The following is a 72089-nucleotide window of genomic DNA, read 5'->3' on the forward strand; positions in this document are numbered from 1 at the left end:
CTAGTTTTTGACCGGAGATGACCCAACTTCGACTTGACCTAGATATCATTAAAACAACCTTCCTGACAAATTTCCAGAATATTTAGATGAAAACTGCAGCCCCTAATGTGTTAACAAGCTTTTCTATTTTTAGCTCCTGTGACCTAGTTTTTGACCGGAGATGACCCAACTTCGAACTTGACCTAGATATCATTAAAACAACCTTCCTGACAAATTTCCAGAATATTTGGATGAAAACTGCAGCCACTAGAGTGTTAACAAGCTTTTTCTATTTTTAGCTCCTGTGACCTAGTTTTTGACCTGAGATGACCCATCTTCGAACTTAACTTAGATATCATCTGAACAACCTTCCTGACAAATTTCCAGAATATTTGGATCAAAACTGCAGCCCCTAGAGTGTTAACAAGCTTTTTCTATTTTTAGCTCCTGTGACCTAGTTTTTGACCGGAGATGACCCATCTGCGAACTTGACCTAGATATCATCAAAACAACCTTCCTGACAAATTTCCAGAATATTTGGATGAAAACTGCGGCCACTAGAGTGTTAACAAGCTTTTTCTATTTTTAGCTCCTGTGACCTAGTTTTTGACCTGAGATGACCCATCTTCAAACTTGACCTAGATATCATCAAAACAACCTTCCTGACAAATTTCCAGAGTATATGGATGAAAACTGCAGCCTCTAGAGTGTTAACAAGTTTTTTCTACTTTTAGCTCCTGTGACCTAGTTTTTGACCCGAGATAACCCATCTTCGAACTCGATCTGTATTTCATTGAGACAAACATTCTGACAAAGTTTGATGATGATCCAATCAAAACTGTGACTGCTAGACTGTTAACAACCCAATTGTTGACGACGCACGACGCACAACGCACGACACACGACGACGGACGCCGGACATAGCCCCATCACTATACCTCATCTTGACCACTTCGTGGTCAGGTGAGCTAAAAAGGCAGTAAATCCAAAGTTATGGAGTAAAAGAGTTTTGGTTCTTAGACACTCAACATTGGCAATATGATCTATCAATATATAAAGAAAAATACCTTCTATCTTTTCGAGCTATGCCCTATACAAAAATAATTATAGACAAGAACGTTATGAAAGTTATTGTTCTTGTACACTGCATTCAATCAAATCATTCTATCTCTGAAATTTTAAATTTATACATTTTATACTTTTGCAGTTTTACCCTGAAGAATAAAGTTGGAAAATTTGTAAAGAGTAAATACTAAAAAATAATACCCTTGAAAGTTATAACTCTCATGCTGAACTATTCTTCTTTATATCTATCCATTGATAACGTTTAAAGAAAGCGTATGCCATTAACAAGAAAACAATGGGAAGATGGACAAAGCCAAATCTAAATGACATTGTATATTCCAAAGTCTTTAACGAGGAATAATAAACGATGGTAAAAAAATGAAATCGTTTTGAATATCAATATCTACACGATGATCCACATGTAGCTATTAGATAATATTTTATATAAAAAAGAAAATACAACAAGAGGGCCATGATGGCCCTGAAATCGCTCACCTGTATATAGGCCCCCGGGCGAGGCCAATTTTAACCCAGGGGCTTTTATTTGAACAAACTTGGTAGAAACCTATTTGAAGATGTTTCATGATAAATATCTAAGCTCTAGCTCTAAGAAGATTTTTTAAGTTTTTACTATACACATATAAGGAAAAACAATGACCTACCCCTTTTGATCTTTTTGGCCATTTTTTGTCACACAATGCTTAAAAAAAGACACACAAGTAACAAAAGGGTCATGATGGCCCTGAGGTCGCTCACCTGTATAAAGGCATCCGGAGCGGGGCCAGTTTAAACCCCAGGGCTTTTATTTGAACAAACTTGGAAGACACCCATTAGAAGATGTTAAGTTTTTACTACACATATATAATGAAAAGCAACAATCTACCCCCTCCTTCCGCCCCCCCCCCCCCTTGGCAGGGCCAATTTTAACCCAAGGGCTTTTATTTGAACAAACTTGGTAGACACCCATAAGAAGATGTTTCATGCTAAACATCTAAGCTCTAGCTCATTGGGTTTTTTTTAAAGAAGATTTTTTAAGTTTTTACTATACACATATAGTTAAAACCAATGACACCCCTGGGGCGGGGCCAATTTTGACCCCAGGGCTTTTATTTGAACAAACTTTGTAGAAAATTACTAGAAGATGTTTCATGCTTAATATCTAAACTCTAGCTATTTGGGTTTTTTCATAGAGGATTTTTAAGTTTTTGCTATACAAATATAAGGCAAATCAATAACACCCAGGGCGGGGCCAATTTTGACCCAAGGGCTTTTATTTTAACAAACTTTGTAGACACTCACTAGAAGATGTTTCATGCTTAATATCTAAACTCCAGCTATTTGGGTTTTTCAAAGAAGATTTTTAAGTTTTTGCTATATACATATAAGGAAAATCAATGACCCCCGGGGCGGGGCCAATTTTGACCCCAGGGCTTTTATTTGAACAAACTTTGTAGACACCATTTAGAACATGTTTCATGCTAAATATCTTAGCTCTAGCTCTTTGAGTTCTTTAAAAGAAGATTTTTTAAGTTTTTACTATATGCATATAGGGAAAATCAATGACCCCCTGGGGCCGGGCCAATTTTGACCCCAGGGCTTTTATTTGAACAAACTTGGTAGACACTCACTAGAAGATGTTTCATGCTAAATATCTTAGCTCTAGCTCGTTGGGTTCTTTAAAAGAAGATATTTTAAGTTTTTACTATATGCATATAGGGAAAATCAAAGACCCCCTGGGGCGGGGCCAATTTTGACCCCAGGGCTTTAATTTGAACAAACTTGGTATACTCTTATTAGAAGATGTTTCATGCCAAATATCTAAGCTCTAGCTCTTGGGGTTTTTTAAGAGAAGATATTTTAAGTTTTTTCTTTCGGTTGCCATGGCAACCAGAGTTCTCCATGGAATTAAATTCTTTGAACAATTTTTAAAGGTGACCACCAAAGGAACATTCCTGTGAAGTTTGGATGAAATTGGCTTAGTGGTTAATGAGGAGATGTCATTTAAAGTAAAAGTTTACGGACGGACGGACGCTGGACGGACGGACGCCGGACGAAAAGCGATCACAAAAGCTCACCCTGTCACTTTGTGACAGGTGAGCTAAAAACACCATACCGTAAATATTGCCATTAAAAGATAATTCAAATCTGTCATATTATATGCCTTTGGATAGTATTACAGGATCAATTATTTTTCTTCTAAATGTACAAAACAAATGAAAAAAGCTTGAAGATGTAAACGTTAGAGACAAGAACATTGAGACAACAGCAGAAAAAAAGACACATAACTACCCTTAAAATCTTAATATACTGTAAATATAAGAAGACAAATGTAACTATCATTAGTTAAGTTTTGCTTCTTATTCTCATTCTCATTCATGGTTTCTTTGCATCCAGTATTACTTTAACTTTTTCTCCGGAAGAATGCATTCCAACCGCAGCAAAAAGCTGTAAATTTCGATTTAATCGAAGTACCTTTTCTCCAACCTGTAGAAAAAGAACATAGAAAAATAAGCTAGGTTTATGACGAATACAAAGCTAGTTAATCAACAAGAAGAACAACAACAAAACAGAACAAGAACCGGTTGAACCGGGTGGTGCTCTCCGAGTAGGTTTTGGACACAGAAAAGAATACCTCTTGAAGTGTCAGAATTATGTCCCTGACAAAGTTCAAAGTGTAAAAATGAACAAATGACAATATCTCCAAAATTAAGCAAGGCAGAGTTAATGTTCTTTTGCGCTGCACTTCTATTTAATAATATCTAACTACCTACAAACCTCTTATGGTTTCAGAGCTATGTCTCGGACACAGTTCAAAGTGAAAAAAAAATACCACAGGGCAATAACTCGAAAATTACGCAAGGCAGAGTTACGGCTCTTTTGCACTGCACTTATATTCAATGAGATCTATCTACCTATACATTTTCATGTTAATATCTTTTATAATTTAAGAGTTATGTCCCGGACAAGGTCCAAAGTGTAAAATGAACAAAGGGCGATAATTCCAAAATTAGACAAGGCATAGTTAAGGTTCTTTTGCATTGCACTTCTTTCAAATAAGCTCTATCTACCTACAAAGTTTCATGTTGATATATCATATAGTTTTAAAGCTATGTCCGGGACAAAGTTCAAAGTGTAAATATGAACAAAGAGAAATAACTCCCAAATTAGGCAAAGCAGAGTTATGGTCTTAAAGCACTGTGCTTCCACTTAAAGAGATCTATCTACCTACAAAGTTTCATGTTGATATCTCTTATAGTTTTAAAGTTATGTCCCCCACAAAGTTCAAAGTGCAAAAATAAACAAAGGACAATAACACCAAAATTAGGCAAGATAGTGTTATGCTTCTTAAGCATTGCATTTCTACACAATGAGATATATCTACCTAGAAACTGTCATGTTGATATCTCTTATAGTTTTAGAGTTATGTTTCGGACAAAGTTCAAAGTGTAAAAATAAATCCAAAATTAGGCAAGGCAGTGTAACGGTTCTTGTGCACTGCACATCTACTCAATGAAATCTATCTACCTACAAAGTTTTATGTTGATATCTTAATCTGTAATTGTTTCAAAGTTATGTCCCGGACAAGAATAGCCGACGGACGGACAGACAGACGGACGGACGGACAAAGCAGCGACTATATGCTCACCCTTTGGGGAGCATAATGATATTACATTTTAAATTCAGACCATGCTTATTGCAAATATATAGACAGCACTAAGTCTTACTATAACAAAGTGATTATCTTTATAACATAAAAAGTCATAATGTGACTGCAGTTACCTACCTTTTTGCCGTTCCTGGTAAAAACAGCTGTAACGGGAGTTACATCCATCAAACTAAATACACCTCGGTCTGCATAACTAAAATGTAATTCATTTCATTCTGGTATTAATATATTTGCATTTTGAATTGATATTTCGACTGCTCCTAACGTGAACGCCTTTTTACTGTCAAATTAATTCTCCTATTGTGCTACTCTTGGAGAGTATCCATCGTTTTCAACACTTTGAAATAACAGTTACGAATCAAGGGACGTACACCTTTTTCAAATTCAATTGTCTCTCATGAACATACCCTAGAATTGTCACTTTTAAAACGTACTGTTGTCGAGGAATCCCCACAAGATTTTTTTAATTATAAGATATTTAAAGATTTTTTAAGTTTTTACTATATGCATATAGGAAAATCAATGACCCCCAGGGCGGGGCCAATTTTGACCCCAGAGCTTTTATTTGAACAAACTTGGTAGACACTCATTAGAAGATGTTTCACACTAAATATCTTAGCTCTAGCTCTTTGGGTTCTTTAAAAGAAGATTTTTTAAGTTTTTACTTTATGCATATAGGGAAAATCAATGACCCCCCTGGGGCGGGGCCAATTTTGACCCCAGGGCTTTTATTTGTAATGAATAAAATTGGTAGACACTCAATAGCAGATGTTTCATGCCAAATATCTAAGCTCTAGCTCTTTGGGTTTTTTAAAAAAAGATATTTAAAGTTTTTTCTTTCGGTTGCCATGGCATCCAGAGTTCTGCATGGAATGGAATTCTTTGAACAACTTTGTTAAGACTTCGCACAAGGAACATCCCTGTGAAGTTTCATTATGATCTGCCTTATGGTTTCAGAGGAGATGTCGTTTTAAAAGAGTGAACGGACAACGGACGACGTACGACGGACGACGGACGAAGAGTGATCCTAATAGCTCACCCTGAGCATATGCTCAGGTGAGCTAAAACACACTAAAATTGCTAAAGGTATGGTTCAATTAACCGAGGATACTCCTTTTGATTTCAGACTGGATTTTCTAGTGTTTGCACAAGTGCTGAAACACGAAAGGTGGTGGTGGATTGATTGAGATACGTAAAATGAGCCGTATGCTCTCAAGTCGCTACCTGTGACTAAAATGAGTATGCAAATGACACCATTCCGCCGTTTTGTTTAAAGTTTTATTGATAGATTACGATAAGATAAGGTGTTCTCGTTATTTCTTTTCAGACTATAAACTAGCTGCGTTGTTAGAGACTTGAATACCTGGCTGTCTATAAAAATCAAGCGGAAATTAAAACAAAATGATCGGAATTAATAATCGGGTATGTTCAAGTAACAAATGTAAAACTCCTCTTTTAGGATAAATGTTTCCAGTCTTTAAATTAAAACAAACCTACATATAAATTCTTGCACAGATATTCTTTTACCTAATGACGGTATTAAATAAATAGCAGCCAATCATGTCACCAACGAGGTATTTTGGTCCAAATCGTTTGCCCTGGCCACATCCGTGGTAAAGACTGAAAGATACAACAGACCAAACATTCTTATCATTATAAACATACAATAGAATATAAACCCGCAAAAACTGCACAATTGCAGATGTTGAGCCTATTTATGGCGGGTAGTGGCCTATGAATCTTCATTGGGACACTTCGGTGCAATGCCGAAAAATCTAGGTATAGTCCTTAAGTTAAGGATTGCGCGAGCACAGTTTGCGGAGTAAAACAAAAAGGTCAGAGATTATGAGGCATTGATCAGCTTTTCGCGACATATATGTAAAAGCAACATATTATTTCTAACGGCAACAAAAGGACGCTGGCACTGCTTTTATTTATTACATATAGAGGTACTGCATATCAATGCAAAATTGTGTGTTACTATATGCTAAAATTGTAAATAGATGTCAAAAGAATATGTCCTCAAGTAAACAGGGATAAAGACGCGTTAAAACAAGGCAATATCCTATATACATTGATGAATTTACATTCGTTTATGTTAAAAAATCCTACACTGTTACAATGAGATCAAATGTCTTACTGGCCATCATCCGCATGATATCCTATTGAGTTCCTTCCCCATCCCAGCGGCATATGGTGTGGGTAATTTCTTGGTACCAAACCTATAGCTTATATAATAAACAGATGTAAAACAAATCGTTATGGGTTTTCTGCATTATCATTTTCCGGTGAAATATCCAAAGGTCATTTTTACCTATTTTTTTACATTAATATTTTGGAAAAAGAGAATACTTGCATGTGAAATTATTAATTACATTTGATCGTTTTACACGTCAACTTCGAGATCTAAAGATTTTTTCGATTTAAAGCACGAAAAGCAAACAGTGTTTATCATCTTTATTTAATGTTAAAGCGAGCACTAAAATATTTTTTTCTAGCTAATCTGTTACTTTTCTTTGTAACAGAGGATTATGCACATAAATTCATATATTTATTTATTTATCTTCATGTTACCACGTCTAGTGTTTATAAAAAGTTGAAAATAGATAAGGAATACAGTTTCTGTATGATATTAAAGGCCAATAATTATGGTCAAATCCTATAAAACTTATATATTTTATAAACATATAAAATAATTTATAACATTGTTGTACTTTTCGTGAATTGAATTCCCTTCCACTGATATGCTATTTTAGGAATTACCATTAGCCAATCAGAGAGTACAATTTTATCACATTACTTTCTTAACCAATCAAGATCCGGCAACTTCATTCTTAGCCATTATTTTGCGAAGGATAACACGCTTATTCATTTTGTTTAACCGCCGCCTCCCTTTTCCTCCACCTCTTATTTCGTTTACTCTCTTTTTGGCTGTTGGTTTTTATTATTTCTTATATTATTGACACCACTTGTTTTTATTACCTCTTATAATTTTGACACCACTTTTCTTTGTTGTTAAGGTATATATATGAACTTGTTAAATTTTTAGATATAGACAATTATGTTATAAGTACTTATATTTACTTGTTTAAAGGGCGGTTTTCGTCGCCCAGATATGGAAAAATATGTTATATGTAGTTATATTTACTTGTTTGTAGTAGTTATATTTACTTGTTTAAACTTTCATGGTAAATAAATAAATTTGCCGTAGTTATATTTACTTGTTTAAACTTTCAAGGCAAATAAATAAATTTGCCCTTTTTCAATCTATAACCTTGTTACTTTTCTATTTTCTCATACGTAGTACACAGGGCCGAAGTTTGATTGTAAAACAGATGAGATAAATTCTCTTACCAATTGTTCCTGGCCGGCCTAAACTTAAAATCTCAATTTCGAAATATTTTCCATGCACCATTTCATTCTTGTCAACATACTGTCCAACATGTCCGTCTCCATTGTCCACATAACTGCAATAATATTCGTTTTATAATACTTTAATGCGAAAAACAATTTACAATGCAGATAATGCAGATAACGCATGGTGCTAAGTATAATGATATCACAGTATACATAACGCAAAAGGACAAGGAGCATTTGATAAACTATGATTTTAATGTTTTGTTTTTCATGATTACTTTTATATATTTGTATCTTATATAGAATGTCTCATAATTTAATTGATGCGTTCTGTGTTCCAAATATTATGATTTGATTATAACTATATAACTAATTTTCCGGAGAGATACCGGCATTTCATTTCTTTATAGAAATATATATCTACTCAATTAATTTATATGATACCTGAGATATTCTCCATCCACTTTTATATTTCTACATATCAACTGCCTGTCAAGCAACGGTTGTGGCTCAGCCTTCAAAATCATGATATTTATTTAATTCAATTAAGTTGTGGTGTAATCTATTTAAAAACAAACATTTGTTCTATGATATAAAACTCACCCTTTTGCAATTGCAGGTTCATGTAGGTATATGCTTAAATATACCCATATACCTTAATTAGTTTTCAGATTTTTTTTACATGCATTTAACAATAAACCTTAAGATTATTAACATAATATCAAGATGTATTCGAGTTATTTAATGGTAAAATTTAATTTATGTTTCAGAGAAAGTAACTAAGATATCTTCTTAACTGTAACAAGGACGACATAATGTCGCAATGCACGCCCGTCACAGAAGCTTTTGACAGTGATCTGGGCATTTAAGATATGCATAAAGGAGATATTCTCTGGGCAATATCCGGAAAATATGTGGTTATATTATGATCTATAGTGATTTTTTTATCTGAGCTTTGACCTTGACCTTGGCCGCAGGGACCTAAATATTTACACGCTACACTCCGCCTCACAAAAGTGAACATTTGTGCCAAGAACATGTATGAAGTTTGATTAAAATCCCTCCGTATGTGTAGCAGATATGCTCTGGACAATCTCTACATTTTATCATCTTTAGTGACCTTGTCAATCATCTTAAGTGACCTTGACCTTGCATATATTTACCTTATATTTACCTAAATTACATGTATCACACCAGTTGTCATGATAATGGCCATTTGTGTTTCAATCCCTCAATAAATGATAATAAAATTGTCCCAATACACATTTTCACATTTTTATCTGAACTTTGACCCCTAAGTGTGACCTTGACCTTGGCCGCAGGGACCTAGATTTTGCACGCAACACTTTGCCTTACAATAGTGAACATTTGTGCCAAATTATATTGAAATATCTCTATTCATGTAGAAATTATGCAACGGACAAGCGTTTTCATATGACTTCTAAGTGGGACCTTGACCTTTGACCAAGAGGCCTGGTTCATGCGAGCGACACGGTTTCTTATAGTGATGAACACTTGTATTAAGTTACATTAGAATCCCTTCATTTGTAGTAGAAGATATGCATTGGACTAAAATTTCTACATTATATCATCTTTAGTGACCTTGACATTCATCTCTAGTGACCTTGCATATATTTACCTTAATTACATGTTTCACACCAGTAGTCATGATAATGGCTGTTTGTGTTTCAATCCCTCAATAAATGATGATAAAATTGTCCGAATACAGATTTTCATATTTTTATCTGAACTTTAACCCCTATGTGTGACCTTGACCGTTGGGATCAAGATTTTACACGCGACACTTTGCCTTACAATAGTGAACATTTGCGCCAAGTTATATTAAAATCCCTCTATGCATGTAGAGGTTTTGCTCCGGACAAGTATTTTTCAATCACCTCTAAGTGTGACCTTGACCTTTGACCTAGGGGCCTGGTTCATGCGCGCGACACGGTTTCTTATAGTGCTTAACATTTCTATGAATATTCATTAAAATTCATCCATTGGTGTTGGAGATATGCTCCGGACAAAAAATAGGACGCCGATCGCCCAGCCACCCACCCGCCTGCAGGGGGGGGGGGGGGGGGGGCTATAATACGACCCGTTTTTCAAACTGGCGTATACAAACTTTAAGAAAAAAATACTTTGCACAATGATGATCTTTGACTGCTCTGATTAGATTTTGATACATTCCTTCGTTTACTGTGCTTCAAAGTAGCGGTCTAAACAAATAGGTGTAGATTGACATTTCTTCGCACTAAATGTATGACAGGAAGCATTTTTCATTGACTCACGGTATGACAAAACCTGGCCATGGTAACCCCGCATCACTTACTGGAAACGTTACATTAAATCCTGTTATGGTGTTTGGATGCTGGTTTCCTTTTGTCTCGATGCCATTGACATGATATTTGGTAACACTTGACGAAAGGCAATCAAAGTTTAAAACGTGTATTTGGAAAGGTCGATTCACAAATTTTCTTGATAGCCAGAAGACTGTGTGTTTAAATTAAGTGATCACAATAACTCAACTTACCAAGTTCTTCTCTGGTGAGCTTTAACAGATACTAACAATATATTATACGAACTCACCTTACTTGCTGAAATATCAAAAGACTTCATCGATTTTAAAACTTGATCTTCTTTTATCTCTTCATCATCTGAAATGTGATTTTTCAAAAGTAAAACAATATCAGAAGGTAACAACTGAAGTGGTTAGATACTTTCTCTAACAGAAAATTATATATTCATGTGTATAAATATGTACTTACTAAAATGAGGAACTGTAAGACCAAAAGTACTTAGCAAAATTTTAAAACGTTTTGTGCACTTAAAAAATAAATTAAAGGCTCTAACTGTTATACTATCATATACAATAACAACGAATTTAGGCAAGGGGGGTTCTTGAAGATAAAAAAAATAATTGATCCTTTCTCCGTTTGTAAAAGAGTCACATGTATGGTAAGAAAAAATCAACAATAAATCATATCTTAGACTAATAAAAATTTGTGAAAAATGACTTTAATACAATAAAAACAATCGGTGTACCTATAAAACATTTTTCTTTATAGTTTAATGCCACGATAATATAAAGATTTCAGCTCAAAATAGAGAAAAATAAATGCGCCTTAAACGACAAAATTAACACTGTTGCATGGCAACCTACCGTCCAGGCCCTAACATTAGCATACGCGAATTGAACATTTCAACAATAATTGAATAATGGTAAAATCTTTAATAAATAAGCATCCACAAATGTGTTAAGTATTAAATCAACAACAAATATGCTTACTTGATTATTTTTTTAAATTAAGCTTTATGAAAAAGTCAATTACTTTTGAAATATTACTCCTATTCTGTTAATCAGCAACATACTAATATTCCTTGTGGATATGTAAAAATCACAGTTTAAACATTAACAAGAAACATGGCAATGCCACGAAACCAGGTTTTCAATTATCACCATTGTAGATAAATATGTTGTAGTTGAAATACAAATACAAGCAACAAATAATGTAACTACAATGTATGTGCAATGTAAATCATGATTAATTTCTATTTTTAGTAACTGTAACCTTGACCCTAGGAGGCCAAGTGAGGTCTTCATAAAAATTTGCTTTACCACAAATTTCATTAAAATATCTTATTCCAAACAAGTTATTGACCGGAAACCTATTTTCTATTTTTAGTAACAGTGACCTGACTGGAAACAGATTTTCTATTTTTAGCAACAATGACCTTGACCTTGACTCTACAGGACCCAAAAGCAGGCAGATGAGCTGGCAGGCATGCAACAACCTAGATAGTTTCTGTTTTATAACTAAATAAAAATTGTTGTGATTAATAGGATATATTACACTAATAATTAAATTTTATGGAAAAACAATCTAAGGGCCATAATAAGGTAAAAGGTAAAAACTTATCCAATCATAAAACCCTGACAATACACAGCAGGGCACTTGAAGATAAAGCTAATCTGTGAAAATTTGAACAAAATCTTTTGAGAAATGTAGAAGCAATTGGGCAACAGAAGAAATTGTTCACTATATACTCTATATAAGGGCAAAAAAAGGGCCATAATTAGGTAAAAAATTATCCAATCACGAAAACCCAACAGTATGCATCAGGGCACTAGATGGCAAAGCTTCTGTGAAAGTTGAGAAATGTAGGAGGAGTTGCGCACAGAAGAAATTGTTCACTATATACTCTGTATAAGGAAAAAAAAACAAAGGGCCATAATTAGGTCAAAAATCATCCAATCACAAAACCCCAACAGTTTGCCCCAGGACACTTGATGACAAAGCTTCTGTGAAAGTTTGAACAAAATCCTTTGAGAAATGTAGGAGGAGTTGCGCACAGAAGAAATTGTTCAATATATATTCTTTAATGTTATCCAATCACAAAACCCTGACAATATGCACCAGGGCACTTGATTACAAAGCTTCTGTGAAAGTTTGGTCAAAATCCGTTGAGAAATGTAGGAGGAGTTGCGCACAGAAGACATTGTTTACGCACGCCCGCCCGCCCGCCGGCATACCTCAATCTAATAACCAGATTTTTCCTTCGGAAAACCTGGTTAATAAAAACATATAGAAGTATTTAGTGACACACTCATCGCATGAAATATAAGATATAAGAATTTTGAGATAAGTAGTAATAACATGCTAAATGTTTTAGAGTTACAATTCAGAAATTCTGCCATGCATCCAATACTTTTTTAAATTTAAATAAGATATAATGCATCTTAACATCCATAGGCAAGAATGAGCCAAATTTATGATTAAAAGTTAAAAGAAATCTACTTGAACCTGATACTGTATTCAAAAGATAAGACTTTTTGCCAGACCCCGTAATCTTCTAATGGCACGCCTTTTAATTGTAATTAAACATGTCAAGGTCTGATTGATATTTGTAAAGTCATGCATCGCTATGTATAAAACCGTTTTTAATTACCATAGAAAGTATATTTTCCTTTTACATCCTTTTTTCTGAAGGAGTCCCCAGTTGACCTATGCTTACTAAAGTGCTATATAGATTGGTATATATTAATAGGTTTGAGATAACTCGTCATCAAATTTTAAATACTTTAATGTTACAATTAAGTAATTCTGCCATGCATTGAAATAAATCAAGACATCAAGTCTTACAATTAGGTAATTCTGCCATGCATTGAAATAAATCAAGACATCAAGTCTTACAATTAGGTAATTCTGCCATGCATTGGTAATTCTGCCATGCATTGAAATAAATCAAGACATCAAGTCTTACAATTAGGTAATTCTGCCATGCATTGAAATAAATCAAGACATCAAGTCTTACAATTAGGTTATTCTGCCATGCATTGAAATAAATCAAGACATAAAGTCTTACAATTAGGTAATTCTGCCATGCATTGAAATAAATCAAGACATCAAGTCTTACAATTAATAGGTAATTCTGCCATGCATTGAAATAAATCAAGACATTAAGTCTATCTTAACATTCATTAGCAATAGTTACAATTAAAGTAAAAAGAAAAAAGCTTGACATAAAAGCTCCGATATCTGTACAGTATTCAAAATATATATCTTATATGACGAGGAAGATACTAGTAGTTCCATAGTGTACAATCTTTGAAAACAAATGACTTTTGCCAGACCCCGTAACTCTTTTAATGTCTCATTTTTTGTAATCAAACGTTTCAGGTCTGATTGATACTTTTAAAGCTATGTTACATATAAAATCGTTTTCAATCACCATAAATACATAGAAACATAATTTACCTTTTACATCCTTCACCTTGTATTTCTCTAGTTCCCCAAGTTGACCTATGCTTCCTAAAGTGCGAGATAGCTTGGTATCTCTTTTGAACTCGTAACATTCGATAATGTTTCTACTTTTGATGTCATCAAGCTGTATTCTCAGTTGATCAAGTTTCGGTTTCTTTGAAACTGAACAAACAAAGAGCTGACTTGGACTCTCAACTTTTGATTCTAATAAATCAGACATATCATTGAGATCATTAATCAAACTTTCAGTTTCGTCTGCTAACTTTTTCATACTGAAGTTATCTTTAGCCTTAATGCACTCGCCTTCCTTAAGCATACGATCTGATAAGTTGTTCACTTTTGAAATTATCTCTTCCCGGAACATGTTAACTTCCTGTATGAATTTTCCATTAATATCATCAATTTGAACTATATTGTTCTTAATTGAGGACAGCACATGCTCAGCTTCAATCTTGCATTTTTCCGGTCCTTTGGTTAAAGACTTGAACTCTGCTGTGTCTTTAATGTCAGTAATATAATCGACCTTACATGACCTATGACCTGTGACCATACAATCTCCGCAACCAACTTGCCCGTGCTGTGCACAATAAAACTTCACTGTTTCGTTCAAATGTAGCTCACATTTCTCAAAATCACTTGGATTTTCTCTCTGCGTTACTTCCTCATTACAATCAATTAAAGTGTGATCTCGATTTAGTTTCCATTTTTTGTGTGTTTCAAAACAACTGGAACACATATTCTCTTCACAGATCACACAAAATCCATCCGCTTGAGTAAATATGTCATTTTCTTCACAAGGTTTGCAAGAAAAATCATTTATTTCCCTTTTTCCTGGAACTTCCATATTTTCAAACAAAAATAAATCAATGAATTATAAGTGTTTAAAATGTATTCATTCCATTAGATAAAGACATGGAGGGCGACATCTAAAAAAGATAGAAAACACTTTAATACAAAGCACATACACGGCTTAAAGTAATAATATTGATTAACAACCTGTATAGTCGTTACAATCATAAAATGTAAGTATATATGTTCTTACACACTTAATACAATTATATCAGCTTTTCAAATATTAACGTGTAGAAAAGAAGGAAACGTATTTATTTTCATATGTTAAAACTTGCGACCATTATCCGGTGTCTGTAGCTAGTTTCAGAAAAGCATCGTCAATTGCTTATTTGTATATCGGTCAGTACATGAGTAAACCTTAAAATGTGAGAAATACGAAAAGTAATTGGATTTATCAAGAAATAAGAGCCGATAATTATTATTATGTTCAAAATTAAGTGCCTCTGCTCTACATTTAGTGTAAAAAGTGTTATATTTATTTACTGTATCATATTGTATATATTGCTATTATTAATAATAGCATACGGGCATTATAAATATAAAACAAAGTTAAAAATCTAAACATGCGCTACAAAATTCAATGTTCAACGGAACACTCTTTTTCAAATACAAATTCGAAATGCCCCTGATGTGCATATGGAGATGGAATAGAACAGAAGCAACCTAAGGTAACGACTGTCCCACAAGTATGTGCATGGTTTGTTGCAGACGCGGTAGACGGGCATGTTAGAAATTTGGCTGTTGCCAATAGGAGCATATAACATGATACCGCGTCAAAAGAATTTTAAATGAAAAAGTTAAAGGTGTACTGACGAACATAGACATTAGCATAAAAATGTCAAAATTAAAAACAAGAATGTCGAACGACACATATACCCTTTCTAGCCATTGACTCACATAATTGGTAATTTTATTACAGAAACTTGCCAAAAATGGGTACATGGAAGTGTTTAATTATGGAAAAATCAACGGAAACCATTTTGACATTTAAGGCCCATGTGACATTGACCTTTGACCACATGACCCCTAAATCAATACTTATGACCAATAACTAGGTGAAATATGAAGACTTTGTGATACATACTTTTCAAGATAATCAGCGGAAACCCTTTTGACATTTAAGGCCCCTGTGACATTGACCTTTGACCTAGTGACCCCAAAATCAATAGGGGTCATCTACTAGTTATGACCAATCACTATGTGAAATATGAAGACTTTGTGATGAATACTTTTCAAGATAATCAGCGGAAACAATTTTGACATTTTAAGGTCCCTGTGACCTTGACCTTTGACATAGTGACCCCAAAATCAATAGGGGTCATCTACTAGTGATGACCAATCACTATGTGAAATATGAAGACTTTGCAATACATACTTTTCAAGATAATCAGCGGAAACCATTTTGACAGTTAAGGACCCTGTGACCTTGACCTTTGACCTAGTGACCCCAAAATCTATAGGGGTCATCTACTAGTGATGACCAATCACTATGTGAAATATGAAGACTTTGTGATACATACTTTTCAAGATAATCAGCAGAAACCATTTTGACATTTAAGGCCCCTGTGACCTTGACCTTTGACCTAGTGACCCCAAAATCAATAGGGGTCATCTACTAGTTATGACCAATCACTATGTGAAATATGAAGACTTTGTGATAAATACTTTTCAAGATAATCAGCGGAAACCATGTGGTCTACCGACGGACAGACCGACAAACCAACGGAAAAGAGATAACTACGTTGTAGGGAGGTTAATTAATTCCAGTGGGAATTACTATTAATATCTCGTGTGATGACATTATCAAGTTCACTAGTTAAGATGTGCACATGTCACATCTGCCGCACTGATTTCTTTTTGAATTTCAATGTTTACTTTATTATGTCTTAATATATTTTATAATCTATTATGTTGTTTTTTTCATTATCTCGTGTGATGACATTATCAAGTTCACTAGTTAAGATGTGCACATGTCACATCTGCTGCACTGATTTCTTTTTGAATTTCAATGTTTACTTTATTATGTCTTAATATATTTTATAATCTATTATGTTGTTTTTTTCATTTGGCCGAAATTATTGCCAAATTTTAGATCACCATCACCCGATGGACATACATAAAAATGCAGAGTTAAACAATATCAGACAACAAGGGCAACATTGTCGCAATATACGCCCGTCCCAGAAGCTTTTGACAAAGATGTGGGCATTAACGATAAGCATATAGGTGATATTCTATGGGTTATATCCTGAACACATCTGGATATATTATTATCTCTAGTGATTTTTTTATCTGAATTTTGACCCCTATATGTTACCTTGACCTTGGTCGCAAGGACCTTAATTAAGCACTCTACGCCTCACAATAGTTTACTTTTGTGCCAAGTTATATTGAAATCCCTCTATGCATGTAGAAATTGTGCTCCAGACAAGCGTTTTTTCTATGACCTCTAAGAGTGACCTTGACCTATAACCTAGAGGCCTAGTTCATGTGCACGACACGGCTTCTCAAAGTGGTGAAAATTTGTATGAAGTTTCATTAGAATCCCTCCATGAATGTAGGAGATATGCTCTGGACAAGTCTTAATATTTTATCATCTTTAGTGACCTTGACCTTGCATATATTAACTTAAATTATTTGTTTCACAACAGTAGTCATGATAATGCTTTTTTCTGTTGTAATCCCTCAATAAATGATGACTAAATGGTCCCAATACACATTTTCAAATTTTTTTCTGAATTTTAACCACTATTTGTGACCTTGACCTTGGCCGCAGGGACCTAAATTTGCACGCCACACATTGCGCCTCACAATAGTGAACATTTGTGCCAAGTTATATTGAAATCCCTCTATGTATGTAGAAGTTTTGCTCCGGACAAGCGTTTTTCAATGACATCTAAGTGTGACCTTGACCTGTTTTTTGCGCGCGAAACAGCTTCTCCTAGTGGTTAATATTTCAATGAAGTTTCAATAAAACTCCTCCATGGGTGTAGGAGATAAGTGTTTTTTCGGCTTTTCCGTGTTTTTGACGTTTTCCGTTGAGTTGCCAAAAAACATTATTATAATGCGGACATTTTGATATAATGCTGACAATTGATAAATTTATTGATTAGAAGTGTGAAAAACAATTACTCTAGTAATTAAAATGGAATTTCTATTTTTTATTGGTTGTGGCATGTGTTTTTCGGCTTTTCAATGTTCGACGCAGACTCAGCGAACACTTTCATCACCGTATTTTATGATATATTATCGATTTAAAACTGATATTATTGAACTGATTTCATCAAATAAACACCAGAAAGTGTTTATTTTGCAAACTTTAATCACAGCCATAATATATCTTTGTATTTTAAGTGTTTTTCGGTATTTTTCGGTGTTTTTTGGTTTTTCGGTGTTTTTCCAACTCCATGCACCCCAAAACGAAAGTAGGTTGATTAGTATTAAAATAAATTGCATCATTTACTTATTTCTTAAACTGATAATGTGTTATTTTCTTAAATTGTACGAAATAAATACATACCATTATAAAATATATCGAAAGAAACGCATATTATCACAGAACATTCTTATCATCTTTTTCTGTTTTGTCAGACTGTCTATATCCTAACAGTTGAGGTAAACGTACACGTGATAAAACCTCAACACTTGAGGAAATACCGCTGTAAACTAAACCGCTGACGAATTAGCTGACGATATAGAGTAAATAGGAAACTGCTGACCAGTTAAATGAAAACTGCGGAAAAAAAATTTTACGTATCTAACCGGTTAGCACTTTTCATAATAAGTTTAATTGGTCAGCAGATTCTACCATATGTTTAACTGGTCAGAAGTTTCTCACACGTTGAATTTGCTGACCATTTAGAAAAAGAAGGAATTTGTGGCAAAAATCATTTACTACTATAAAAAATTTCTTCTATATTTTTTCGGGAAATGTAGAATCTGTTTTATTTACTTTTATTACAACATAAAAAAAAACAATTCACGACAACGCGTCACATTGCTTTATAAATCTAACTAAATGTCTTTCATTGCAGTAATACGTACTATGCTTATAATTATGATAATAAATAATTTTACATTTTACAAGTATCATTATTTAAAATTCAATAAGTTGACCTCATACATCTTATAAGTATGTTCATTTCTATCATAAAATATTAATGCCACAAGTGCAAGTAATACTGCAAAGACAGCAAAGGGAAAGCTCCGCACAAAACATTGCTTTTAGCTATGTATATGATATAAGATTATTATGATTGTGATTTTAAAAGAGCATTATTTTACATGGAAAGTGAAAGCAAACATTAATTATATTGCGCGATGAATGTTAGCGGAATTTTTGTAATCCCTTAAATTTTGTTACAACAGAATGGCCATTATGTTCACTCATTAATCATACGAAAGGTTTTGTGACGTTAACATAATTTATATAGTGTTGTTGTTGACTTTTTTATATTTATAAGGAAAAACACAGACATATTGAAAAGAAATGATTCCGATTTTTGAAATATGTATAAATACTAATCACGGTTCAGAACTGTTCACTATTTACGGGAGATAGTATGTAAGCAGACGGATAGCTCAATCGGTACAGCCGCAGTACTGTATTCCGAGGATACCGGCATATTTTTATAATCCTCCGTAATATTGAAATTTGACTTCGAATTTCTGATGGGTATAGAGAACAAAGTGAAATTAAACTCGGAGCTTATATGTATTGGGACTTCAACATATAGACATGATATACATGTATGTATAACGTCTCTCAAGTGCTGGGAGTTCAACGCCTATACAAGATATTTCTACAATGATATATGTATCATGCCCCTCAAGTGTTGGGATTTTAAGCCTAGACAATATATTTCTATAATGACCCTCAAGTGTTGGAAATTATATGTATAATGTCTCTTAAGTGTAGGGGTTTTTGTAATACACTATGTGTGTGTGCCTGTGTGTGTCAAATGAAGAGAAGGAATAATATCAATGCGTTGTAATATCATAGTGCATGGATTTCTTCTCAGTTTTTTATTAAATTGTTGTTGAAACGTTTTTTTTCTGGAGTAAGAGATATGCCGCAGATTGCCCTGATTAAAGAGGAAAAACAACAACAAAACAAACAACTCACACCCTTCAGCTACAAAAACTACAAAAAATCCCGTTTAAATTACCAGTGTGTCATGTAAATAATAAGATAGAATTGTACATACATGAACTAGTTCTTTATTTTGAATGTACTAAACTATCATCAGCAAACTTATATAGCGTTATAGACCGGCTTACGTGTTGAAACTTTCCACAGAAGAATTTTATTAACAGTTGACAATCATTGCCAATATAGTAGCTAACTATAATAAAATAAGCAATGTAAAATACTCATGCAAAACACACACATTATATGTAAAAATATCTACTGAATTCAGTTAAAGTCATTGTTTTAAATGTTGGTTCCATATTTGTTATATAAGTAACTCTAAGAAATAAAGAATTCGGTAATGCTGATTGTGATTTATCCATGTATCATCAAATATTATACAAAAACATTCATTTAATAACAAAATGTGAAACATTACACACAGTTATATATAATTCTGATTCATTGTTGTGACTTTAAGATATGTCTTGTCAAAATATGAATTTAAGAATACAAAGTGCAATACTTAATATGACAAAATACCATAGGCAATAACTCCAAAATTATGAAAAAAAAAAATAAATAAAAAAAGTTATTTTCCCTAATGAGAACTATCAATCTATAAGTTTCAAGTTTACACCCCTTATATTTCTTTTGTGTGCTCCTTAGAAAAAATGTGAAAAATCACAAAGGGTTAATACCTAAAAGAGTCATGGTTAAAACAGTGCACGATTTCCTTATTGATATTAATCATGCTTTGAAATTTTAGTTAAAACCTCTAATACTTTTTTGAATACATTAAGCTATTATAAAGTAAAAAAGGCAGTAAATCCAAAGTTATGGAATAAAAGAGTTTTGGTTCTTAGACACTCAATATTGCCAATATGTAATCTATCAATATATATAAAGCAAAAAAAATTCTATCTTTTCGAATTATGCCAAATACAAAAATATAAAAAAAATACATAAGGAAAAGAACTACTGTTTTTTTTTTATTTTATACTTTTGTAGTTATGCCCTATAAAATTAAGTAGGAAAATTAATAAAGAGTAAGTACTATAAAAATACCAGGTTTAACAATTCTTCTTTATATCTATCCATTGATGACTTTTCAAGTTGGTTTCTTTATTTCTTCTCGAATTATGTCCCATATAAATAATGCAGTGCAATAACTTGTGTAAGTTTTTGGCAAATGACTTTTTGCTAAGTTTTGTTTGCTCTAGCCGATTTGTGACGGACACCGGAAGGAGAGACAGACGGACATGCAAATATTCGGGGTATTTTGGCTTTTTCTTCGGCGTAATATATAATTTAGAAACATCCACAGGTGTGTTCATATGGCAGTTATCATAGAACCTTCAATGTAATCCTCAAGTTAAAGAAAGCGTATGCCATTAACAAGAAAACAATGGGAAGATGATAAAGCCAAATCTGAATGACATTGTATATTCCAAATTCTTTAACGGGGAATAATAAACGACGGTAAAAAATGAAGTCGTTTTAAATATCTACACGATGATCCACATGTAGCTATTAGATAATATTTTATAAGAAAAGAAATACAAAAAGAACAAACCGTAAATATTGCCATTAAATCTGTCATTTTATATGCCTCAGAATTGTTTGCTTTAAATCATCAATATTACAGGATCAAAGTTTTTTCTTCTAAGTGCACAAAACAAATATGAAAAATGCATGAAGATGTAAACGTCAGAGACAAGAACATTGAGACAACATCAAAAACATGACAAATAACTACCCTTTAAGTCTAAATATACTGTAAATATAAGTAGAAAACTATTATTAGTTAAGTTTTGCTTCTTATACTCATATTCTCATTCATGGTTTCTTTTTATCCAGCATTACTCTAACTTTTTCTCCGGAAGAATGCATTCCAACCGCAGCAAAAAGCTGTAAAAATCGATTTAATCGAATTGCCTTTTCTCCAACCTGTAGAAAAATAACAAAGATGAATAAGCTAGGTTTATGACGAATACAAAGCCAGATAATCATCATCATCAACAACAACAACAACAAAAGAGAACAAGATTCGGTTGAACCGAGTGATGCTCCCCGAGTAGGTTTTGGACACAGGAAAGTATACCTCTTGGATGTCAGAGTTATGTCCCTGAAAAAGTTCAAAGTGTACAAAGGAACAAAGGACAATAACTCCAAAATTAAGCAAGGCAGTTAAGGTTCTTTTGTGTTACACTTCTATTTAATAATATCAAACTACCTTCAAACCTCTTATGGTTTCAAAAGTATGTCTCGGACACAGTTCAAAGTGAAAAAATATAACTAATGGACAATAACTCCAAAATTAATCAAGGCAGAGTACAAGTTTTTTGCGCTTCATTTCTATTTAATGAAATCAATCTACCTACAAACCTCTAATGGTTTTAGAGCTATGTCTCGGACACAGTTCAAAGAGAAAAAACATAACAAAGGGCAATAACTCCAAAATAAGGCGAGGCAGGGTTATGGCACTTTTGCACTTCACTTATATTTAATGAGATCAATCTATCTATAAATTTTCATTTTGATATCTTTTATAATTTAAGAGTTTTGTCCCGGACAAAGTTTAAAGTGTAAAAATGAACAAAGGGCAATAATTCCAAAATAAGGCAAGGCATAGTTAAGTTTTTTTTGCATTGTTCTTCTATCCAATGATCTCTATCTACCTGCAGAGTTTCATGTTGATATCTCTTAAAGTTTTAGAGTTATGTCCGGGACAAGTTCAAAGTGTAAATATGAACAAAATGGAAATAATTCCAAATTAGGCAAAGCAGAGATATGTTCCTTAAGAACTGCGCTTTCACTTAATGAGATCTATCTACATACAAGTTTCATGTAGTTTTAGAGTTATGTCCCGCTCAAAGTTCAAAGTGCAAAAATAAACAAAGGACAATAACTCCAAAATTAGGCAAGATAGAGTTATTCTTCTTCAGCACTGTACTTTTCACAATGAGATATACCTACCTACAATTTCTCATGTTGATATCTCTTATAGTTTTAGAGTTATATTCCGGACAATCTTTAACGTGTAAAAATAAACAAAGGGCAATAACTCCAAAATAAGGCAAGATAGAGTAACGTACGATTCTTATGCACTGTCCATCTACTCAATGAGATATATCTACCCTCAAAGTTTCATGTTGATATCTCTTACAGTTTGAGAGTTATATGCCGCACAAAGTTCAAAGTGCAAAAATAAACAAAGGACAATAACTCCAAAATTAGGCAAGATAAAGGTATGCTTCTTCGGCACTGCACTTCCTCACAATGAGATATATCTACGTACAAAGTGTCATGTTGATATCTCTTATAGTTTTTGACTTATATTCCAGACAAAGTTCAAAGTGTAAAATAAACAAAGGGCAATAATTCCAAAATTGGGCAAGGCAAAGTAACTGTACTTGTGCACTGCACATCCACTCAATGAGATCTATCTAACTATAAAGTTTTATCTTGATATCTCTTATTGTTTTTAAGTTATGTCCCGACAAGAATAGCGGACGGACGGACGGACAAAGCGGCGACTATACGCTCACCCTTTGGGGAGCATAATGATAATGATATTATATAATGAAATTAATAATGATATTACTTTTAAATTCAGACCATGCTTATTGCAAATATAGAGACAGCACTAAATCTTACTATATCAAAGTCATTATCTTTATAACAAAAGTCAAAATGTTACATAGGTTCCCTACCTTTTTGCCGTTCCTGGTAAAAACAGCTGTAACAAGAGTAACACCCATCAACATAAATACATTTCGGTCTGCAGGACTAAAATGTAATTCAATGCATTCTGGTATTAATATATTTTAATGTCAACTTATATACATACATTGGTTATAGTTAAAAAATCTTGAAAAGTGGGGATTCCTCGACAACAGTACATTTTAAAGACGACAATTCTAGAGTATGTTTATGAGAGACAATTGAATTTGAAATAGGTTTACGTCCCTTGATTCGTAACTGTTATTTTAAAGTGTTGAAAACGATGGATACTCTCCAAGAGTAGCACACTAGGAGGAATAATTTGACAGTAAATGGCATTCAAGTTAGGAGCAGTCGAAATATCAATTCAAAATGCAAACTAGTTACACACGATTTCTGCACATATCAAACCCTCTTACTGTGTACTATAATTGAGAAAAAACGAAAAAATATTTAATAAACACACTAAAATGACAAAAGGTATCGTTCAATTAACCGACGTTACTTCTTTTCATTTCAGACAGGATTTTCTAGTGTTTACACAGCTGTTGAAATACGAAAGGTGGTGTTGGATTGAGATACGTAAGATGAGTCGTATGCTTTCAAGTGGCTACCTGTGACTAAAATGAGTACGCAAATGACGCCATTCCGCCCTTTTATTTAAAGTTTTATTGATAGATTACGATAAGATAATGTGTTCTCGTTATTTATTTTTGGACTATAAACTAGCTGCACCGTTAGAGACTTGCAGACCTGGCTGTCTTTTGACAATGAAGCGGAAATGAAAAAAAAAGATCAAAATTAAAGTATCGGGTTTGTTCAAGTTATAATTGTAAGACTCTTTTATTTGGATAAATGTTTTCGTCTTTAAATTAAAACAAACCTAGACATAAATTCTTGCACAGATATTTTTTTACCTTATGTCGGAATTAAATAGATAGCAGCCAATCTTGTCACCAACGAGACATTTTGGTCCAAATCTTTTGCCCTGGCCAAATTCGTGATAAAGACTGAAAGATACAACAGCACAAACATTATTATCATTATAAACACACAATAGAATATAAACCCGCAAAAACTGCAAAATTGCAGATGTTCAGCCTGTTTAAGGACGGTAGTGGTCTATAAATCTTTATTGTGACACTTTGGTGCAATGCCGAAATATCTAGATTAAGGAATGCGCGAGCACAATTTAAGAAAACAGTTAGCGGGGTAAAACAAAAGAGTCAGAGGTTATGAGGCATTGATCGGCTTTCCGCGACATATATGTAAAAACAACATATTATTTCAAAGGCAACAAAAGTACGCTGGCACTGCTTATATTTAATACATATAGAGATACTGCATATCAATGCAAAATTGTGTGTTACTATATGCTAGACTTGTAAATTGATGTCAAAAGAATATGTCCTTAAGTATACAGGGATAAAGACGCGTTAAAACCAGGTAATATCACATATACATGAATGACTTTACATTCGTTTATGTTAAAAAACCCTACATTGTTACAATGAGATCAAATGTCTTACTTGCCATCATCCGCATGATATCCTATTGACTTCTGTCCCCATCCCGGCTGCATATTGTCTGGGTAATTACTTGGTACCAAACCTATAGCTTATATAATAAACATGTGTAAAACAAATCATTATGGGTTTTCTGCATTGTCATTTTTCGCTGATAAACCCATAGGTCATTTTTACCTATTTGTTTCATTAATATTTTGGAAAAAGAGAATACTTGTATGTGAAATTATAAATTACATTTGATCGTTTAACACGTCAACTTCGAGATTTAAAGATTTTTTCGGTTTAATACAGTGTTTCTCATCTTTAGTTAATGTAAAAGCAAGCACTTAAATATTTTTTTCTAGCTAATCTTTAACTTTTCTTTGTAACAGAGGATTATGCACATAAATTCAAATATTTATTTATTTATCTTCATATTACCACGTCTAGTGTTTATAAAAAGTTGAAAAGAGATAAAGAATACGGTTTCTGTATGATATAAATGGGCCAATAAATTATGATCAGATCCTATATAACTTATTCTCATACCAATTGTTCCACGCCGGCCTAAACTTAATATCTCAATTTCGAAATATTTCCCATCCACCATTGCATTCTTGTCAACATACATTCCAACATCTCCGTCTCCATTGTCCACATAACTGCAATTATATTCGTTTTGTAATACTTTAATGCGACAAACATTTTTTCAATGCAGATAACGCATGATGCTAAGTATAATGATATCACTGTACGAGCAATTGATAGACCATAATTTCAATGTTTTGTTTTCCGAAAACATGATTATATTAATGTATTTGTATCATATAAAAAAATGTTTCATAATTTAATTGTCCAAAATATAATGATTTGATTATGACTAATTTTCCTAAAAGATATTTTATTTCTTTATAGAAATAAATATCTACTCAATTAATTAATATGATACCTGAGATATTGTCCCTCCACTTTAATATTTCTACATATCAACTGCCTGTCAAGCAACGGTTGTGGCTCAGCCTGCAAAATCATGATGTTTAATTCAATTAAGTTGTGGTGTAATCTATATCGAAAATTTAAACAAATATTTGTACTATTATATAAAAATTCCTTTTGCCGTTGCATGTTCATATGGGTATATATGCTTAAATATACCCGTATTCATTTTCAGTTGTTTACATGCATTAAACAATATCCCTTAAAGAAAAAGATAACACAAATATGAACATAATATTAACCCGTATTCGAGTTATTGAAAGGTAAAACATGATTTTCTCTGAAGAGAAAGTAACTAAGAGATGTTTATAACTGTAAAAACATAAAGAAAAAGATCTGCTTTGCACAATGGTGATATTTTTGACAGCCCTGATTAGATTTTGATCAGTTTCGTCGTTTACTGGGCTACAAAGTAACGGTCTTAATAAAACTACTGGAATATATGAAAGACTTTTAGTGTAGATCAACATTTCTTCGAACGTAACGTATGAAACGATACTTGATTAAAGGCAATCAAAGTTTAAAACGTACTCAACGGGAATTATTTGGGTTTTTTTTCATAATTTGGTTTGGAGACAAACCAAATATTAACAACTCAATATGCTATCGTTCTATCAAAACGTTTTGAAGCAAATGTAAAGTATACCAGAGAAATATTTGTGGTATAACTATATATGTTTAATGTGGTAACAAGAAAATCGAATTTTGATTAATAATTCACCGTGTATTTATGTTCTAGAAAACAAAAACAGATCAGTCATTTGACCTAAGCAGTATCCAACGGCAAACAATTATATGTGTGTTGTTATTTTAATGTGCATATCAAACATATGTTCAAACCTTTATTTCCACAAAAAGCCAATGTTCACTTACAGCTATAATTTGATGAATTCCTTTGAGTTCGAATTTTTAGAAACTATATCGAAATCCGCAGCACTGTTTCCACAACATTTTTAAAATTGTCTTTGTATACAAATAAGGTAAACTTATACGTTATTTGATATGTTGTTTTTATGATTGATTTTGGTATTTAATCATCTAAATTAAACAGTTTATGGTCAACTCTAGAGAACAATCGTATGCGTAGACCAACAATTTTAAAGGGATAAATTACCAGCAAAATTCATACGAAATATCTTATCCTGAGTTGTTACTGACCGGGCGTATTTTGAAATGCCAATTAAAATGATATATTATACGAACTCACCTTACTTGCTGAAAGTTTAAATGACTGCAACGTTTTGAAAGCTTGATCTTCTTTAACCTCTTGTTGATCTGAAATTTTAATTTTTAAAAGTATAAGAATATCATTAGGTGACAATTAAAGAGGTTGGGTACTTGCTCTGAAAGAAAATATCTATGTGTATAGATAATTATTATTAAAAAGAGTAACTGTTATATATTGATATAATGTTATATTAAGCAATGTAAAGAGGATCAAAATACGTATCAAAATATAAGCTTAAAAATGTCTAGAAACATTTTTCATTTATGTTGAGTATTTATTGCTTCAAAAATAGTACAACGCCATCAAGTACGTCTAATGTCATCAATAAAGCCCTTAATGAAAACAAGCGCCTTTCAATGATCTAATAAACAAAATGATAAAGCTGCGTTTTTCATGAACACAGACTGGAATAAAAAAAAAATCCGGAAACAAAGTGATCCCTCAGAAGTATTAATCACTGAGTCTGTACATGAGGAATACTGAGAAAGTGCAACATCCCTCACACCCCATAGCACAGGCTTGAGCGGTACTCACTTCTCAACACTTAATTATGTTGGCATCAATGTTCCCGAAAGACCAGAAAATATAGTTCATTTTTTCAACATTAAATGAAATATTAATGAAAATGAAATATACAAATCAGATTGAGCAGATTAAAAAAAAACAACAGAATTTATGTTCTTTCTTACGCACTAGAATTATGCAAAGCACAATTTAAAAACGATTTGTGCACTTAACAAATAAACTTAAGGTGTTTACTACACTCTCATATACAATAATCACGAGTTTTGTTACTATTTTCAAAAGAAGGGATCAAAATACTTTATCTTTTAAAATCAATAAATAGTCCTTTCTCTGTTTGTAAAAGGGTACAAATGTATTGTTAGAATAAATACACAGTTAGTCATAAAAATAAGTAAAACTTCTTGTAAATTGGGAACTTTATTACATGTCTCCAAGTTCTTAATGTCAATATTGCATGAGAAAAAACAAATTTGACAACTATATTTAATAATCAGTTGCTATGTCGTGTCGTTGATGAATATTAAGCATGAAGAAAAATGACAAAAAATAAACAAATAATATATTTCAACAAATTATATATTTCAACTTGTAATAGAGATAAATAATAAACAGAATCACCAAAGTACGCTCAAAACGGCAAAATCGAAACAGTTTCAGGCTACCGTCCACGCCCTGGCAAAACGGAACATTTAAACATTTAATGAATTATTTCCTTATGGATAAACATTAATAAAACATATAGTACTATTAAATTGCACATACTTTGCATAAAATGTAATATATCAATAGCTTTGAGATAAGCAGTAAAACATTTAAGTTGTGTTTTTATTACAAGTATACAAATTTAATAATTCTGCCATGCATAAAGAAATTAAAACACAATCTAACCAAGAGTGACAATTGAAGTAAAAAGAAATCTACTTGAGATAGAAAACGCTCAGATACAAGTACTGTATTCAAAATATATATCTTATAAGACGAGGAAGATAGTTCCATAGTGTACAGTCTTTGAAAGCAAATGCCTTTTCGCCAGACACCGTAACTCTTTATAATGTCACACCTTTTTGAAATCAAACATGAAAAGGTCTGACTGATATTTGTAAAATCAAGCTACGTTATAAACATGGTTTTTATTTAAAATAAAAACATTGATTCTTATTTACCTTTTACACCCTTCTCATTGTCTTTCTGAAGTTTCCCAAGTTGACCAATGCTTGCTAATGTTCCAGATAGCTTGGTATCTCTTTTGAACTCGTAACAGTCGATAATGTTTCTGGTTTTGATGTCATCAAGCTGTTTTCTCAGCTGATCCAGTCTAGGTTTTTTTGATACTGAACAAACAAAGAGCTGACTTGGACTCCTAACCTTTGACTTGAATAAATCAGACATATCATTGAGATCATTAATCAAGCTTTCAGTTTCGTCTGCTAACTTTGTCATACTCAAGTTATCTTTAGCTTTAATGCATTCGCCTTCCTTAAGCATACGATCTGATAAGTTGTTGACTTTTGAAATCATCTCCTCCCGGAACATATTAACTTCCTGTTTGAACTTTTCATTGATATCATCAATTTGAACTATATTGTTCTTAACAGAGGAAAGCACTTGCTCAGCTTCAACCTTGCATATTCCCGGTTCTTTAGTTAAAGACTTGAACTCTGCTGTGCCTTGAATTTCTTCAGCCTTATCAAGAATATAGTCTACCTTACATGACCTATGACCTATGACCATACAATCTCCGCAACCAACTTGCTTGTGCTGTGCACAATAAAACTTTACTGGTTCATTCAAGTGTTGCTCGCATTTCTCAAATTCACTTGAACTTTCTCTCCGTGTTATTTCCTCATTACAATCAATTAAAGTGTGATCTCGATTTAGCTTATACTTTTTGTGTGCATTAAAACAACTGGAACACATATATTCTTCACAGTCCGTACAAAATCCATCCGCTTGAGTAACGTTTTCACTTTCTTCACAAGGTTTGCAAGAAAAATGATATAATTCCCTCCTTCCTGGAACCTCCATGTCCGAAAAGTTACATGCAGTAGCAATGTGCTTACTAACTGTTGGCTAGATTATAATGCTCACATTAAGTGTTCGTTGTGTAAAGAACGAAATGTATTTAGGCGATAAACACTTAAACAGCATACTTTATACTGTGTTATTACTCACACGGTTTAACACACGATACAGTTTAAGATAACGACCAGATAAACATATTTTTATTGTATATTGTTAAATGACCAGCGATTGGTTAAAAAGAGGGAAAACCAAATATTAAATAAGATGTTAAGTACAAGAATTATTTAAGAACCTAAGACTTGATTTCTTTAAAAACGAGATTTTAGGATAGTCTATAGGGTATTTTTTTCCAAACACTTTCAATAATTTGGATATTTTGTGTGTATGTGTGTGTAAGTGACGGGGAATGAAGTTTATTGTTCATAAAATTTCTTAAGGGTGAAATCTCAAACGAGGTTTTTATTATTATATACGCTTATGAAAAATTCAATATACTTGTTCGGTTAAGTGGCAAAATAAGATAATTGCACGTGTTTGAAATAAAAGAAAACAAACTTGATTTCAAGACAATTCAATGAGATTTTTATCATGGTTAAAACTTTTTCAACATGCTGATTGTGTTTGTAAAATACCAACTAAACGGGTGAATGCGGTCATATTAGTTTAAATTATGAAAAGTTATCATAAAAAATAACTTCTATATACATGTTTTAGTTAAAAAACAAACAAAAATAGTTTTTTTACAATTATGATATAATGTTTGATGAAGCTTTTAACATTTCATTGTTTAAATTTGCATAGGCTGTTACATTGATAAAATTGTTTTCCGCTGAGCAAAGCATCTATAGTCATAATCGATAACTGATTTATATATTGATAAATTTTTTTTGGGTACTTTATTACTTATATTACGTATCAAAGCTGATTATTTCATTAAATGATTATACTTATTTTATGAGGTCTTCCTCCACCAGTAAAGCTGGAACGTCGCGATATGACATAGATACTGTGTCGATGTGACGTAAAACCCAATCAAACAAACATACTTATTTCATAATAAAAATACTCAGCATTTACATTGTTATAAGCACATTTATCGATCGTTACAGTTCTCTCCTATCAAAGGTGCTGGTCGCATTGATTTGACACTTAAAATATAATACACTGCCGGTATGACTATTCTAAATAAAGGTCAAACAACAAAATCGTTTGACATCATCAATAGACAATGTTATTTCTATATGTCGATTGATAGAAAAAAGTTATAAAAGTTATAAGTATTTGATTGTTCGAAAATTGTGTTAACATTGCAATGGGGCACAAAACATTAGAAAACATTAGAATAATGTTGACAAAACTACTAACATGCATTGTGCTTCCATCATATCATAAGTTATTACGGCTAATACAATGGTGTTGATAAAATCATAGGAACAATCGGAGTAAATAATAAACAATGTAGGTTTTGAAACTGCATTTATTTCCATTTCGTCTGTTGTTCTAAGAATATATAATATATCATTAATGGTTACAATAATTCCCTGCACTTTACACGCGTTAACTTCAAAATGATGCAAAGCATTAAATTCTACAAGAAATTACACTATATATGAACAATTTTATTTTATGTGAAGTGCATTGAGATACATTTTTAAAAACCTAAACACAATTGAATATATGTTTTTGATGAACATTGCATTAATGGCACATTATGCCTCAGATATCAATATTTTTTCAATTCTTTAGAAATGTCAAGTATGTGTTTAAAATGGATTTAGCGCACGTTAGATATTTTACAACTGATAAATGTAGTGCTGAACATGCAGTTATGTATCGTAAAGGAAGCAAAATGTAAACAAAGAAGTATTTGACTTCCGTTCAAAATGAGTATGCTTTTTGGAAAATGTAACAATATAACAAAAATAAACAGTATTTGAGATATAAAAAAGACAGCATTTTTGAGCCAAAATAGGCCTTTAACGATGATTCTCAAATTTGATTAAATTTAACGATTTTAACTTTTCCCCCTGGAGAAAGCATTCCAACAGCAGCATACAACTTATCATATGAATGTACCACCGCTTGACCAATCTGAAAATACAAAACATTCAATGAATATATATATATATATATACGAGCCGTGCCATGACAAAACCAACACAGTGCGTTTTCGAACAGCATGGAACCAGACCAGCCTGCGCATCCATGAAGTTTGATCAGGATCCATGACGTTCGCTATCAGTTTCTCTACTTGTAATAGGGTTTGTAGGCGAACAGCATGGATCCTGATCAAACTGCGCAAACGCACTAGGTTGGTTTTGTTATGGTGCGGCTCAATTATTAGTGTGTATATACTGTACAGTAACTTTTCTATCTATTTATAATTTCTGTTTCGATAGTATTGACTGTTTATATTAACTTAAGAGCCTTAGAGACGAAACATGTTTGGTATATTAAATATTATAGGAGTAAGTTGGATATAGTGGTAGAATCTTGAATGTCCCAAAAGGATGAACGTCTGTGTATAAATTGTTAATACAACATCAAAATCTGAATTTAAGCCTCGAATAGGACCACTGCATATTTATACAATTACTATTTGAAAAGTCCATATGACATAATTACATTTAAATATTGAGAAAAACCTTAATTTCTATGTTTAAATATAAAAAAGGTATCATAAGCAAGGTGGTTTTTCTAAGATTTGTTTACTGTTAAGGCGACACATTCATGATAGTTGATTAATTGAATACATCCATTTTCATATAATGAAGTTTCTTAGAGTACAAAAATGTAAAACAAACATAAATCAGATTGCAAAAAAGATGATAATAACAATATGGCTTAATTCAGTAAAAGATATTTTAAACAATACTGGTTTCCCCTATCTATTCTTGAATCAAGAAGATATCACTATAAAAAAATATCCACTTACGTATAAAGCAAGTGCTAGTAGATCAATTTATAACAGATTGGAATGGAAAATTACAAGCCTCAAACAAAGGAAAACTGCATCCGCGCAGTCTGATCAGGATCCATACTGTTCGCTTACAAACCTTAAAACAAGATACTGAGAAACTGATAGCGAACAGCATGGATCCTGATCAGACTGCGCGGATGCGCAGGCTGGTCTGGATCCATGCTCGTCGCAAACCCATTATGTTGGTTATGTCATGACGCGGCTCATATATACAGTCACTGATTTTTTCCTTTAATAGGTATGTAGCATTCTTTATGATTTTTGAATTTTGCAGGGGGAAATCAGTATTTGCTCGATCGCCAAATATTAAGATATTAATTATGCCGATGCTCAAATAAGCTAGACACAGTATATAATCCAAAGAGAGGGACCTTTTTTGGGAATTCAATCATCTATTTGATCCCACCGGATTGAATTTTAAGAGGGATTTCAGGATGTATCCACTATAAACTATGGGAAGTGGATACGATTACAGTGCAAAACGTAAGTCAAGCGGACATCAACTGAACAACGAAGACATATTAAAGCAAAACGTTTAATTTGTTTGTGATCTGTGATAAAGATACCTTTGTTCATTTTATGTGTGCGATAGAATTTTATCTTAGTCGTTATTGTCAATCTCTGCCCAAGCCAATGGTATGCCAGACAAAGGTCTTTCTGTTCAGAAATGACCTGGTAAAGAAATTCATGAAATTCATGACAAGGTCATTCTAAACAGGAAGAACTCTGTCCTAAACAAAAAGAACTCGTACTTCTATACTTACCAATCTCCAGTCAGGTATTTTGATAAATAACTATTATGTAAGTGCAGGTATATAATTACTGTTTTCTATACTACATAAATTTACCATTTAATTGTGATATACAGTAAATGATACTACTACTACTACTACTACTACTACTACTACTACTACTACTACTACTACTACTACTAATAATAATAATAATTATAATGATGATAATGATGACGATGATGATGATGATGATGATGATAATAATGATAATGATGATTATAATAAAATAATAATAATAAAAATAATAATAATAATAATAGACAATATAGATAATTAAGTTCACAGTTTTAGTAATAAGATGCATCAATATCATGCTCTTTTAAAGAAATGAAAACTAAACCATTATGTTATAAGCATAATGTCACTAACCTCTCTTCCATCTTTTGTAAATACAACAGAAAGATCGGGATTTGATCTGAAATACAATTAATTTGAAACGGAAACTTTATTTTCGGTCAGCATCAGTGCAACCATTAAAGGACATGCTTTACTTCGAACTGCATATATTCGGCTAACTTTCGTCCTTCAGATGTTTGTCCATTTAGATGAAAATGTAAAATCGGCATGAACATATATGTGTGTAATGTTTCCTGTACATACGATCCAATAATAACAAGCCAAATAGATGTGTAAAACAGAGAATGATGAAAGAAAATAAGTGTTTAATTTGACTTAAAATGATGTGAGGATTCTTGATTCTTACAAATGTAACATACATATATGTGGTACTTCAACTCTCTTCTAGAAAAAAAAACATTTTAAATACAGCCTGAAATCACTAATTTGTATTGTCTTCATTTAAATGAAGACCAAAATCAACCCTTTAACTAGCAATTCCAACTTACCCAACGATGGAACGTTCCGTTATTATAAATCCTATTCTTTCACCAACAAGAAATCGATGTTCATGTGGTTTTTCGCGTCTTTTTCCTCCGACCATTCTGAAAAAAAAATCTGTATTTTTCAAGTCGTAGTTTATATCAGGATCTTACTTAAATACATACACATGTTAATCAATGGATATCATTTCAATCGTACAGCGTTTTAAATACATTATACTTGTATTCATATCTACTACAATTTACAGTGATAAAGACAGTTATGACTAATAATTCCTGGTGTTTCGACTGGCAGTCAATAACAAGGAATATAAACCTCAATCAATCAGCAAAAAAAAAATCATTCAATGTTGCCTAAAATCGGCCATATGTTATTAGAAATAAATCATTAATGCTTTTACGGGAAATAAGATTCAAGCGGACCAATAAAAAACAACTTAAAGTACGTTCATTCTGTCAAAACTACAACAATGATTTAAAAGGTCGTTTGCTTAGCATTCCTATAAATATTTACACAAATGGTTCAAATGCTGAAAACTACGGTGACACGAAGAAAACATGTGTGTGTTTTTATCTATTGCGTGCGCATGAGGTCATTAAGTCGTGCGCAGGAGTTACCATGTCGTAAGCACGAGCTACTATGTCGTGCGCACGAGATACTATTCCGTGTGCACGATATAGTTTAGTCGTGCACACGAGTTTCGATGTCGTGCGCATGATATAATTAAGTCGAGAGCAAGAGTATCTATGCCGAGAGCACTAGTCACTTTGCACGAGTTACTATGGCGTTCGCACGAATTACTAAGTCTTGCGCACGAGATCAGATAGTCGTGCGTCCGAGTTACTATGTGGTACAAACGAGATAATTAAGTCGTGCGCACAAAATAAATAACCAATCTGATTACGCTTTACTTATATGAATTTTGTTAACTTAGAAAATTCCTTGTTTAAAGTTTTTAGATGCAACATTAATCGATTAAACTACTGAAACTTAATACATGGCTTTAGGATCATATTAGAAGGTCAATATCCAAGTCCCATAACTCAGACATAAATGTTGACTACGTTATGACCCTTTTTATGCCCTCACTTAAAAAATGTGGAGTATCGTGTTATAGGGTTGATCAGTACGTACGTACTAACGGCCTGTTATCCTTGTCCATACGATGACTTGAGAAGGAATAAGCCATGGTTAATTTTATTTGTTAGGGTCATTGCTAATGGCCAGTATATGACCCTATTGATGTTTGAGATCATAAGGTCAAAGGAAACCATGACTCTTTATGTAAAATCCTTGTCTGACGTTTATATCATCTTTTATATCACCCAGTTTTTACATGTAATGTGACTTATTATGAATATTGCTCTTGGCAAATAGATGACCCCTATTAATTTTGAGGTCAAAGGGTCAAAGGTCAATGTCACAGTGAAACTTAACATAAGTGTGTTTATAGCAGGCTGTGGCAGGCAGGTGAATTAGGGGCATTATTCTCATATCGCATTTTTGTAGTTAACTAAGGAACTATAATTAAAATGCTACGTAATACCAGTCTTCTAGTCTTCAAAACAATTGAAGGTATTCACTTGAATTCTAATACATGTCTTATACGACAAAGTAACTCATGCTAACGACATAGTAGCTCATGCTCTCGACATAACAACTCGTCCATAAGACTTAATTATCTCAAAATCGTGCTCATGACATAGTTATTCGTGCTTACGATAACGTAACACGTACGTACGACATAGTACTCGTGCGTTCGACATAGTAACTCGTGCACACGAGATTAATAAAAACATACACATGTCACCTCTGTTCCGCCATAGAAAACAGAAAAAGTGATCCATCGGAAGCATTAAAAGCAGCAAAATTATTTACATGGGACTTGGAGACTCAGTTCGATTTAGTCTGTACATGAGGGATAATAAAAAATGCAACATCCCTCACACCCCATAGCACCGACTTGAGCGGTAAACATTATAACAAAACCAGTTAGCATTCAGACATGGAAAAATGGATCATGTAGTTGTATAATTGACTTACAGTCCTACAGAAGCACTGTATCCTGCTGAATTCGCCTCCCATCCTGGCTGCTTATTCCCTGGGTAATTTGTCGGCACAACACCTAAAGCTTTTATGACATTAAAACAAGAACTATATCAAACCGTAAATATCTTTCAATATCCTTTTCTCATGCTTACCTATGACATACATGTTCAGTGAGATAAAATCATTAACATAAACTTCATATTCATTGTAAATGAGTGATATCACTTTTATCTACCTTTTTGTTTGTGTAGGTATTCATTTTAATATGATTATTTTAACTTTGCTCTTTATGGTATAATTCTCGATTCAAAAGTTAATATAACACTAAAATTGTGAAAGGTTAAATTGAAAAGATTAATATGAACTTAAATTACATTTGTTCGTGCAACGTTCTTGACTAACTTCCTTTTTGTTCATGCGTTTTTCCACTAAGTATGAAAGTATCAACATAATCAATCACGCTTCGAACTCGTAAAAATATTGCTACTATTTTACTTCTCAGTGATATATAGAGGATATTTGTTTGTTTGTGTGTAAGATGAAATTTTATTTCATCGTGTGGGCTTTAAAAACAGTATTCTCACGAGTGGCGTAGCCAGGAGTGAGCATACTGTTTTTAAAGTTCACAAGATGAAAAAAAAATTCATTTCACATAACAAATAAACACATTTCTTTTTATTTTAACAAGTTTAACGACATTTCCTTAATATTAACGTTAATATTAAAATCTGTGTTCCCCATTGAGAGCCTCATTTATTCGAATTTCTCATTAAATACAAGAAGTCTTGGGCTGAAAAATAAGTTCGACAATCAACGTTAAATGGCGGTGATATTATTCATTTTATTAAAAAAAATATGAATGATTGCTTGTTTTAATAATAAAAACAAACAATTCTTGTAGGAGAAAAAGGCCAACCATCCATCCATATTTCTGTTACTAACTGCAAATTTATATTAGACCTGGCTTTGTTAAATGTAAGCGGCCGCCATTTTTAAAAGTTGTGTATTTCACGGGAGGAGAATAATTGTGTTTGATTCATTCAGAGGGATATCATTTGGATTTGTTAGTAAAACACCTTTTTTTAAAAAAAGAAAACTCATTTAAGGATTGTAACAGACAATTAATAAGTGTTGACAGAAGTGTAAACATTCAAAAAGCGGCTTGGAAAGTTAAAAGGCTGCCTAACTAACGCTGGGTAGTTTACTTATTCTTCGAGCTGATGGTTGTTATTGCTTTTCAAATTTTCATAAAGCATACGGCAGTTATTGCTCGAGGGATACTTAAATATGCCCAAATGTCATCAAGAGCAGTTTTGCATGTGGAAGGAATGTATTTTTCAGACTGTAAAAATGAAACAAAAAAAAATACCAGACGATATTTGGTGATTGATAATTTGAATGAATAGAAGTAAGTTTTCTTCTTTTTATTACTTTTGACATTTAAGTTATTTATCAATTTCAGCTTTGCTTTTCTCTGAACAGCCTGACATTATCAGAATTGTCAGCAAAAATAAAATTGAGGTACCACATGGGGAAAATCTTAAGAAAGTAGTTTCGTCATTGAAAAGACAGAAATTATATTTTGATAATTTTCACGGATAAATCAGTAATCCACTGAAAAGCATAATATAAATAACATGTAATACCACATACCCTGCCGCTTTTGCGTCTCCGTAATAACGGTATTGCACGGTCGTACATATCTTATAATGTGACATCATTAAGGTTTCCAAAAATAAAAAAAAAAATTAAAAAAAGAAGAAAAAAGAAAGAAATAAGAATAAATAAATAAATAAATAAATAAATAAAGAAGCGATAAATATTATCGTTACACTATGCTTCTCAATATATCTTCGGGTAGGCATTCACATCGCGGAAAAGACCCAGGTTTAAGTTCAAGTCAACAACACACACGCGCACGTTACACTTTAGGCGCGTAAATGAAAACTTGTTCTTTTCCACTATAAACAAGTCTTTATTACGGGTTTGCGATAAATAGAATATTATATCTGTGTAGATTCATTTCTGAATTTATTGAATTCGTTAACTAATATAGCATTATGCTCTTTACAGTCTCGCTTCATATAAATTTATTCAACTCGTTCAATGAATTCAGTAATGAACCTACACTCATTAAATGTTCTCATTATAATTACTCCAAACAAACAAAATGCCTCTAAGAACATTTATTTTGTTTTTAGTTTATATAAACAGATAAACACATTGCTTTACCAATGGTCCCATCCTGCCCTAAACTCAATATCTCAACTTCAAATAAGCTTCCCAAACGTAGAGGAACTTTATGAACATACAATCCAACATCGCCTTTCCCATTGCCAGTGTACCTGCAATAAATGGCAATGGAATTACTGGCATACATACATGTTGTATAAGCTTTTTAATTAAATTGACTATTAATCTGTGGTAAATTTCTTGAATCATATGACTTTGAAATTAGTCCAGTTTGTTATGATAGTTACTGCAATCCGTCGTTCACAATAATATTTGTAACAAGATATTTTCATATCCTTTAGATGGTCTTCTGATATGTTCATACACAAACACCAGTTTATAAAGGACCATGTAACCTGTCAAAAATCTTTATAATTAAAAACATATGTTACTAATGGGAAGGTGACAAATTACTATTACTAGTATATTTTTACCCAAGCTCATGTTGAGCCAGAGGGGAGGTTAGGATCATATGCCATGCACGATGAATCGGACAAACATTTACTTTACGGTAAAGAAATCACTAATTTAAAAGATGTGTCTCAACGTAATAGAACAAAAGTATCAAGGGCTTTCATTTAAGTAGATGAACAGAATGTGCAGAGCCAGCGTTTAGTAAGGCTGTGATTGAATGCAGCTAAGTTTATATCTATGGACAGTTTATTTAAAATTACTAGTACATTCAGAATTTTTTCTCAAAAAGCAAATATTCCTATAAAGATCCACTATAAAAAATAAAATAAAAATAACACGACTTTTTTCCCAAAGTGTTGTCAGAATATACCTCTCACACGATCTTCACTATAATGTTTTAGCATTTTTTTCTGGTACAATGGTACTTTGAAAAGAAAAAGAACTAACTGTGCAGTAACCCGCACAATAAAATTAAATAAACTAAAATTGTCTTTTTCATTTTAAATGAAGAATAATTGCAAATTTGCGTTTCGCGAATAGAAAGGGATTTTGTTGCCAATCATATGATAATGCATACGTCTAGCATTCAATCAACTGTACATACACCAGAAGACACATGGTAATAGAATGTACAAATGTGATAAGTTCACATGAAAAAATAAGCTTGAAAACAATTTACTGAGCAGCACGGTTAACACTTATAACGAGCTTAATGTTACAAATGTGATTCAATTGCAAAATTTACTGTTTGCTTCATTTTGCACGTTGCGAGTGAGATTTTGTCACATCAGAATTCCGCACCATCAAGTTCAATACAAAAATTGTTTATTTGTGTTTCATTTGCATTGCTCATTTGAAATACCTGCTTAGAATGTGACCCAATTCGTAACAGGTGTTGCAATATGCGATCCGTTACGGGTGTGGTCCATCAGTTTTGAAAGTCATGTAAATCTAACTATCAATCTACATTTGAATATATAATAATAGATCGTTATATTGTGATTTTGATATAAACATACGTCAAACATGCTCCATTCACGGTAATATTTCTGCAAATCAATTGTCTGTCTTGCAAAGGTTGTGAAATCGACTGAAAAACGATAAAAAGAAGCAAATATCTGTGGAGTAAATGATACTATTCATCAAGGTAAATTACCTGATAACAATAGGTTCGAGTACATACTTTAATTTTAATATACTCAACTAACATGAAACGGCAAAACAAAAACTTTAAAAAAAGTAACAACATCACAACACAACAAAAAGCAACAACAACAACACAACAACAACAATAATAGTGAAGCACAGTATCCAAGACTAATTACAAAGTGTAATAAGTTATTACACGTTTTTATTGAACATTAATTTATTTTTGATATAATGTTTAGATAAGCTTATAAAAAATAGACACTCATATCTTTACACATGATATCGCTAATATCTGGAAACTTTTCTGAACTTACCTTTATTTGCGGAACTGGAACGGATGATTGCACAGATACTTTCTCTTTATGTCGGCCCATGTGGTCTTTAAATATAAAACAAGACAAATGGTTTCTGATCTTGAGATAAAAATGATGACAAGGATGATGATGATGATTATATTTGCTTTTTTTGTCAAGTGGTTCATTCCATTTTCTGTTGACCTTCAGCTCTGATGGGTTTAATTGTGTAAAACTGAGTGAAATTGTGGGAGCTTAAGAAACGTTAAAAAATTTCACAAAGGCCAATATGAACATTATATATATGCATAAAAGGAAAAGTACGTAGGAGCTAAATGTGAATATCTACTTGTAGTGAAAGATGGGGGTGGATCAAGCGGTCGTCACCAGCTGATTTGTAGCGTTTTCGTGGCGTTAAAAGCACGTCCTTTGTCACTCCTAGGAAGAGAAAATAAGCAAATATGCCGCCCTCTCAAGTTGGGACTTTTAGAAGGAACTGCTTGTATTTTGTGAACAGAATATTTTGAAAATTATTACAGTAGTATAGGGGCCTCTTTAGCCCCAAGACTGCGCATGCGCGGCGGCCATTTTGTTTTGTATAAATAGTAACTCATTTGCATAGAAGAAATGACCTCAGTACACATGCGTGGTGGCTACATTGAATAACAGAGACGCGGCGGCCATTTTGGATTCTATTTTAAAAATGACATAATTATGTTATAAACAGAAACATGAATAAAAATTATCTCTCGGAAGTATACAGAGCTGACTTGTATATACGATTTAGGGCGTGGTCGCGCACATTGAGGGTCAGGTGCTCAGCCCTAAATGAAGAGATGACCAATTATTACAGGGATAAAAGATTTATTTTATTATCAAAACTAATCAAGCAGTATAAGTAAATAAATTGTTGAACAATATTAGTGAAAAAAATAATTATAACATAGCAAAATAACTTACAGAAAAAAAGAACTATATACAAAATATATTTTAATATCGTATAGATTTATCCATACACGAATTGAATTTATATAAAAATGAACTATATTGATGCAAAAATAAATATATAAAACGATTTTTTTTTAAACTAAAACATTAAACAATGTATAAAATAAATACATTTTACCTGAAAATAGTACTTTTGTTGACGATGTTTCCTGCTAGACGTCCAGTTATAAAATGACTCCAATCATAAATGTAATTGTACTTATTGCGCATGCTCGGATCTGTTTTTACAAACGACATCATACGTTATATTTAGATCACGTCACGAGTGCACCGAACGTGATCATAGTCTCAGTATCTATCGTCTATTTATTTAAAAGCGGATGAGCAGACAATAAAAAGTTAACATGTCAAAGTTAATCTCCTGCGTATGTTCATTAAAGACCAGATGGTTTAACAATGGCCTATTCAACTGTTAAAGATAATCCCCTTAAAGTCGCCGCAATGTTTGGCGTGTGTTTATTTAGGGACGGATACACTAACAAAGGACTATTGAGATGCCAAAGTTAATCCCTTTAAAGTCGCAATTACGTCTAGCGTGTGTTGATTTAAGGACGGATGGGTTAACAATGCGCCATTGAGATGTCAAGTTAATCCCTGTGCGTGTATTAATATAGAACAGGAAGAGAGGCGTCCTAATGTCCAGGATGTGGTTTCCCCGACCTTCATTATACGAATGAAAATATTTTTCTTTTTATTTTATTGATATATTAACTCTTCAAAGTGACCACTAAATAGACTCAGTTGGATAAATTTTGACATTATGTATATAGAAAAAAACCCCGCCTTTTTGTCTTTTATGCAACACTTTACGATATCGATTTTCAAGATATTTTTTTCAATTGACATATCTGTTAGAATGCTTTGAAATAAACCTTAGTTTCTCGATTCGATTTTCACCCGTTCTCGAGTTATGGCCCTTGAGCGATTTTTAACACCAATTTTTCAAAGTCTATAAAACACTTAGGTTCATATACCATTGGAAAGATCTCGGTGTGTATATACAGAAGATGTATACTTTTATGGATCTATCTTTTACTGTTTCTGATATAGGTGAATTTCAATATTGCAGACAAAATCACTTATGCGTAAAATACGTATAACTTTTTCGTTTACGAACAAAACATAGGCATGTTGCATATCAAACGAACGGTCTTGACAAATGCTATCAGCTCGTACTGTCAAACCGGAGGTCTAATTACTCATGCGTAAAATACAACCTCACTCCTTCATTACTTGAGATAACCTAGTCATGTTGGATCTCTAACAAAAGGTCCTGACGAGCTTTATATGACTACAGACTCCAACCGGAAGTAAAGTCACTCATGCGTTAAAGACCATCAAGATAACAAAAATGAGCTTACCCCCAGTCTTTACTCCTTGCTCTCCTATTTAGGAATGACAGAGGCCATGTACAAAAATGACTTTTAAACCATTTTTATTTTGCAATCTGATTAGTTAAAGCTATACGTGGCGGTGATTGGCAACCAGTGTCACTTAGTGATTATGAGTGTAATTCTTGTAGTCACCGCCACCACCGCCGCCACCACCGCCGCCGCCACCGCCACCATCACCATAACATGTGTACTGAGGTCATTTCTTCTATGCAAATGAGTTACAATTTACAGAAAACAAAATGGCAGCCGCGCAAGCGCAGTCTTGGGGCTAAAGAGGCCCATATACTACTTATTACATACATTCATATTTTATATAGGTACGATTGCATACTAACTTCTGTGAAGACTTTTTATGCTTGCTGCATGAAAGGTGTTATGTAAAATGAACAAAAATGTCATCAGATATTTTATTTCTTTAAACATTTTCATGGAATGTAATAAATCATGGATTTATTTGTAAAACAAATCCGTGAATAAATGTTTCCTAATATTAAAGTTGTATGCCTTCAGATGAGAAAAATGATTTCAAGAAAAGAACAATGCCCGACCAATTTACTGCTTTAAAACATAAACACAAAATTATACATCTTCCACTGAACAGACAATATGAAAATCTTGAAAACCCACAGAATTAGAAATATAAACAATAAAAACCCGTTTTTGCTCGAGTATTTCTTTGTTTTCTGGACATCAGTTTAAAAAAAACATAGCTAAAATCGACACGATCTTTTTTTTTAACTTACAGAGCATTAAAAACCATTCTTACCCTATGAGCATATTAAAAAATGGCCATTTTCATTGAAAAGTATCCTGTTACAAGTTCCAACTGCTCTAAAACTATGAAAAATGCTTCAATACTGATGAAACTTGGCACATATGTTGACTAAACAATAACCTCTGACAACATGCTCAATCTTAAATTTCCTGTTACCATGGCAACGGGGAACGTCTCAAAATTGCGAAAAATAACTATTTTGCATTAATTTTTTCCATCAAAACTGATTTCAAAGTGCTGCAACTTCTCAATGCAATGAGATAGAGTAAAAGGCTTTTCAGCGTTGGTTACACGTCACCTTTAGATCAACTTGAGGCCATTTTTAGCCAGTCACATGTCCAAAATTTTCTTGGCGATGAGGGGGACTACAACCCCCTTAAAACCCCTAAGCAGAAGGGTAGAAGGGGGCACTTCCCCCTTCTGGCAACCCCCTGATGTATCATTTTGATGGGGGATGCGTTAACAACATTTCTTAAACGAAAAACAGTGTTTGGGGCCTAAATAGGGCATTTTTTCAATGTTTGTGGCCTCAAAAAGTGGGGGGTGGGGAGGGACAAAAAGGCGTCAAAATACGTCTATATGAGGGAAAAGGTTAAAAGTAGAGTTTCATTGAAAATCATAGTCACAGATTGATTTGTGAAATTATTACATATTTACAAAAACATCATTTTTTGTTATCGATCGACCCAATAAAACCTAAAAGATACGGTTTGTAAATATTTATTACAAATAAATATAAAAAGGTAATTCCTATCCTATACAACGTGCCCATACTAGCTATATTTATAATTCCCGCGTAAAGTCGCGGTGGTGCTTGGGATAATCACGTGATACTGTAACACAATACGAAAATGCCTAGTCCTCCTCAGAGAGTTTCTTCTGCCGAAATGAAATTAATACTTGCAATGCAAAGTTTGTTTGCTACATAAAGATTATCGATTTACTAATTGTAAACCTTTTCTCTGCCCGACTATGTTGTTGTTTTGTCATTGGCTGAAACCATCACGTGATGAATACACATTAAGGTGTGAACTAGATTCATGGTCATTAAAATTATGCCTTTACAATCCCAGAATCATTAAAAATTGAAATCATCGAAAAATAATAAATGCATATAAATTGTAAATTTCTGTAATATGACAACTCACCCCCTAAACAAAACATAGTAGACTCAACCAAAACAAGCTTCTGCTTCTTTACCTAATTATGTAGTTGCATGACCATGATTTGCAAATCAAATTTAAGAGCTAAAGCTATTGTAAAAACATTACTATGACCACAGCGGATTTCGTACAGAAAATGTACAGCAACAAGGCACTTAAAAACTTAATTAGGTGATGATATTCTTTTATTTTGTTTCAATCCATAATTGGTCGACAGGCATTGCTTTCTTTTTTCTGATAAATTTCTTACCTGTTTGATTTCCCTCCGTCGTCTTCCTTATAAAGCCAAATTCTCCGGTACCTTTTGTTACGCTCATAAGGTTTAACTTATTATTTCTTATAAACCTATAATCCTCAATTCTATTTCTTCTCTTGATGTCATCTAGTTGTTCTTTCAAGCGCTTAAGCTTATGTTTTTGTAACACTGAGCAAACAAAAAGCTGATTAGGCTTTTCTAACTTTGCCTCAACTAGCTTGGATAGGCAATTTAATTCATCCACATGAGTTTCTGTTTCGACTGCTAAATTATCCATACACAAAATGTTCGTTTCCATTAAAGCGTGGCTGTCTCCAACTATTAGGTGCGAAACCTTTTTGACATGAGAAATTATTTCTTCTCTAAAACTGTTAACATCTTGTTTGAATTTTTCACTGATATCAAAAGCTTTAATTTTGTTATGCTCGATTGATGCCATTAGTTGTTTTGCTTCCTTTTGATACATTGCAGGTCCTTTGATAAAGGCTTGACACTCGCTACTGTCTTTAAATGCTTTAGCCTTGTCCTCAATGTACTCGACATTGCAAGTTTTGTGCTCAAGAATCATGCAATCCCCACAGCCAACTTGCTCGTGTTCTACGCAATAAAACCTTACGATCTCACTTCGGTGTTTTTCACATTTTTCTAAATCATCATTGCGTGGCCACTTTGTATGAACCTCGTCAGAACCAGCCAGAGTATGACCTCGATTTAGCTTAAATTTTTTATGTGCTTCAAAACAACGAGTACACATATACTCTTCACAGTCAGTACAAAATCCATCCGCTTGAGACAATAGTTCATTTTCTTCACAAGGTTTACAAGAAAACCCATCGATTTCATTAAAATCCTTTTTTCCTGTTACCTCCATATCTAAATCATAACCGTTATTTTTTAAACTATAAAGTTCACAAACCACGCTTGTTACGCTTGTGGCAAGTAACATTTCCGAAAATGAGTGAGCCTCATTTTACAAGGGGAGGTTTACATCCGTTTTATGAAGAAGCAAGTTATGTTGTGTTATATGGTATACTTTCTAGTCACGTGGGTTAAACTCAGTGTAGACTTGTCTCCTTGATGCTTTAACATGTTAACATATGCTCAAGTACTTAGAATAAAACTTATATATATATATTCAATAGAGCTATGGTAATAACTGACCATCGGTCATTCAGATAATAGGACAAGTTTGGCCGATATGATAATTAAAAAAAACTTGCCCACATTCCATCTCCAATTTACAACAAAAATAAAAAATAGGGTCGCCACGTGTTATATCAACTCAGATTTTAACACAAGAAGTAAACACATGTTACAGAAGTAACGCCTAGATTTATATTTATTCACCAACTTTATACTTTTTACACTTAGTCTATCATAAATGAATTGTTTTTTGGACATTTTTCAAATGTGTTTAATCTTATGCTAACGCCGCGAATGTTGCCATTTTAAAAAGACATATCTAAAACAGGAAGGGCCTGATATGATTACATAAATGTAAACGACTTTGTATAGACCTATAATTCAAATAGCCTAAGAGGACACTTTTCAATTTCCGTAAATTACACAATAGCTGAAGCGCGCAGCTGGGCCTATGTCTATTAATGCGTGTATGCATATCAGTATGCATAAATGTACGACATAAGTACTCAATTATGTTTATTGTGTGTATATTAAATTCAGTACAGTATTTACAAAGTAAAAAATGAAATTATCTTTTAAAAACCTGTTTTAATATCTATATGTTTGATATTCTATTGTAAAATATATTGTACACATTTGTTTGCAAAATTACACATTTCATGTTATATATATTTTTGTTTTAACTCCGCACAACAAATTGTTTAAAAGTGGATTTGCCCGGTTTTTTCCGAATATTACTGTACAAGTTATACATAAATCTAAAAGAACTGCAGTTCCTAAAAACAGTAACTCCGTAACTTTATAAAATATATTAAATTGTTGCCATTTCTAAATTTTCATAGTTTATACTTGTCCAGAGCAAAGGTGCATAATCCGTAGATAATATGAGGTAGCAACATGAAACTCCATAGGTGGATACATAAGATCAAGGAGTAGAGGAGTGTTTGAGAATTGTATTTTTATTTTGATAATTCAAATGGTAGGATAATACGTCATCGCGCACTTCAAGATTCTCCCAACCGGACGGTAATCCCGTCGACTTGAAGATAAAATATGTTTTATTATAAGAAATTGTAAACATATCAAAAAATGATGTATTGCACCAAAGACTGGCTTTAGAACTTTATATAAATGTAACAAACGTTTACAATTTTACTATCTTATTTAAGTCTTAAAACAGGATAAATTTTGTTTTGAACACCGAATGAGAACATTTAGGGGTAAAACAAACTTAAATCTGTTTTCAGACCTAAACTAGGCAGTATTTTTAAAAAAAAAAGTTATATGTTTGTCAGTATTTCAAGTTTAAGTAATGCATTTCTTCATGTCAAATAACATGTTCTCTAGCTTTTCTTCTGACAAAACGGTATGCAGGAGATATTTACATCGAGATAGTGACGGGCAGTTCTAGTTACAATAGCATGTAGTGTGGACTTGTTTTGTTGGACCAACATATGAAACGATTGTTCATTGAATGCAATACCCTCTTAAAGTTTTAATTTTTTTTTCTAATCATGTATTCGCGTTATCCGTGACTTTACAAGAATTTATGCTTTCAAAACATTATATTCGTTCAATTTCTTAAAACAACACAAACTCTGCATAAATATTGTTAGAAATAGGTAAACTGTGAGCTGCGGAAATCTAACATGCTTTACGTCTTTGTGTGAGACATATTTTCAATATTTCAAAAAAAAAAAAAAAAAAAATGCAGGCGACAAAATTTTGTCATATGAATTCGCGAACGCAATTACAATGTATTTGGTAATGTTTTCGAACTAGTAACATGTGTTTTCTTATCTGCTTTATTTTCATACCTTTTATCATGAGCAGAGATTACTTATGATAAGTTGTGTGAATTAATCATCATCATCATCATAGTCATCATCATCATCATCGTCATCATCATAACATAGTACATATGATTCATCCCCATAACTTGTCATAGTCAATACTATAAAAATAGACATTTTATTCACTGCTAACATAATATATCTGTTATAATGGATACGTAAGGAAGTATATCTCAGACAAATCACCAAAAGAATCAACGTTGAACATTTTGCCAAGTTTTATACATTCACACAAGAATAACAAGTTAGAAAGAAAGTGGAAACAAATTGGCGTATCTGCCGTTGACCACGGTCATATAGAACCTAACGTAAATGGCGATTACGTCCCTTTAACAGTCGATATCTTAATAAAAAGGCTAATGACGCTGATACAAAAGTCACTATCTGCTGCGCTCTGATTCTATTTCGATCTTCTGCAAAATGTCTTTCGATATGACAAATCAGCAGCACGTTTTAAGGGACTTACTTTCTGTGAAGAAATGACCACCGGTAACCTTTAATGCTGTAATATTTCGTACATTTATATATCACCGGTACCAAAGGGCGTAGGAGGTGTATATACTGAACTTTTTCTAGACACAATTCCCTGTTCATCTAACGGGGCTCTTATTTCATGAAATGAAACAGTATATTACGTTTCTGATTTCTTTACCAGAGACGGAGGTTTTTTTTTCATTTTTTTTTACATTTGTATTTTTGTTTTATATCAACTGTATGAATTAAGATAAAAAAACTACTCTGAATATTCGTGCACATTTCGTTATGAAATTTACTATTTGGGATATTCATGTTTGCTTCAAAACGTTCGCAACGGTTTTGGCATGTCATATCCTCTTACATTCTCGTTTGACCGGCAAGTTGGTTTGTATGCAAAATCAAAGTAAAATACATATCTACTTCCGAAAATGCTTAGAACTTGACCTATCCTTGAAATTAGAGAACATTCGTGCATAACGATTCTCTGTAGTTTGCAAACGCATGTCAGCAGCGTAGAGCTCATAATTCCCTTTCGGACAACGTCTCGTACAACGTGACGTGTGCAGTAAGCCACAAACTTTACGATGAACTGACTTTGTTAGTGATCGCACTGGACTTACATTTCAATGCAATATTGAATATTTGGCTATTCCTGGCCTTTTTTGCCGAAACATATGTTTTACTCAGACTTATAAATATACACGAAATAGCTCACTTTTTGTGACAATGATTTGTGCCCGATTGCAATGAATTGCAGTCATGCTTAACCCATTACTTCATGAGCATTTTGTGAAAAATGGCTGTTTTCATTTACAAGTTCAAATTAGTATAAAACGGCCTTTGTAACGACATGTTCAGTTTTAAATTTCCTGTTACCATGGCAACAAGGGGACATTCCAAAAATTGGCAAAAAAATCGCTATTTTGCGTTGATTTTTTCCATTTCAAAATTGATTTCACCGGTAACCGTAATGCTGTAATATCTCGTACATTTATATATCACCGGTCACCAAAGGGCGTAGGAGGTGTATATACTGGACTTTTTCTAGAAACAATTCCCTGTTCATCTAACGGGGCTCTTATTTCATGAAATGAAACAGTATATTACGTTTCTGATTTCTTTACCAGAGACGGAGGTTTTTTTTTTTCATTTTTTTACATTTGTATTTTTTTTATAACAACTGTATGAATTAAGATAAAAAACTACTCTGAATATTCGTGCACATTTCGTTATGAAATTTACTATTTTGGATATTCATGTTTGCTTCAAAACGTTCGCAACGGTTTTGGCATGTCATATCCTCTTACATTCTCGTTTGACCGGCAAGTTGGTTTGTATGCAAAATCAAAGTAAAATACATATCTACTACCGAAAATGCTTAGAACTTGACCTATCCTTGAAGTTAGAGAACATTCGTGCATATCGGTTCTCTGTAGTTTGCAAACGCATGTCAGCAGCGTAGAGCTCATAATTCCCTTTCGGACAACGTCTCGTACAACGTGACGTGTGCATTAAGCCACAAACTTTACGATGAACTGACTTTGTTAGTGATCGCACTGGACTTACATTTCAATGCCATATTGAATATTTGGCTATTCCTGGCCTTTTTTGCCGAAACAGATGTTTTACTCAGACTTATAAATATACACGAAATAGCTCACTTTTTGTGACAATGATTTGTGCCCGATTGCAATGAATTGCAGTCATGCTTAACCCATTACTTCATGAGCATTTTGTGAAAAATGGCTGTTTTCATTTACAAGTTCAAATTAGTATAAAACGGCCTTTGTAACGACATGTTCAGTTTTAAATTTCCTGTTACCATGGCAACAAGGGGACATTCCAAAAATTGGCAAAAAATCGCTATTTTGCGTTGATTTTTTCCATCAAAATTGATTTCAAGGTGCTGCAATTTCTCAATGGATTGATATGGAGTCAAAGGCTTTTCAGCGTTGGTTATACGTTACCTTATGATCGACCAGGGGTCATTTTAAGCCTCTAACAAGTCCAAAAATTTTCTTGGCGATGAGGGGGACTACCGCCCCCCTTCAAACCCCCCAAACAGAAGGGGGCACATCCCCCTTCTGGCAACCCCCTGGAGTTTCTTTTAAATAAGGGGCGGCGCCAAAAAAGTGGTCACTTTTTAAAGCAACATTTCTCAAACACAACAAGTATATAATGGGGGCGTAAATAGTGGTCAGATTTCCACCAATTGAGACAGCAAAAAGGGCGGTGGGGTGAAAAAGGCGTTAAAAGGCTTGTGTATCTGGTAATGGGTTAAAGCAGAAGACCTTAGCTGTTATGCAAAACAAAACATATAATTTTCGGCGCACCATTTCTGCTACAGTGATCATTGTTTCAGAACCATTAGTAGCCGTTCCTTGCAAAAATGTTCGCATCTAAATTTACCTTGAAATACACACGAAAACGCGAACATTTATAAGATACACTTTGTGACATTTATTTTCTCTCGATTGCAATCAATCGCATATATTCTTAACGCAGGGGTATTAACTTTCTAACAAGACTTGTTATATAATAATCGCTGAATTATTGCCGTCACTGTGACTATTGTTTCACAACCAGTTGAATCTAAATTTCCGTCACATTTGTGCAGAAAATGGAGTTGTCGAAGTAATAGAAACAAGTATATTCTGGCAAGGCAAAACTCATATGTCTTTGTGTGAGACTTATTTTCAATATTTCAAAAAAAAAAAAAAAAAAAAAAAAAAAAATGCAGACGACAAAATTTTGTCATATGAATTCGCGAACGCAATTACAATGTATTTGGTAATGTTTTCGAACTAGTAACATGTGTTTTCTTATCTGTTTTATTATCATACCTTTTATCATTAGCAGAGATAACATATGATAAGTTGTGTGAATTAATCATCATCATCATCATCATAGTCATCATCATCATCATCGTCATCATCATCATCATAGTACATATGATTCATCCCCATAACGTGTCATAATCAATACTATAAAAATAGACATTTTATTCACTGCTAACATAATATATCTGTTATAATGGATACGTAAGGAAGTATATCTCAGACAAATCACCAAAAGAATCAACGTTGAACATTTTGCCAAGTTTTATACATTCACACAAGAATAACAAGTTAGAAAGAAAGTGAAAACAAATTGGCTTATCTCCCGTTGACCACGGTCATATAGAACCTAACGTAAATGGCGATTACGTCCCTTTAACAGTCGATATCTTAATAAAAAGGCTAATGACGCTGATACAAAAGTCACTATCTGCTGCGCTCTGATTCTATTTCGATCTTCTGCAAAATGTCTTTCGATATGACAAATCAGCAGCACGTTTTAAGGGACTTACTTTCTGTGAAGAAATGACCACCGGTAACCGTAATGCTGTAATATCTCGTACATTTATATATCACCGGTACCAAAGGGCGTAGGAGGAAGGGGCCTCCGTGGCCGAGTGGTTAAGGTCGTTGACTTGAGATCACAGGTCCCTCACCGCTGTAGGTTCGATCCTCACTCGGGTCGAAATCTTTCATGTGAGGAAGCCATCCAGCTGGCTTACGGAAGGTCGGTGGTTCTACCCAGGTGCCCGCTCGTGCCTGAAATAATGCCCGAAGGGGCACTTGGGGTCTTCCTCCACCAATAAAGCTGGAAAAAATCGACGAAAAAATCTCGGCGGGACGCTCTAGGATGGCCCGACTTGAGTGTACGGTCGCCCATATGGGCTTTCCGGCGGCGACCTTAAATAAACGCATTAAAAAAAAAGGAGGTGTATATACTGGACTTTTTCTAGAAACAATTCCCTGTTCATCTAACGGGGCTCTTATTTCATGAAATGAAACAGTATATTACGTTTCTGATTTCTTTACCAGAGACGGAGGTTTTTTTTTCTTCATTTTTTTTACATTTGTATTTTTTTTATAACAACTGTATGAATTAAGATAAAAAACAATTTACTATTTTGGATATTCATGTTTGCTTCAAAACGTTCGCAACGGTTTTGGCATGTCATATCCTCTTACATTCTCGTTTGATCCGCAAGTTGATTTGTATGCAATATCAAAGTAAGATACATATCTACTACCGAAAATGATTAGAACTCGACCTATTATATACCTGTTATTTCTTGTTAATTTGAGAGAACTGTCAGTCAATGTTTGTGATTCCTGGAATGAGTTGACAGCTAATAGATGTAGAATATTAGTTAAGAGTATGCCAAGAAGAATTCAAGCTGAACACACCTAGTACTAACTGTGTGATCTTGTGCTGTACTGTGTTGTGCTGTAAGTTTAAATGAGACAATATTTGGCATTTGATACCATTTAGTCTAAGTTGTGCATTGTTTTGTGATGATATATTGATTTGAATGAATAATTATGTATTATTTTACATCCAAATGGAATTTAATTAAGCATTTTGTCAAGAATACTTAGTTTTATTGAATTGTCTCCAGACTTTTGAGGGCTCTGTATTTCCTTGTAAAATGTTTTTGTTTTCAATGTTTTATTGTCAAATTTTTCACATGAGTGCGTTGCAGAAAAAATTACAAAATTTTAAACATGAATTTTAGGACAAAAAAAAGTTATTAATTAAAAAAATTAAACTTTAAAAAACCTTTTCTGAAAGTTAAACACCCTTTTGAGAAAAAAGTTTTTGGGTTGTTTGCTGAAGATGTCGCTCTAAAAAAATTTTTTAAAAGGGAATTTTGTTTGGGGTATATTTTTTTGTGAAATCCTCTTTGGAAAAATGCCACTTTTTGTAAGAGGTGATTTGCTGTGCTAAAATTTAGTTTATTATTAATCTTAAAAAACTGGAATAATGTACTAAGTGGAAGGGGGTTGTTATTTTTTCGGGGTCGGCTGAATTCCTGTATTTTTTTTTCTTATCACATATAAAACAAGGAGATTTAGTTTGCAAATGTATTACTGGGTGACAGCATTGAATAATTTATAGAAATGACATTTAACTTGTAAAATTTCATATTGACCTCAAACATTCATATTGAGACTATTTTATGGCTAAGTTAACAATACAAATAAATTTGGCCTGTTGACTGAACCAGTATGAAAGCACATATTAATATTATTATTTTACAGATTTTGACACAAGATTTTGACATAACTTTGTCCATGTCATTTCACTACCTCATTTGATCACTGCAACCTTATAGCTTCATGTATAATGTTTTGAAATTTATGTAATTGTAAATTTTATGCATGTAAAAAAGTACTTACATTTTATAAGATAACATGTATTGCTTGCATGAATTCACCTCAAAGATACAATGCATGTAGAAGATAGATATGTCGATAAACTGTAAAATATTATATTTGATATGTGCAGCAGAGTTATCTCTATTTAATTTCATTTGGTATGTTTATAAATGTCTCGGCCCTTCTTATTATATAGACGGTGTATTTTACATCATAAGACACCATTCAGTCACTTTTCCAAATGCATAAAATAGTTTGTGCATCAATCTGAATATGATGTATGCACTGTACAAATGTAAACTGACCAATTGTAATCCTGTTGCACTATCAGCATGTCGATGAGAAATTATTTCTTTTTCAACTATTGAAGGTACTCCACTGAGGTTTTTTGACATGATGGAACGGGAAATAATTTTTCGAGATAAATAGGTATCAATTTGAATGTAAAATTTCTTACCATTCTTTTTTTTTCATTTTTCCAAAATTTCTTTTTTTTATTCTAATTGTGAACAATGACCATTTTTTTAAGCATTGAAAAGCTTTTCACATAAATGAGCACAGGAACAGCACAAAAATATGGTTTTCTATTTATTTCTGGGTTTATTTTTTGGTTTTCTTTTACATATATTTCTGTTTTCGTTGATGCAGCTTATCTATGTAAGAAATTATATTTTAAAATGTTGTATGCTTTTAGACCACACTGGAGTTACTTTAACTGATAAGTTATTTTATGTTAGTGATAAACAGGAAATTATGTTAAAACAGAATAATACGTGGAATGACATGATGAACCTCGTCTTTTCAAGTTCCAGGGGAAGTTGTCAAGCTAGCTTATGGAAGGTTGGTGGTTCTGTTTGTGTATTCACAAGGTACAAAAATAATACACAAAGCATCATCTTCCACCAGTAAAACTTGAAAGAGTAAGTTTTAAACATATAGGTACAAAGTATGGCATGTGTATATACAAAAAAATATCTCGTAGATTTGGGAGTTGCCTCAAAGTTGGTCTTCTACTATCAATGACTAATTATAGCCCCCATCCCCCCTCCGGAAAAAATAAAGTTCTTGTGATAATTCAGTAGTATAATTATTATACCGTTCTGTTTTTTTAGCAAGGGAAAGCGATATTAAAGCTTTTGCCACTTGGATATAGCCAGACCAGCCTGCAACATAATTGTGGCCATTTTGACCACTACTGCTGGCTTGACAAATTTTAAATTGTGTCTTGATTTCTCAGTATTAAATAGTTCCAAATAAATGGAAGCTGGAAAAGTTCAATTTAAGAAACTCATTATATCTTGGGTTGAAATTTAAATCACTCTTAATAAATTAGTAAAGGTAAAATTTAAGTAAAATCTTTGTAAAAAAACTGGGGGTTTTTTTGGGTTTTTCTTTTTTCATTTTTAAAAAAAAGTTGCAAAATAATGGTTTTGAGATTTTTTTTATGTAATTCCCCTACTCTGTCAGACAGATATAAGCCAAGCGCCCTGATCTTCCAAAACTTTCAAATTATGCATATGAAATTGACAATATTTTGTCGTTAATATATAGTAGTTTTATTTAAAAGTGTCAGTGGTTGCATTGATAATTATAAACATACGAATGAAATGCACAGCACATAAGTAATTGTACTTCATGTTATTCTAAGAAAGGTACAAGTTAAAATATGAAGGCTCCCAAGAAGGGTACAGTTATCTAAAGCAACACATGCTTGTTATCGCAAGACAGGGTACACCTTTAAATCGAATATGCTCGCAAGACGGGGTACAGTGATTTCATTGACAAACTGTGACATGTCTTAATTTATATTTTAAGAAATCTGGAGGAATGTTGCTTGAGGAAATTTACCTATTTATTTAGATATGAATTTTCAGAAATATTCTTGTTAAATGTTTCCTTTCGTACACACACACAAAGGTGATCAGCTTGATATGTGTAATGGATTTTCCAACCTTAAGATTTAGAGTAGATTTCAGTTTCAAAATACAAAACATGAGCTATATTTCTGGTTATTTTTTATTGAAATACTCCAGCCTTTTAAGTTGTAAGGGAGAAAACTCTTCTGGTGTTGTCCGATCAATCTCCACGCAGTGATATCCTTTCCTTCTACTGCACTGATCAAGGAGAGTAACCGCTGCGAGGGGGTTATTTTCCGATACTTTCCAAAAAGGAGATAACTCTTCTTCGTTTACATTTAAATCTGTTGAAGTTTACATAGTTTAGCTTGAGTCTATGAAAGTTATTCTTAAACAAATTGGTTGCCATTCAAATAATAAATAATATTGCCAGGAAGTGTGAGCAATATCAAATAGTAAATGAAGATAATATATAAATATTTTAGGTTCTAATTATATTTAAATATTTTAATATATAAAACATCAGATTAATCATTTTAATTCACAAATGAAGTAGTAATAGGTAAGAAAAATACCCCAAACTTCCCTGTCAGGTTTTCCTGAAATTTGCTAAACCATGTAGTATCGTGTGTTCCTTGCAGATTTGTCAACTTTTAAACATGGTTAGTTTGCTGATTTCATTAGATTTTGAGTTTTTAACTCATATAGACGTATTTTGACGGTTTTTTCCTTGTCCCTTTTTGAGGTCTCAACCAGTGAAAAATACCCTATTTAGACCCCAAACACTGTTTTTCGTTGAGAAATATTGTTAAAAAAGTGATCACGTTTTCGGCGCCGCCCCCATCAAAATGGTACATCAAGGGTTTGACAGAAGGGGGATAACCTAAATTGATAAGATTTTGGTGCAATTATGATTTCTATTTCTATTGGAGCATTTCGTAGATCAAATGCTGAAAATTCATTGGCTATATTTTTAAGGTGTGAAATAATAGATCTAAATCATCATAGCCCCTCATTCTCATCTTTAAAAAAAACCGAAACATTTTGCCAGATATTTGTGTTGAAATGGTAACGCTTGATTCAGTTACTTTATTTTCAAACGTCTTAACGGTTACAAATCACTGGACACCCAACTGATCGTTAAAAACAATTTGTTGATATACAAGTAGCAGTAACAGAAATAAAATATAATTAAACACTAAGGTTTAAACATATTTATTCAACAATTATTCAGCATCATTACATTTCAAATGTGAATTAACATAATACATTTTTGGGATGGTACAGAAAGTGTCCTCTCCCCTACACAAATATTAATTAAATCAACATTGTAGAGACTTCGACCTTAAGGAATTTAGAAGTATCAAACAACAATAATATTATTATGCAAACTTGCTTTTACAAAGAAAAAAACTAAACAACCAAAAAACTCCCGGCCGCACCGGCTTAGTAATAAATCATGAAATGCTGACTAAAGATACTACAAACAGCACCACAAACGTTTTAACACCTAGTAACAATTTTTTTATGTGTTGGTTTGGTTTATACTGAATTAATTTTAGTTCGATTGTGTAGGAAGCTATAAGCTTATAGATACACTTTCAAATCCGTTCCTGGAACCAACCAGTACTGAGCAATGAGAGTAAAGTTTCTTGCTCAAGGAAACAACGACTTGCCCCTGACAGGGTTTGTACCCATGCAGCTAGCGATCATTAGATTACTAGTCCGACGCGTTAACCACTCAGACATGCCGCCACTTTGCGTTGGTTTATTGTAATCATTAATTATTTGTACATGCATGTAAATACAATATTCATTTTTAAATTTGACAAAATAAAAATTAAATAAGATATCTTAATTTTTGAATCAACGATTCCTTGTTATCGTCAAGACTTGGTGCCAGCTATTTTTGATGTTTTTTTAGGAATTTGCAATGTTCTAATGCATGTTATGCTAAGGTTAGGTTATCTCGAGCTCGCCGATTATTGTTTCGTTGTTAACCTCATTATTTTTATATTTAAATGTGTAAGAAAATACCTATCTCTCTTCAATTGATCTAGGTTAGTATATTATAATTTATTTAATTTCTGATTAATAAAAAAATTGCAATATTTGCAAATAAAATAGAATAACAATTACACAGTTTTATATTGAATTATTCATAAAAACTGAAAACTTCTAAAATGTTTGTAATCATTTGAAAATCAACGTTTTTGTTTTGATTATAATCGATCATCCTGTTTGTTTTTTCCATAGTAATAAATGTAACCGTCCTTGGATTCTACGTAGGACCCGTCATTATACACTGATCTGAATAGATAAATAAATAAATAAATAAAAATATAAATATATAAATAATTAAATAAATAATCAAATATTTAAAGAATATGCTTCAAGCAAATCCAAATCTATAATTTTGATATTTCATGCTTCGATCTTTACGATCAAAAGTGGTCTATATATTTTACATTTTAACCAATATATATATTTTATATTTGTTGATATTAAAACGTACGTAGTTTCATAAACGTTTTAAATTGCTAAGAGCGCATTTTTCTGAAGTACCGTATGAGTACTTTTTCTGCGGGAACTTAATTTCTGCTATTTCTGCGACACCGCAGATTTAAAAACCACAGAAAATTAAGCCTTTCGCTATGTCTACATGTATGTCGGAATATGTCAACTACCTGTATTGTATACTTACATTACCATGTACCGTTATTAGATTTTGTAGATGGGAATTTTTCTTTATGTATCCGTCATGAATAAAATATTAGAAAAAAAGTTACTTTACTTGACTAAATGCTCTTTTTGTTTAAAAAATATCAAATATCGTGTTTGTATGTGTTTCACTCACCCTAAACTTGATTTAACTTAAAATAAAACTATAATAATAATAGTTTGACGGGTGCAATAAACATACCCTTTTGTATGTGTACAATATATTGTGTCAACGTGCGGTATTACCATAGTTTTATTTTTCACACTTCATATTTATACACATGCAGTATTACAATTAATTGTTGTCATTGCACGTTGTTGATTTTTGTTTAATAACGTTTATATACCGATACATGGTGATTACGATGAACACACATTATATGTCGTCTGCAGAAGTAATGTACATGTTACATCAACAAATCTTGAAATGTTGTCCGTTTGTATCGGTGAATTTTGTAAAAATATCTTAATTAAAACGTGGAAATAACAAACATCAATGCGAGAATGATGACACCGCAGAAATAAGATACGCAGAAATTTAAAACCCCTTGTTTTAACCAAAATCGCAGAATATTAAGCCCGCAGAAGGTACTTATACGGTATATTTTTATATTATGTTATAACATAAACCAAGACAATAACATCAAAAACATTGCCAAAGCTTTCTTACAAGAAAAGAGTATGCCTAATCTGTCCTTATATTCCGTATATCATTATCAAACTCATTTGCTTAGCAATGGAGAAAAATAAAATAAAGCAGAAACTCGGAAAATGCAAAGCATTACCACTAAAAAACAAAACAAAAAAACAAAAAAAAAATATTTTTAAAATAACAAAAACCACCCGATAAAAATATATATCCACTTTTAACGGATACATCACCAAAGAATTTACACTTACCCGGAACCAAGAGTCATATCATCGACTGCTGAATCTTTTGACTCGCCCTTGTAAGCCCTATTGTCATGACCCTGTTTCTTTCCACGATCATCACTTCTTGATACAGAATCAAGAGGGATGCCATCGTACTCGTTTTGGACAGTTGTTTGTCTGCGATTTTTCAACCCATTCTTGTTTTTCTTTCTTTTACAACATAGGACCGTGACCAGCGCAAATATGACAATAACAAGGACTCCACCAACAGTAGACGAGATTATGATGATCATGTTTGTATTACCTGTTGTCACATAAATCATGTTAGTTTATTCAATTAAAGTTGATGTGGCTAGTATAACTTAAAAGAATTACACTATTATACAAAGAGTTACTAAAATGAAAAGATACAGATGACGTGACTGGTGCTCTCACTCAATTCAAACCTAGAAATCAGGACATTGTATATATTTGATTCCATTGTTGAAATATTTTTATGCAAAAGGTAACAGTTTATTCCTATTGCATGCTTTCTCGTACACAAGTTACTAAACTAGAAATTATAAGTTTTTCATTACCTTCAGATGCCTCCTGAGATAATTTCCTGAAAAAATATGAATAAGTATATTTTATGTGTGGATAAGAAGGACACGTTATCAGACTGGAAGGAAAATAAATGTGAAGGTAATATCTATGTATTATATGTATTTGTCTCAAGGAAGGTTTGTGCAGACCAACACAGGTATGTCCTGCAATAAAAAGTCTTCAAACCACACTGATGTTCGCATTTATTCTCTCCCTTCCGTGTTGTGCCTTTTTATATTTATACAATACAAATAAAACCGCAATGATTCGATCGCACAACGTTACAAAAATACAAATGGTACGAGAACACACCATGAACGCGTATATGCATATGTTATTGAATGCAACCATGCAACCACTGAGTGTTTATAATAATAAAAAAACTTGACCATGAAAACCTTTTTTAGGTTTTTGGGATGTAAATCTTTCTTGTAACTTAACGAGACTGTTTATTTCATATACATATATGAAGCAAACAAGGTAGACGAATCTACGTACTTGCATGTTGCAGCACCTTGCACCACTACACATTCTTCATGCTCCATGCATTGGTGCAGTTGTGTATAACTTTCACAAAGAAGAAAGTCCTGGAAATGTTCTGATTCAACACCAACTGGAACATCAACAAAACGACTTGAGAAAAAGAAGCATGCATTATCGAAGAAAACACCATATTGATTAGAATTTACGAAAGTTACTGAATTTCTAAATGAATTTTATATTGTTTTCGTTCTTTTCTTATCATGTCTTTGCCACATTTTTTCGTAATGGTTAATATATATGATGCAATGAGTAAACAGCACTATGTTGTATTTAAACATTTAAACCACAGAAAAAGCTTATTTAAATCAAACTGTACTAGCCTTTCCTCCCATCAATCTCCACATTTGAGACACTGTGAGAGTTTCCAAATAGCTTTATTTGTTTTCCATTTGACAGACCAGTAATTGCATAAGAGAATGCCTTTATGACAAAATCATCCGTCTTTGCAATAACTGCATGCTTAACAATGAGGCTACCATTCCTACAAAAGAGTATTGTATATAGCAAAAACACTTCTGATGTTACGTTGCCAATGCATTATTTGTTTGTTTTAAAAGATGGATATGTTTTTCAGATTCATCATTAAGTTATAACGGACCGCATGTTGTTTTTACTTATGGCGTTGAGTATTTTCCGTAAAAATCCACGTTGAAAACAGACATATTGTCTCTAAGTGTACAACGGGAATCATACCCATACATAAAAAGGGTCCTCCGTGGCTGAATAGTTAAGGTCGCCTTCAAATCACTTGTCCCTTTCCGCTGTGGGTTCATATCTTGGTTAGGGATAATACATTTTTTTCTACTACTTAAACTGACAGAAGCGAACAAAAATTTATAATATATAGGAATATAATTTAGATCTTATAGCAGGATTTTCTTACTTTAGAGAAATTATAACAACGTCCTTAAGTCCAAGGCCAAGTGTTTGTCGATAATATTTCATCAGCTAGGAAAAAAAGAAAAATGAAGAGTTAATATAAATACGTTTGTTTATTGAACAGACCCATGGAAATCTATGCCGGGGTGTGTGTGTGGGGGGGGGGGGGGGCTACGGGGATGAGTGATGGCGTGTGATGTCAGCCCTACAATCACTCCAGAAGTACAAGGGAATGAATATCGTTACAAATGTAACTAGGAAATGCAGAAGTATGGGTTTTGAAATTTGCACCTGACATTGCATCAGAAGATTCCATTTAATATGTAGATTTTTTTTTGTCAAGACCATATACGATAAGGGGATAGGCAACGTAAATCAAGCACCAAGGACGAACATTCCCCGGTCTGTGTCTGAAAATTATACCTTCTTAAAACAACAATAGGTCTTGGAAAATCTTAATCCGAAGTAAAATGCAAGGGTTTTTAAAGGACAAAATCTTGATTAAAATTACAACTACTTGTTTTCTTTCCCTCCAAACAAATCTGACAAAATGACCCTCTTCTGCAATTTTTTACTACGGGTCTGTTCAAGGTTAGTTTTTATAGTTTTATACAAACAATATGTGAAAACAAACCGTAATGTATTGATTAAATATCAAAAGAAGCTATAATAGATATTTTACATTACTGAAGTTCTTGCTTTGAAAACAGTTGCCAATTATCATAATTTTTTTCTTAAACATTTAATGTTAAAAGATAATAAACAAATCTGTCACTCTTCGTATCATACATTTTGGGGTCTCCTGGACCGATATCCTTCATTCATCCGTCAACAGGTAGGGTTGAAATCCGTCAGTTTTAGAAGAACTTTAAAATACCAACTAACGATTATTAAATGACGAAACTTACAGAAGTTTTTGTTTCATTCAAGACCTCGTTGTATATGTTTGGTTTGCTGATATCGTGGGAACTATCGAGTTTTACATCAATTGTCAGCTCTATCCTGTACGCAGCAAGATCCGGCTCTGACTTTACTGAATAAATAGATATACAAATGAGAAATATATATTAAAATCTTTAATTATAATGAATGCAACTACCTGTTCAGGTCAAAGAAGAAATGAAATATATAACAGAAAGTTAACATTTAGCTTTCACTACAGTAACTGTGTTTCGACAGACTCATATCGTCAGTTGCTTACTGATTAAATTATTGAACATAATATGCTGATAGAATTAAATGGAATTAATATTATCTGGTAAATTGTTGACTCTTGTTTTGTCATGCCTTTACAATGGTAAATGATATAGTTTTCTCCGTACAGCATACACTCGCTGTTATATTATAATATTTAAACGTAAAAATGTTGAATGAAAAGAAAATGAACAGACCTATTTCAGCTATAGTTTTATTTGGATTGACTGTCTTGAAACCTGAAACATTATGATTTTACAAGGTTACATCATATTCAACTGATACAATCATTGCAATGACAACTTCTATAAGATTTCCGATAATTTTGTAAGAATTGCAGTGTGTGTATTGGATTTTGGTATGATAATTGAAGCCCCACTGTGTGAATTGTTGCAATACTACAAAGACCCATTCGAGGAAGAGTCAAATGACACTTAGTCAGATATGTCAAGATGATACGAAACGTTATCTTTATCATCAAATGTTTACAGTCCTTGTTTTGTCTGGTCATCAATTAATTCAAGAAATCAGTCGAAACATATACAAAAATGATTCGATTATTTTGGGAGCATTCGTATTTATTCTGTTATCATCGTTTATTTTAAGCATGCTATATTACATTATCCGAAGGTTTGTCTTAAACACGTATACGCTTTCTTACAGAATAAGTATCTCAATTATATACTTGACAATATCAGACTCGGTTTGGTCGACAATATTAATGAAACTTCCATCAGTTTATTGATACGCAACACTTTTAAAGTTATTAAAGAATCGTCCCGAAAGAAATCAAATAACACGTAACGTAGGTGTACACACACCATTTAACATCATCTATTATAATATTAAATTAAATACTTTGATTAAGGTGGCTCATTGAAAGATCTATGAAAATATAAATAATGTATTATCAATCGATTAGCGCTCTCATGAAAGAAAAAAATTCAAACATCTTTTCAACTTTGTACAGGATCAAAGGAAATTGAATTTAGATTAAAAAAAAGATATTTCAAATTTACAATTACAGAATCATTGTCTTCACACTGGCTGATTATGATGATGTCATATTAATAATCCTTATGTATATTTCATTTATATTTGACTGCTTTGGTCGGATCCCTTTTAAGCATTATTTGAATAAAACTTTTATCTAAATACATTTATAATTCAATAACATGCAAAACTAGAGGCACAACTACAGTAAGTCAGTTATGCATTACCTTATATTATCATTGGTACATAAGTGTAGTAAATATCATTGTTTAGGACTAAACCCCATCAAGTAAGAAACATTTTTAAATTCTCTTATTATTCATTATTTATGAACATATAAAGTCAAATGTGTGCATTGCTGTAACTTAGGCCAGGAAAACACATATTTGATCAGCTATCTGTGGCTATCAGTGAATGACAAAGACAATATGATATATAAAAACGATTTATCTTAGTCGTTCAACGCATTATTAAGACTTACTAGAAGTTGTTGTTGGCGATGTAACCCGTTCGGTTGTTGTAGTTTGTTTTAACGTCCAATTAAACTTATTCATACGTGTATCACATATCATAGTTTGGTGCATGGATAGTGTGCCGTTCTGTACACACTTCCCTTCAATGTGACAGAATCCATCCTTGAAGAAATAGCACACCAAGATGCAAAAAACATATATACCATTGGAAGGAAAAAATAAAATGACACACATAAACTTGATTTCACATACGGTAAATCTTATTTTATATACGGTAAGAAATATAATATAAATAAAACAATATTTGCATTGATGTGAATAAGTTCAATATATCATAGAGTAATAAGTGTTTTATTACAGGCATTTAAAAAAAAAAAATTCACAGTCCGTTTGATTTTTTTCGTGACAATATAATTAATGCCTAAATAAAGAGGGTAAAATGTACTTGATTTATAAACAATGTTTTAAATCATATTATTTTGGTTGGGTTTTACGTCGCGACATAGCTGTATATCTTATATGGCGACTTTCTATCTCATTACTGATAACTTTAGGTGTCCTTGCATTATTTCAGGCGCGAACAAACATCTGGATAGAACCATCGACGTTCCGTCAGCTTGCTGAATAGCTTCCGGACATTACAGAATCAAAAGTCCCCGTCGGGATTCGAACCTACAGCGGTGCGGGATATGCGGCTTGAAGTCAAATACACAATCTTAGTTATATGATTATGCTGTAAATGAATATTACCTTCAGTCCAAAGGTCATTCCCACGGACCGGTTATTATAGGTTTGACAAGTTGAATCAAAGACATATACATCAAACGTTTTGTTTCCGTAATTTAATCCGTCGTTACTGACAGAAACTTCATAACCATGGACAAAATCAACTTGAGATCCTACAGGACTGGTGACTGATCTTCTTTTTCTGGATGTGCTAATGTGTGCTATAGGACACATTGCTTCTATCAGTGATTCAGCTATTCCTTTTATATGGTATACTTTCGTGTTCTTTCGTGTTTCATTAACTGCCATCTAAACAAAAATAGTGATCAACTTTATGAACAACAAATAGCATTATGGTATCAGTTAGACTATTCAAGTTGAAGTTGAAGAAGCTATCTTTCAACTCGTTTGAAAAACTAATTATTACAAGTTACGGAAAGTTGAATGTAAAGCCAAATTCAGAACCAAAGGAGAATTCTATTTACAGACTTACAGATCTTAACATTCTAAATAAGATTATTCAAATTGATAAAGAATCTTAATAATACAAAAGTAAGGAATAATCAACGAATATATTTTGTGGTGGTTTCTTACTCTGAATTCCTGTAATTTGCATGTCAAATTAGTTCCAACGAAGATTTCTCCAAAAATATAAATATGAGTACAATCGGAGACATTTTCATCACATAGTCCGTTGTCAAGAATAGCTTGTAGTCGCGGGGGTCTATTGATATCCAAGGAGCAATCAGTTGCACCAAATCCTTTATTGCAAGAACATGTTCCTAAATCATAGAAATGACAGTCAGCCAAATGAAATATCAATTTTTATCTTAATAATCATTTCACTTGTCGAATGAAGGACACACTCAAATGCATTATTTATATTTTCAGTTTATTTTTCAAAAATAATGTTCCAACTTAAATTTGATATGCAAAATACTTATTGTGAGATAACAATGATTTAGAACTTGGTTTATCTCTATGTAGGCCAGGATATCGAACGATGCTTGGCAGAAGCACCGGCTGTGATCCGTTCGTTTAAGTGAAAAATAAAAGATTAATATTTCATTTATTTAAATAATAAGATATTTTCAAAATAACCATATTAACGTATTGACGTAAACCATTGAATTAAAATAAACTAGTCTAAGATCATGTTATCGTCCATAAAGTACATTTATATATGGATCACGGCAACTACCATACATATAATGCAGACTGCCTTTTTGTTGGGCCGTATTTGAAATGTTAGAATACTACAAGTTTGTAACGTCGCTTTTCATTGCATAATATACGCATAGACAATGAGCTGCTGTAATTTCATTCTTTCGCGCTACTAAAAAAGTTTAACAGTTCGAATTCTGTATGCAAACAACGCTTAATACAGAACAATATAACCTGCCAAAGTCTTCATAACTTATTCTAATTGTTTTCATGAAGCAAATATATAGTACATATACAAAATTATATAAAATTTTAAACAGTCATTAATTATATGCATCGTTACCTTTAAAAAATTTAATTGAAACTGTAAATGTACCCTTGAAATGATTGAAAAATTAAAATTACTTTACAATTTTAAGGTAAAAAAAGTAAACCATTTTTACAAGCTCCATTCCCAGAACAGTTGTTCAAACATGATAATTCAGTGATATCTTGTATAATTTGTTCAACTTGTTCTATCGCGTTTATCTCTGCTGGAGGGAGAAGTGTGGTTCCTATATTTAAATTTGTGTTTGCCGCAATCGTTGCATTCTTCGCTTTCTCTATTAACACTTGTCTCACACTTGCATTTCGGTGGATTTCTGTTTGACAGGTATCCAACATCGATTGTTTAGATATGCTTGTCCATTTAGATGAATTTGTAAGCTAAAATATAAAGCAATATCAATCAATTGTACTGAATGGTCATCTTATCTTGACTTTGTTATGTAATCAATTCGGAATTGGGGTCATGTATTTAAGGGCTAAAATAAAGCAATATCAATCACTTGTACCGAATTGAATATTCATATTGACTTAGTTTAATAATCAGTAGGGTATTGAGGTCGCGTATTTAAAAGGCTTTCTTAGAAATTTAGTACACATTTCATCTTATCTTTTAAATAATTTTACATTTTTAAGAAACACGACTATGATCTATGAACAAATTATCGAAAGTGCTTATGTTTAACTTGAAATAAATGTGGTGAGTTACTTCCTCCCATGGTCGTTAAAAAATATAATTTGATATTACATGTATATGAAATATATGTTTATTAAAAAAACACTATGTCTGATTCATCAGTACTTTTCCGACTGACTTATAGATAATTTGCATCATTCTTACCAGAATGTCAAGAATACAATTCTCTTCCGAAATATTAGTGTGCGTTGATGGAATCTTCTGACATAACTCGAAGGCTTTCAAGTTTGAAAAGTATTCCCTGCAATGAGTGGTTGCCTGTTCCCTGTTCCAACTTCTCTCGTCACTCTCTCTCTGAAGAAAAATATTAAATTTGAAATTATCTTTTAAATTAAGATGACATTATGCATATCAAAGGGTATGCAGTAACTAGTGAGTAAGCAGGTGAAAGTCAAAATAAGTTTACATTTTGCAAATAATTCTTTTTTATTCTGCATGAACGATACACAACTTACTTGGTCTGAGGACATTTCTGTAAATATAAATCGGAATTTACCTGAAACGTTCTACTTATACTTTAGGCAGGTTTGTATTTATAATGTGGTTAATCATCATTATAACAGTCAATCCTTTGAAATATAAAATCAATTCAGCTCAATTTGACAAAAAAAAATGAGCATAACGACGCTTTAAGATTATGTAATAACGTGTATTGAGATTTATCTCCACAGATTTCCACAGATTTATAAGGAACTTTTGCGTTGATGTTCTATCTAGATTTCTCAAAAGGAATGATACATTAACCAAAATGTTGTGTATATTAAGATGCTTAATACAGAACGTCCTTTCTGAAAAGTAAATACATTCTGTGCATTGGATGTGGAGTCAGAGTCTGCAAGGGGCCATGTTTTTGTTTTTTTATTCTTGTGGAATGGCTAGGTGAAAACTATTGAATTAAGATAAATTTGCAAATGTATATACACTTTTAAGTGTTAAATGAGTGAAAATAGGCCAGTTTAACAGCTTAAAATGTTTATAATTCAAAATTTTGATGTAAACCTTCTTTTTATCTTGCACAAATGTTATTATTGTATTTGGAACATTATAATATATAGGTATAAAGAATATTAAGATGCTGCAACGACAGATGACAAAAATGACTGGCTTTCATAAGTCATCCCTTTTCTTTTATCATAATCTGACATGCACCTGTTTTAATTGGAAAAAAAATCAGGATTTTTTTTGGTTTTGTTTCATTTCACTTCAAAACTATGGTTATTTCTAATCACTTCTTATATTTGATGAAGACGGAAAAAATAAGACTGTTTTTAAAATATATATTTGTTGCGGTTGTTCTAGAAACTGATACAAAAGCTTAACGTTAATTAATTTCAAGGATGTACTTTACAACTAATCCAGTCTAACTAGTAAAGTCTTCTTTAATAAAAGACGTTTTCTAATATATTAAGTGTACATTATTCCTCATTCCTTCTTTTGAACTTTATTAAGTATAAATAAAGGTTTACTGTTCGATAATTATCATCTGAAGAAAGTAACGCTAATTTTACAATATATAAAACCGTATGACTTCTATATAAAATACTAAATCAATTGAAACTGTCCTTAATATATGTAATTACCGAAACGTATCAAAAAAATGTATAGGTAACTGGCCAATAAGTAACGTTTTGAAAAAAAAGATATTAAATAAAGCTGTTAAAAATAAAAACAAAAGCATTTTAGTAGGCCTTAAAAGTAAACTTAATAAAATAATAACATATTCAATTGGTTACACTTACTCTGATAATTCTATGCTGTCTGGCATAATGATCAGTCCGCCGGACAATCGGTATTATTGGTCTCTTTGTCAAAGATCTAACAGACCGTCGCGATGATACCTCCCCACAACTGTGCTGCCCGGTTCGTATTCCGGGTGTACATTCGGATATGCTTCTGTTACACGACAGAGGGTTCGAAGTTTCAGAAGCGCAAGTACACATTGGAAACACCCACGGCTCTAAATCTCTAGCATTGACCGCTTGCAGTGAAAATAGACTTTCACTGGGCAAAACTTTCCAACTTCTTATGAATTCTGTTCTATTGTTAATAGTTCCAATTTTTTCATCCTTATGATGAAAATCGTCTCTTGTGTTGTTATTTAATGTTCCACATAAACCTCTGCTGTTCCCTCCTTTGTCATGGACTGAAGGTAAAATATTTATGTCTAAAACCTTTCCACCTTCTTGGCCCGCGAATGGCTGATTGTCAATTCTTGCTCTTACGGCCGTTCCAAAAGGAAGATAAATCTGTAGTCAAATAATTATGATTGAACATCTACACATATTTGCAATCAAATATCATAAAACACAAATGTAATATTAATTTTAAAAAGTATTGCTTTGGAAATAAATACCATAATCATTTTAATTTGTCGGACATAAAATACTTAAAACTGTTGAATAACAAACCAACTCCAGCTTAGCCCTGCACGTGTTGATTTATCACAGTAATCAGCTTCAGTTTAAAGCTGGAGATGGCTCAAGACCATGCCATCAATGTTTTTAGGTCTCCATTCGTGCACTTAAGCATTGAATGAATACAAAGTAAATATAGTTTAAAATAAGATAGTATACCCCTAATGCTCTACTTCCGCTTCGAAAAGTAATCAAATAGGCTAAAATTAGTGTCAACTGCATTGAAACTGAAGGGCGTGGGTTTCAAACCAGAAGGGGCATTTCTTTATTATTTCTTATTGTTTCTTTTTATAATTATTAATGTATCTCTCATATCCCTTATGGAAACAAAAAATAGTTTTATTTTAATTAATATATAACTTTTATAGGTATTTATAGGACAAATAATGCAAAATTTAATAACAAATATTGTAATATATTTAGTTTAATAAAATAAAAACAACGAGGTAAAAGTATTTTATATTTTGCAAGAGCAACCAATATACTTTCAAAAATTTAGACAACCTTTGAAAACAGTCCCTGATTGTGGTAAGTATTAGGGATAATTTGAATAACGCTGGTTTAATATGCGTCAAAGTCTAAACATTTTGCGTAGAAACGTATGATTTGTTTGCTCTATGCTTTTAAATGTATTTGTTTGTTGACAATTATCAATCAAGAAAACATCATATAATGATTTAGATGATTTTAATGATATAGATTTAGAGTTTTTTTTTTGAAAGTGCCCTTTAAAAGCAAAGTTTTAGTTCAAAAAAATGTCTATAACTTATAAACCACACGATAAATTTTGTTTAAATTTTGCGTACGGGTGTCTTTCAAGGCATATAACGGTCCTTTGTTGTTAATTTTACAGGTTCTTATAGTGCCAATTAGGGCCTCTCTAACTTTAGATGTAATAACGGAAAGCTACTTTTCCTGAACGCAGCCTCCCAAAATAAGCAGTCGCACAGGACCACATGTAAGGCTACCCGCGCAAGGAAGAAGCAAGAATAGCGCTACACAATATTGATTATAATTGTCAATTAAGAAGGAATTATTATAAAAACTTGGGTAATGAATAATAACAAATACGAAGTTAATTGGTGAAATAAGCGCGAGAATGGAAATTACAGGGCTTAGAGTGTATAGTTAAATTTATTGGGATTAGGGAGGGGAAGGTAAATTTCGAATTCCTTTCTGAAGGGAAAAGTGCATGATCAATACAAATGAAAAGCTTACTGTGTAGGTAAAATCATTTTCTTTCTTAATAGTCAACGCTTCGTCGCCGCAATGAGTGAGTCCAATTACGAGCAAGTTATCACACACATTAATTACATAGACATCTCTGCCTGCTCTTACGGCTAATCCACAGTTACATTGTGCCGATTGGTCATCACCTGTACACGGTGCTATTTTATGTTGTATCTGAATTTTAGAAATCAAACATCAGAAAATTATTATTCAAATCACTTTTAGTTAAGTTCTTAGTTCATCATAGGCTGATTTTCTTTAATTTATATACCCTTTAATCCTTTGAATTCTTTAATCATCATTTAACTTCTTTCACCTAATCCGTATAAAAATGCCTTCCCTCAGGTAATAAAGATAAGCCTATGAAAATAATATTTTTAAACACAAAACTACATTAAGAAATTGAAGATGATATATTAATTATAATAATAGCTATCATCAGGTTTTTGTCTGCATCTATTTAAAAACTGTATATATTTGTTGACTTCAGTATAGGTGTATTGAAATACCACGTATAAAAAAAGACCAACCTCAACTGTTTTGTAAATCTTATGTCGGTACAGAATATATTCACCACTCTGTTCATGATGCTCGTAAGCTCTGCAATTGATACATATTCTATGAAGTTCACTGCTGTCTTTTAACAGATGACTGAATATTTATTTTTATAATCTTATTTGAATACTTTTCCTATTTCAGTTGTATTTCCCTTTTAGTTCTCTGCAAACCATTTGCTTCTGGTAATATCGATGCCCATTTAATTCCAACGGATAACGAATATTGCAGAATGTTCTTGATTTTTATGCATCACAAAATTGAAGTTGAAACACAACATGATTAAACTTTATTTAAGTTTGCATTTTCAATTCTCATGCTCTAATGCACTAACTTGACACTCTCACGGGGACACCAATATAACATAGGTTTTCAATAATTTTATAATCTTAGAATACATTAGATTCTAGTATTAGAATTTTGCTATCAGCTGAAAAAATGCAATGTAGAATTAATGTAGCAAATGTCATAATAGACAGGAAAAATAAGGCTTGTACTACTTAAGGAATATTGTCACAAAAGGTGTCTTTGTCAGCCAAGTTTTAAATTAATCTTCTACATAGTTGATATTTGTGCCAAATTCAAACTTAGTAATTTGTTACTTAGTTACCAGTAAGGCGATTTTTGTACAAAATATATTATTTTATCAGATCTAGTTTTCTCTTGGTTAATATAAAAGCAAGTTTCCTAAAGTTAAGTAAAATTAGCAACTAACATAACTAACCTTTGATCAAATGTATACATATGAGGATCATTTCTAGCACTGCATATAGCACCCCGCCAATCTGTTTGCTCCTCAGGCAAAACATCCACCTAAAATATTTAAATCGCTGTTCGTTACTCATTATGACTACTTCTATTGACTTTATAACAGATGCTTTTAAATAGTTTTTATTTTTCAAAAGTATTTATTCATCGTAAGATTAACTTGTTTGTTTTTTGTTACTTTTCTAATATGTAAAAAATACATATATTTTCACGCTTATCCTTTAAGACTTAGAATCATCC

At 32.6% G+C, this 72089-nt stretch overlaps 4 protein-coding genes across 4 annotated transcripts in view; all 4 read right to left on the reverse strand.

Moving 5' to 3' along the window:
- Positions 1-36: 36 nt before the first annotated feature.
- On the reverse strand, positions 37-18322 carry LOC132756308 (uncharacterized). Its single transcript, XM_060747343.1, has 9 exons — positions 18209-18322; positions 13831-14762; positions 10661-10728; positions 8513-8583; positions 8066-8178; positions 6852-6939; positions 6239-6331; positions 4829-4904; positions 37-3528 (listed from the first exon to the last, which is right to left on the reverse strand). Exons 2-9 carry the CDS (start codon positions 14678-14680, stop codon positions 3418-3420), a joined length of 1470 nt encoding a protein of 489 aa, XP_060603326.1. The 5' UTR covers positions 14681-14762; positions 18209-18322; the 3' UTR covers positions 37-3417.
- Positions 18323-19892: 1570 nt separating this feature from the next.
- LOC132756307 (uncharacterized) lies at positions 19893-29911 on the reverse strand. The gene is made up of 8 exons (XM_060747342.1): positions 28966-29911; positions 27257-27324; positions 26003-26073; positions 25603-25715; positions 25075-25162; positions 24463-24555; positions 23536-23611; positions 19893-21769 (listed from the first exon to the last, which is right to left on the reverse strand). Exons 1-8 carry the CDS (start codon positions 29825-29827, stop codon positions 21659-21661), a joined length of 1482 nt encoding a protein of 493 aa, XP_060603325.1. The 5' UTR covers positions 29828-29911; the 3' UTR covers positions 19893-21658.
- Positions 29912-31278: 1367 nt separating this feature from the next.
- Positions 31279-46199, reverse strand: LOC132756309 (uncharacterized). The gene is made up of 8 exons (XM_060747344.1): positions 45166-46199; positions 40597-40661; positions 40153-40223; positions 38720-38832; positions 36482-36569; positions 34444-34539; positions 33968-34013; positions 31279-31915 (listed from the first exon to the last, which is right to left on the reverse strand). Exons 1-8 carry the CDS (start codon positions 46115-46117, stop codon positions 31814-31816), a joined length of 1533 nt encoding a protein of 510 aa, XP_060603327.1. The 5' UTR covers positions 46118-46199; the 3' UTR covers positions 31279-31813.
- Positions 46200-56909: 10710 nt separating this feature from the next.
- The window catches only part of LOC132756310 (uncharacterized), a 50369-nt gene continuing 35189 nt past the window's right edge, over positions 56910-72089 (reverse strand). Inside the window, exons 46-62 of the mRNA XM_060747346.1 lie at positions 71806-71894; positions 71057-71126; positions 70515-70700; positions 68622-69128; positions 67027-67176; positions 66296-66566; positions 65292-65479; positions 64722-65006; positions 63980-64133; positions 62703-62744; positions 62220-62344; positions 61316-61380; positions 60753-60913; positions 60388-60502; positions 59883-59908; positions 59332-59608; positions 56910-58020 (exon numbers count right to left, since the gene is read on the reverse strand). Of these exons, the coding sequence (XP_060603329.1) occupies positions 57933-58020; positions 59332-59608; positions 59883-59908; positions 60388-60502; positions 60753-60913; positions 61316-61380; positions 62220-62344; positions 62703-62744; positions 63980-64133; positions 64722-65006; positions 65292-65479; positions 66296-66566; positions 67027-67176; positions 68622-69128; positions 70515-70700; positions 71057-71126; positions 71806-71894 (2799 nt within the window). The 3' untranslated portion in view covers positions 56910-57932. The remainder of the gene's footprint in view (positions 58021-59331; positions 59609-59882; positions 59909-60387; positions 60503-60752; positions 60914-61315; positions 61381-62219; positions 62345-62702; positions 62745-63979; positions 64134-64721; positions 65007-65291; positions 65480-66295; positions 66567-67026; positions 67177-68621; positions 69129-70514; positions 70701-71056; positions 71127-71805; positions 71895-72089) is intronic.

This window comes from Ruditapes philippinarum, unplaced genomic scaffold (assembly GCF_026571515.1).
Source record: "Ruditapes philippinarum isolate M1 unplaced genomic scaffold, ASM2657151v2 ctg6853_1_1_1_1, whole genome shotgun sequence".
NCBI classification, from domain to species: Eukaryota; Metazoa; Mollusca; class Bivalvia; order Venerida; family Veneridae; genus Ruditapes; species Ruditapes philippinarum.

Coding starts and splice junctions, on each gene's coding strand:
- LOC132756309 (XM_060747344.1), bottom strand. CDS start 46,117: ATGTTACTTGCCACAAGCGTAACAAGCGTGGTTTGTGAACTTTATAGT. Junction 38,833..40,152: donor GTGAATGGAGCATGTTTGAC/GTATGTTTATAT, acceptor CATTTATTGCAG/GTACACTGGCAATGGGAAAG. Junction 34,540..36,481: donor TACAGTGCTTCTGTAGGACT/GTAAGTCAATTA, acceptor TTTTTTTTTCAG/AATGGTCGGAGGAAAAAGAC.
- LOC132756307 (XM_060747342.1), bottom strand. CDS start 29,827: ATGGAGGTTCCAGGAAGGAGGGAATTATATCATTTTTCTTGCAAACCT. Junction 25,163..25,602: donor AGGCCGGCGTGGAACAATTG/GTATGAGAATAA, acceptor TTATTATATAAG/CTATAGGTTTGGTACCAAGT. Junction 21,770..23,535: donor TTACCAGGAACGGCAAAAAG/GTAGGGAACCTA, acceptor ATTTTTCTACAG/GTTGGAGAAAAGGCAATTCG.
- LOC132756308 (XM_060747343.1), bottom strand. CDS start 14,680: ATGGAAGTTCCAGGAAAAAGGGAAATAAATGATTTTTCTTGCAAACCT. Junction 10,729..13,830: donor CAAGGTGAAGGATGTAAAAG/GTAAATTATGTT, acceptor ATCACATTTCAG/ATGATGAAGAGATAAAAGAA. Junction 4,905..6,238: donor TTATTTAATACCGTCATTAG/GTAAAAGAATAT, acceptor ATTACATTTTAG/TTATGCAGACCGAGGTGTAT.